General features: G+C 40.1%; 1 protein-coding gene across 6 annotated transcripts; it reads left to right on the top strand.

Moving 5' to 3' along the window:
* Positions 1-10,272: 10,272 nt before the first annotated feature.
* Positions 10,273-39,995, top strand: INSIG2 (insulin induced gene 2). 6 transcript variants are annotated; one of them, XM_032353846.1, is made up of 7 exons: positions 10,273-10,357; positions 15,888-16,269; positions 22,935-23,059; positions 26,255-26,421; positions 26,600-26,699; positions 27,663-27,867; positions 39,984-39,995. In XM_032353846.1, exons 2-6 carry the CDS (start codon positions 16,026-16,028, stop codon positions 27,702-27,704), a joined length of 678 nt encoding a protein of 225 aa, XP_032209737.1. In that variant the 5' UTR covers positions 10,273-10,357; positions 15,888-16,025; the 3' UTR covers positions 27,705-27,867; positions 39,984-39,995. The 6 variants fall into 6 exon arrangements, with proteins under 6 accessions (XP_032209737.1, XP_032209738.1, XP_032209741.1 ...); XM_032353851.1 differs by having other exon boundaries at positions 10,342-10,357; positions 15,888-15,895; XM_032353848.1 differs by lacking the exon at positions 10,273-10,357 and adding an exon at positions 10,372-10,692.
* The last annotated feature ends 32,094 nt before the right edge of the window (positions 39,996-72,089 follow it).

Raw genomic sequence — 72,089 nt, forward strand, 5'->3', positions numbered from 1 at the left:
AAGTTTAAGGAGCCTGCTACTTGCAGTGTTGAAAGAGAAGAGGAAGAGTAGAACCACTTCACTGCTTTAATTCCTATGTTTTTTCCAGCTGAAAGATTTTCAGAGAAAGAAAAGCAGCCCTAATACTAGTTTGTAAAAGGAAGGTAGGGGAGAAACCTGTAAGAAAGCACTAGCCACTCAAAATGCATTTAAGTTTCATGGCTTGGATGAGTCACATTTCCTAGAGGCTACAAGGATCTTAGGATAAAAACGAGGAACTCCTGTAGATAATTTCTGAAGTCCCTTAAGAATTAGGGAAAACTGAAAATAGACAAATGTCTTATTCTCAAAGCAGAGGTGAATCCTGTGAATTCTGGGAGACGTCCTTGACAGCTGGGGAATTTTCTAGAACAAAGCATTAAAGAGATGACTTGCAAGCTCTCAACAAATGAATCAGCATCAGTCAGTGAAGCTGAAACTGTTAGTCCGGCTTTCGAAACATATTTACCAGTCTGTAATGACCCCACTCTGAATGTAAGCTGGGCCGATAGTGAACAGAATTCTTTTTTGATGAGTGGATTTATGTCAAACCAAATAGCAGGGCTCTCTCTGGAGCCTACCACAGGCCTCTGTGTCTGGTGCAGCACTACCCAAAGTGTTGATTAAGGACTTGGATAAGATCCTGATGGCCTGCAGAGGCAGTCTGCAGGTAACACAAGCCTTACGGGGGCTCATCATTATGTTGAACCATGGAATTTGCATGGGAAAGAAATTCAACAGAAAAATCACAATCCCTTTTGTTTAGGCATCCACCCATCGTCCTCAGTGGAAAACATGGAAAAATCTAAACACTCTCAAATTCGACCCACAACTTTATCGGAACAGGATAGAGAAAATGTGGTTTGTGCACATGGAAAGGATTTAAAAGCTGTTTAAATTTAACAACTCAATACAACTTAATAGTAGGATATGACTGCCAAAAACGCTACTGTAGTGAGGCGTTGTGTTCAAGGAGGGATTGAAAATGAGGGACGTGGTGATGCAGCTTTGGTGTTTGTTCTGGAAGTAACCCTATGGAGGGGATGTTGGTAGTCTGAAGCATGCCCAAAAGAAAGCAACAATTATGGTAAGAGGATGGAGAACGTGTCATATGGAAAATGGTTAAACAAACGGTATATTTAACGGGGACAAGAGCCTGTGGGGGGTGCAGAGCAGGAGATGTTCACAATCTCAAGGCTGTCAAATGAAGTGGTGTCAGTGGGTGGGAAGTCATCAAGAAGCTGGATATAGTTGAACTCCAAGTAGAACTTTCTCGCACCTCGAGCTCTGAAGAGATGAAACAAGTTTCCGTAAGAGGTGAGGAATTTTTTTTTAATACTTTTTAAAAAAGATTTTATTTATTTATTTGACAGGCAGAGCTCACAAGTAGGCAGAGAGGCAGGCAGAGAAGTGGAGGGCGGGAAGCAGGTTCCCTGCTGAGCAGAGAGCCCAATGCAGGCCTTGATCCCTGGATCCTGAGGTCATGACCTGAGCTGAAGGCAGAGGCTTTAAACCACTGAGCCACTCAGGTGCCCTGAGGTGAGGAATTTTTGATCCTGGAGGCATTCAACAGAAATAGGAATGCCATTTGTCAAGGCAAATATCAAAGTGATTAATGGTAATATCCACAAAACCATGACGTTGTATGACTACTTTATTACACATATTCCTTATGACAAGAAGCACTTCAATGATGAGAAAACGGAGGATCAGAGAGGGCAAGTCACTTGCCCAAGAATAACCAGATGGTAATAGAGAGCAGAGCCTGGAACCAAGATACTCCTCCTTCTACACAGGGCACATGCTTTTCATTTACCTCAGGCTCCCTTAAATAAGACTGAGCTCTAGGAGTGGACACATGGCAATTTTTCAAATAACAGAAGAGCTCCAGACCTACTGGAGCTCAAGTGTTTAATAAAGTCTCAGAAAATAGTGAGCATCATCGGGACTCTCCAGACCATCAATGAGCTACACATATTATGTTCCAGGTTGGAATGCCTTTTCAACTAATGGTTTTATCATACTTCAGTACTAACATTAATTTTATGAATCTAAGATATGCTTCTGAAAAGTCTAAGTTCGTTTAATTCTCTATAATCGCTATTAATACATTGATTGCTAGTCTTTAAAAAAAAAAAAGGCAATGATTCTCAAATTCCAAAGGAAATAAATTTAAAATCACTTCAAGCAATGTCTTTATTTTTATGAAAAATTCTTCTGGAAGTTTCTGTTTTTGGCAAATCTGAGTCCCAGAAGAAATCTAAATCCAAACCATTGAGTTTCTGTAAGTATGTTTTATGTCTGTTACATCACCTAGCCGTATACATATTCCTTTTGGGAAATTTTCAAAAATTTGACTGTTTGTGTCTTCCATCTGTTATCAGATGAAATCCTCTGCTTTTGTGAATCAATGTGTATACACATGCATTTATAATTGGCAAGCCAGAGGAGATTCTCTGCTACTTTTTTCAGTCTTCTATAAAAACAATAAACTGTGCCCAGAATATTCAATCTATCTTTTCATAACTCTAGACTGAAAATACATGAAGTTACCCACCATTCCATTGTAGTTACAAATGTGAGGTGATTTTACAATAATGATGTTTATCTTCTTGGATATAATATACTTATAATAAACAATACATGGATATATTGGATATCCACAATATATGGATATATTGGATATAATAAACTTATATAATAAACAATAAACTTAGACAACTATGAGTCTAGCTTAAGTTCAATTAGAGATTGGAGTACACATTCCGCCTTTGGGAGAGACTGAATAGTATTGAAGCCCTCAGTGTGTGAATTCAATTCGAAGGCAAGAGTGTCACACAACAGAAACAACAGTGCGGTGAATTATCAAGAGAGAAATCTCTTAGAGAGCACATTGTTATGTTTTTTGACCTCAAATTGCATAGGCCCTTGTAATAATTAATAGCTAGTGTTGCCTCTTGGTTCTTGGTCTCTATCATTGCCTCTCTGACAAATAGTTTATAGTCTATAGTCTTTCCAGTTGTCTTCTCACTGTGATGTTTTACACCCCAGTGATTTTGTCTTAGAGTTGTGTTCTGCATTTGCCTGCTCATCCGCGATGACCTTGTTGGGGCTTTGTTTAGTTTATTTGTTGCCTGATGATACATACCAAGCCTTACAGGGACCATTGGACTTTATATACATTCAATTTATTGACTTTAGTTGCCACTACTTCCTAACAGACCCCAAAACACCCAACAGCGTTACATCAAGGTCACTACTAAAAGGTGACTGCTCTTCTTACTGACCTCTCCCTTCAGAGCTTTGTGGGATCACCCTGCCCCTGTTCGCCATCCTCCTCCCCTCTCTGGCAACATGTTGTCATTGTTTTTTTCCTCTGTAATCAGTACCAGTCTTCCTAATAATCACAGATTGATGCAGTGCAACCTTGAGAATTCAGGTGAGTTTGCCTGCTTGTGATTAGATTGATTCGTAAGCACCTCTGTCACTTCCTCCCCCACCCCAACCCCAGTTTGTTTGAATGTGCTATAGAGTTTGCCATCAAACAAAAAATGGTAAAATCAGGCTAAAAGTCAGTAATTGCAGAAAACATTTAATGAGTTTATATCCAAGAAGATAAACATCATTATTATAAAATCACCTCACATTTGTAACTACAACTGAATGGTGGGTAATTTCAGTATACTTTCAGTCTAGAGTTACGAAAAGATAGATTGAATATTCTGGGCATATTATCAAGGAAACATACAAAAACTTTACCTACAGATAGACCAAGAATTATCTATTATCACCTCAGTGTGTGTTAGATGAATACAGTAGAAAAAATTTCTTTTTACATGATCTAAAAGATTTCAAGCATGGTTCTTAAATCAAGATGAATTCTATTAAAAAAAAAAAGCACTGAATTAGGAAACAGTAGATCTGATTTCTATTCCAACCCAACTGCTAATATACCTTGGGTGAGATATTCGTCTCAAGAGCCTCCCCTGTCCACCTCACATCACTGAGAAAGGATGTAAGATCTTACACTGAAAGTAAAATGCAAGTCTCTTTTCCCTGATAAAGCATGCTCCATTCCTGGGTCTAGTTACCCCCAGCACTTCCAGCTCCAGCAACTGGGTTATATGTCCACTCAGAGTCCATTGTGATTGTTGCCAATTATGTCGTTGTGATTGCATAATGTAATTTAAAATTGGGAAACTGATGGAGGCATCTGGGTAGCTTAGTCAGTTGAGCATCCCACTCCTGGTTTTGGTGCAGATCATGATTTCATGGGTCATGGGACCAAGTCCTGCATGGGGCCCACCAGTCAGTATGGAGTCTGCTTGAAGATTCTCTTCCACTGCATCTTCATCTTACCGATGCAAACTCTGTCTCTTTCTCAAATAAATAATCTTTTAAAAAATTTTTAAATTGATGAAATGGAAATATTAAAAGGGCAGGTTTTGTTTCTAGGACAAATAAGTCAAAAGCTACAGATACTTGGTTAAGGTGAGTGTTACAAAAACATTTGTAGCTGTATTGAAATGTAGGCTAGACATTTGTAAAAGACTGGAAAGACATGTAGAAGAAGTGTTCAATTCACAGGTATTTTGGATTCCATCCATCTAAGAACACTTTAAACAAAATTAAAGGCATGAAATTTTTGAATTTACTGAGGTGGAGTGAATTTGGAATGCAAATTTGCCTGAGGGTCAGCTTGTACCTACATTTCCACAGGTACTCATTTATGTTTTTATTTCCTTCTGCTCTCCTCATTTCTGCCCATTCTGCCCTGTGTGGGTGGGGAGTGGCTTTTCTTCCTATCACCTTTACACCAAGGTGTTGTCCTTGGCTGTCCCAACTTCTATTTTTTTTATTTTTTTATTTTTTTTTAAAGATTTTATTTATTTATCAGAGAGAGAGGGGGGAGAGAGCGAGCACAGGCAGACAGAATGGTAGGCAGAGGCAGAGGGAGAAGCAGGCTCCCTGCTGAGCAAGGAGCCTGATGTGGGACTCGATCCCAGGACGCTGAGCTGAAGGCAGCTGCTTAACCAACTGAGCCACCCAGGCGTCCCGGCTGTCCCAACTTTTAAACTTGAGGTCTGAGTCCCCAGATTAGCAGGCCTCAAGATTTTACATTTGTTCTCATCTGAAAAGTCTGTCAAAACAGAATTTCAATTTTTTTTCCAACTAGGAAAATGTTTCAGGGCAAGTTGCTTTCCTTCTTCTGCTTACTTCTTTAAGGTCCTACCTTCCCTTAGATGTTGGCCTGGTAATCCTCCTTTATGTTCTCAGCTCCTTTGTGATACTTAAAATATATTCCAACAAACACTTTTGATTTCAGTGGGAGGGCTTTTCTTTAAGCACCTGATCTACATTACATGGTATAGACTTTCTACTGGCCGTCTGCTCATGACTTTTACCGAGAAACCAAACTCTCTTGGAGTTGCAATCCCTCTAAAGATGTTGGTACCAGGTTTGAAAGTGGAGAGTGCCATAATTCAAACTTTTTCCTAAAATAAAACTAGAACCACTGGGTTGCTTTGTATTATACAAGTCTTTCTCCCATGGGCTCAAAGAGGTTATAAATTTTAGGTGGACAAATTGATGGTGGGCAATAATTTAATTTCACCTCCATTTCTTGATTTTTTTCCCTACCATGTTAGTATTCTGGGGAAATCTAATACAGGGCTTTCCAATAAAATTTCATGTGATGATAGAAATATTCTGTAATCTGTCCTGTTTACATGGGGTTATTGCACACGTGAAATGTGTGCCTGCTAAATTTTAAAATTTATTTCGTTTTAATTAATTTAGGGTGCCTGAGTGGCTCAGTCCGTTAAATGTCTGACTCTTGGTTTTGGCTCAGGTCATGACCTCAGGGTCGTGAGATGGACCTGTTTTGGGTTCCATGCTCAGCATGGAGTCTGCTTGAGGTTCTCTCTCTCCCTTTCCTTCTGCCCCTTCCCTACTCACACTCACAATCACTCTCTCTCAAATAAATACATGAATAAAATCTTAAATTAATCAAATAGCAGTATATGGCTAGTGCCTGCTGTACTGGACACTGTAAATTCTAAGACAAATTTCTTTATGATACTTCAGGATAAATATTGGTTAAATGATGGGCTTCATCAAAACACTTTGGTGACCATGGTCTTCTCTCCAGAAGATATGTGTTCATTAAATCAAAACAGCAGCAATTGCTATTGCCATAAAACAAATAACAAATACTAATTAACCCCCAAAATCCTTACTGAGTTTGTATTATTAAATAGGCACCACACTAGGCATTGAAAAGTGTGCCATATGCCTGATGATGCTTCTGCTTTCTAAGTAGATGTCATTGATTGACAGATGACAAAGGATTTTATAAACAGCCTTCACTGTAAAATACAATTACATTCCTTCAACTTTCTTTACATATACTAGCCTGAAATGTTTAACAATATGGAAACATAGTCAAATACTGTGAGATGCCCTGGAGAAGGGAAAGAATCACAGGTTCCCTGGGACCACCATGTCCTCGCATGTTAAAGGATCTCAGAATCCCCATATTGAAAATGTGTTTCATGTTTTTCTAATCCAATGCTTACCAAATACAAATGTAGAGCCTCATCCCTCTCCTCTCACAAACTACCTGTTAATATTGATTCTATGGAATGTATTTTGAGAATTGGAGATCTATGCTAAGGAATTTCATAAAGCATAAATAATCAAAAACACTGAATAATCTAAGTTAGGTTTTTGTTTTGTTTTGTTTTTCAAAGTGGCATTTGCAGATCTTTAAGGGACATGAATATATTCTCAGTATTCTATAATTCCTCTGAAGAATTTTGAAATGATACAATTTTACTTACACGATAACCTTCAAATATTACTGCAAGCCTGTTCTGGATTATGTTGAGGAACATGTTCTAACAGGGTACTCTTACATGATTTCTCTTAAGATTGGCCTGTAATTGTTTTACATTGATTTGAAAAAAAAAAAAAAAGAGGTGGATTTAAATGACCATTTGCCCCAGATAAAGGGCCAGTAATGGTAGGGTTCATTGTAAAAATAAAGGGTTAATAAAGAGAAGTGGTGAGAGAATTGAACCATCACATGACATACAGTATTAAAATCACATTTTATCTTAAAATAATCCATTCTGGAGCAAAGATTTAAATATTTACTGAAATCTTCAAGTTCAAATAAAACACCTTTCACATTACAATTTGAAACTTACTTATTTTATACTTTTGTTCTTATTTATTTTGCAAGTGTTTTGGTTTATAGAGGTATATGGCTTAAGCCTAAGGATTTTCTGTCTAGATTTATGTTTAGAATACTGTAATTTTTGTCAGTTTAAAGTAATATCAGGATAAAATAATTGAACTCAAAACTAGGGGTGCATAAAAGTTATTTATGTGTGGAAACACTGCTCTAGGATATTTCTATTACATTTCTGAATGTATCATATTGTGCTCTTAAATATTTAGCCAATATTTAAAATTGGTTTGCATTCCATGGCCATGCATCATCTGTTAAATTTGCTGTGAGGCTAGAGAAGGTCTGGAAAGTATTAAAAACTCATCATGGATGATCATGAGTTGACTGTCTTTAATATCACTGTAGACAAAAATAGCTTTATTGAACTATTCAAATATGGTAATGTCAAATTTAGTGGTTTTTCTCCCCTCCCTGATCTCTGTTGTCTTAAAAAAAAATCCATACATAGAGTACACATTATGCAAAGCTTGGTTTCAGCTACCACTTATAAGTCAGTGACTCCCGATCTTTATTTCCAGACTATTTGCTCATTTGAATTCCAGATGCACACTTCCAGTGGTCTACTAGATATTTCCATCTGAGTGTTCAACAAGTATTTCAATCTCATTCAACCCCATACTTGTGCTCTTGATTTGAATCAATGGTGTTACTTCCACTCAAACTCAAAACTCTGAAGTCATCTTCTGCTTCTTTCTTTCCTTCATCCTCTCATCAATGATCAGTAAGTCCTGCCAATTCTTTGTATACCTGCCATTGTCTTAGTTCAATAGCCACCTACCTAGATTCCCCACTACCAGTTCCCTTCCATGCCAATTTAGTTCAAAATTGGAAGGAAATATCACAGAATTTCCAGTTGACTTGCTTCTACCTTGTATGAGCTGACCTAGTTTCATTTCCTGAGACTTCTGCCTTACCAGGCTTGAATTTATTGAAGGCAAAGCCTCTGTCTCATTCGTCTTTGCTTGCCAGTGTTTAACAAAATTCCAAGCATGCAAGTGGTGTGTGCTACATGTTGCTGAATGTTGATGGTGCTAGTGAGCAGCTGAGAGCACAGGTTTTGGAATCAGATAGATCTAAATTAAATTTCTGCCTCCTCTGCCACTTACTTAGTTGCTAAGTGACCCTGGGCAAATTAACCCTAAGACAGTGATTCTCAGCTCTGGATGCACATTGGGATTATACAAGGAATCTATTAAAATGGTTCAGGTCCTCTCCTCAGCCCAATTAAATCAGAATACATGGCGGATGAGGCTCAGACACAAGAAATTTCAATAGAGGGGTGCCTGGGTGGCTCAGTGGGTTAAAGCCTCTGCCTTTGGCTCAGATCATGATCCCTGGGTCCTCGGATCAAGCCCTGCATTGGGCTCTCTGCTCAGCGAGGAGCCTGCTTCCCTCTCTCTCTGTCTGCCTCTCTGCCTACTTGTGATCTCTGTCTGTCAAATAAATAAATAAAATCTTAAAAAAAAAAGAAATTTTGATAGATCCTTGGGCAATCCTAATATGCAGACAAGATTGAGTATCACAGCTCTTGGTCTTAATTCCTCCTCTACTACATAATATCTATTTTAAAGGGGTTTTTGAGCAGGTGAAATGAAATTAAATTTAGTGCAGTGTCTGACACACTGATTGAGAATGTGCTCAATCATGATATTAATATGCAACCTCAATGTGTGACCTCTTCTTTCTCAATTGCTACCCCCCAGCGATTCCACCTTCTTTTGAATTCCTGGAATATACCAACATTTTTCAGCTTTAAATAAATATTTAAACTAAAATAAATGCCTCTATAGGCTAAAATTTTCCATAAGGATTTTCTTAAAAGCGAATTCTCGTGTTTGAAAAAGATGGCTTAGGGGAGACATAAGCTGGACAAATAGAACTCATAGAAAGCCTTAATGTCAGGACATTTTTGAGGTTGTTGTCTCTTTTGCAGGTGCTCTTCCCTTTTCCTTTTAAAATTCTTCACCCATCCATATAATCTGCCCAAATCTTATTTTACTGCTTCTCCCTCTCCCTCTACCTCTTTCCCCTGCTTGTGCTCTCTCCCGCTCTTCCTCTCTCAAATAAATAAATAAAATCTTTTAAAAAGAGAGACATTCATAAGCTATAGGAAACATTAGAGAAAACAAGAAAGAGCATATAAAGACTTGCCTAGATATATTTTGTTGCAGATTTAATTTAGCCTTTAATTTTGAGAAATAAGTGTATTGATATAAAGGTTAGAAATATAAAAATCCATCTTACTGTTAACCACTCAAAGGAAGGGGGGGAAAAGGTATTTCACTGACACTTTTATGGGAAGCTCTTAAACAATTATGGTAGGCCTAAATTTCACCTAAAACTTTCCTCAAGACCACTATAATCTGATCACATTCATACATAGTACACCTCCCAACAAAGAGGGGGTTATAAGATTCTCTATTTTCTCTACTTTGCTATCGACCTCCAAAGCTCTTCCTGGGAAAACATCTGTCCTCAAACTGTGCTACCTGGTCGAACTTGTGGAACCATTATTAATAAAGACCTTATGAAGTGATGTGGGATGGAGATGAGCAAAATATCAGTTACGCTTTTAGGATTTAGTACAGGACGCGAAAACGTAAAGAGTAAAGCCCAGCGAAAGCACAGATACTGAGAGTCAGCGTCCCTGGCGGGGGATCTGGGCGGCCTGTGCTCCAGAGCCAATTCCTCCTGGAGCAGAGGCACACGCTGAGCGTCACGCCTCCCAGAGAGTGTGCGTGTGTCAGTGCGCGATTCTCTCACACCGCCCACTGGGCCTGGATACTCGTCACAACCCAAGATTGCCTGGTCAGCAAACAACAGCTGACCTAACCACCTCCCACTCTCTAAACAGTCCACGCCTACAAGCAGGAGCTGATTTCTGGCAAACCGGAAGCTCCTTTGCCCCGTCTCGCCGGCTCAACAACGAGCGCTGGTACTAACCGGAAGTTCCTCTGCCCCGATCGTCAGAGCGCCTCCTCGTGGACTGCACAGGCGCAGTGGGGCTTCGGCGGAGTTGTGGGAGGGGAGGAGGAAGAGCTGGAGGGGGGCGGGAGCCGGTCCCAGAAGATGGCGGAGGCGGGGGTGAGTTGGGGGTCCCCCTGCGAAGCTCGGGAGCTATGGTGCTGAGGGAAGAGGCCTGAAGAGGGGGATGGCCTTCGGGAAGAGGAACCGCTTGTGTTTTTGCAGGCTAGGAACCCTGCTGGCAGATGCGGGTAGCCAGGACCACAGATGGGGCCTGAAGGGCAAGGGCTCCCGCTTACCTGGTGAAGGGTCGGCGAGGTCCGGAGGCGGACAGCGGGGTCGGGCGGAGGTCATAGGAGAGGCCGAGTCTCCCCGGACAGTGGAAGAGTGTCCGAGCGGAAAGAAGACTGGAGGACGGCGGGAAGGGCGACCCTGGAGATCTGATGAAGCTGGAGGTCGGCGAGCTGTCAACCATAGAGCTGTCAGGATTTGGGAGGCTTGTAGCCAGGGAGACTCAGGTTGGGGAGGTGGATGGATCCAAAAGCGTAGCTTTTGTAGTAAGTTTGGAATCCACAAAAAGGTATGTTGATTATTAGGTTGAGGAGTGGGACTTTGGCATTTGGATTGGAATTGGACACCTTTGGAGTAGGTGTGTGGGTCAGTCCAAAGGGAACACTTGCCGGGACCTAGAAGTCAGTTGGTGATAGTTACTGGGATTTGGGGGTTGCTCATTGGGGACTGGCAATCTGGAAAAGCAAAGCTGTGTGGATAATAGGGGACTGGAAGGGGGGGTGGGGGAAGTGTGCTAAAACAAGTGATCATAACCCATGCCCTGTTAGTGTTGGAAAAAAGTTTTAAAAGTATGGGATAAGCTTGATAGTCTAGGAAAATATGGAAAATATGTCATGAAGGGCTTCCTGTTTTGTAGGATTAATGAGGAGAGCTTTAAGAAGGAATGGGTAGACTTGAGCCGTGGGCCACTGGAGCTGGCCCATACCAGGATTGCAATGGAGCAGAGGATTGCAGGGGAAGGCAGCCAAACAGTGGCTAGATTGTGTTTTCCAACTTTGGGGCTTATCCCTGGTTGCCTACCACTGAGTGAAAATGAAGGGATGCCTAACTAATAGGGTCTCCAGGGAAAAAAATATTAGCCTGTTTTCCATTTTCATTCTTTCACTGCACATTATGTTGACTAGTGTGATTTGTTGTAGTTGTCAGTACATATCTGATACAAAGTGACCATGCAGTGAATCATGTACATTTGGGAAAGAGGTTGATTCTTTTTAAACTGACAACTGTTGCTTTTTCGAATGATCTGCTGCAAAGGAAAGGAGAAAATGCAGTTGAGTAATTTAGAGACACATTTTCATTGTTATCAAAAAATTATTCAAATGATAGAGTAACCTTTTTAGTGAATGAGATTTGACATTTAAAAGTAGTAATGGGATGTGAATGCTGCTTGTTTAATGGTTTCTGTGTTTGGGTTTTAATGTAGAAAGGAAAGATAAGTGTCATTGTCTTCAAGACAAACATATTTGTCTTTCTAGAAGTTTTAGTGTGCAAAGTCTATGATTCACATTTGTGTGCTTCTATTTTTCATTGATGTGTTTTTCCTAATGTTTATGCTTATTCTGTTTTGAGAATACCATTATAATTAAGAGAGCATCTAATGAAAGATGTGAGGTAGTAATTTAGTTTTATTATTTATAGCCTATCTGACCTAAACACCTGAAGAGATAGGGTTCTGTAAGGAAGGAAATATACTTCTGTGACTGTTAATCATTGGAGGATGAATGATCTTGTGTGATTTGAGAGGGTGTTGGAATTGATAAAATACAACCGGTTCTTAAGGTTATAGAAAATTTTTTGTTTGTTTTCAAATGCCTGTTGCCTAAAAGTTGTTTCATTGGAAGACATGAATTTTGATTTTCATTCCAAAAGTCTGGAATCACTTACCACTTTTTTTTTTTTAAAGGAATAATATCACCCATTAACAGGCAGTCCTATAGCTGGCCTAGTATTTTTTCATTTTTGATGATTTGTTATAGACCTGTCTAAACTATTTTTCTCTTTGTTTAGTAATGTACTTTAAGGAAGTTATAGGTCAGAGCTCAAGGAAGAATAAGGATTTCTTATATACAGTGGGAGATTTTTCTTTGTCAGTTTTTGAAAAAAAAACCATTATTTTTGTATTAACATTAGTTGATCAGTATGACTTAAAAGTTGCCACTTGTGTGATTCGTGAATTGTTTTTGTATGGTGTTTGTAGTTGGGACAGTGTGATGAAATGTGAAGGAACTCTAGAAGGAACCAGAGTGTTGGGGATGTGGGGGAGAATGCCAGTCCTGGTGCTACCTGATAACAGTGTTATCATCTCAAGAAGTTACTTAACTTACTCTGTTTTGTAAAAATGGGGAAAAAACACTTACCTCCCTACCAGGATTATCATTGAAGATCTGTTGAGGTATTGTTCTCTCTAAATAATATCTTTATACCAAAGATTTTTTCCCTAATCAACAAATTATTTCTTGAATAATCTAAATTTTTCAAATATAGATTTTTTTTAAATTTTGGAGAAGAATCAAATTTATCATTGATATAAGAATAATGTTTAAAGGTATAGGTACATTTTGTTTTAAGAAAAAAAAATCAATACTTAATCAGAAAACCAAACTTTACAATAAACAGATTAAGGGCATACTTAATCCCAAGAGCTTTCATTTAAATAACTTACTTCCCTGTTCTGTTACTATAAACAGCATGCTTTTTTAAGGAACTGAACTGTTGTTGCATAGTAGGGATGTGGGAGTAGGGAGTGAGTGGTCTTGTGGAATTTCTTATCTAGTAAAATGATAAAACTGTTAGATCACTGGTTAACTTCTTTTGGATTATGGACTTTGTAAGTACTTGGTATAAACTGTGCAACTGTCCAGGAAAGTGCATATATATACAACTTTTTTGTTTTGTTTTGCATCAGGCTCAAGTACCCCCTGGAACAGATGATTTCTCAGTTCTCTTTTCTTTCTTAAATTTTAGGATACTGTAATTCTAAAGCATTCTTTTATTTTTGTCTCTAGTAATTATATGCTATTATATTATTATATAGTCATAAAAATCAGCTTTTTGGATTTTTAAAATATTATCTTTAAAAAGAGAACTCATTCAAATAAACAGTCACCAAAACAACATTGTGTTACTTTTAAAGAAAACTTTTGGGGTGAAGTAGGAATCTATAAACAAGCACTGCTAGGAAAGGTTGAATAAAGAGCTATTGTAGAATAACATAAACAACTTAGAAAGTCTCTAGCTTGAGGAAATAGTCTGTGGCAATCTGTGGCCCTGAGTGGGAGGACATTGCCAATCTGGTGGTGTTTGGAAATATTGTAGAAACATTTTTGGTTGTCTCAAATGGGTGAGGGGGCACACACTGGCATTTAGTGGGCACGAGCCAGGGACGTTAAGTATTTTGCAATGCCTAGGGCAGTTTCACTCAGCAAGGAATTGTCCTGCCAAAAATGCCATTGCCCTCTGACAAACACTGGTGATTGTGAGCTGGGGCCTGGCACAACTGGAAAAAGCTTTTTAAGTTGAAGTTATTAAGCTCTTACAGAAACATAATTTCAACACACCATATCCTTTGCCATTAATTCCCGCTTGGAAAAAATCACAGACATAAAAGAAGGATTTACTAGAGGAATTGTGGCTACTTAAAATGTATGTATACTTTTTGTTCTTGAGTAGCCATTTTAAGAGCAGAAGTTGGGGCACCTTGCTGTGTCTACTGGACATCTGGGAAGTGAAGGGTCTTAGGCAGTATGGTGGCATACGAGTCTGTAAATTGGCCGTATGATTTTTTTTTTCTTTAAAATACCTTTTCACACCTTGATCTATTAATTTTGAGGAAAATTTTAAGGCATTTTTGCATTTTGTCATGATCTCTGTGATATTATATGGTTGCCTACTTACACTGAGGATATATTACAGTTGAGTTAGATTTTCCATGTCTGCCATCTTTTCAGTAACCAAATCCCCTTCCACAAATCCATGTGCCAAAGAAGAAGTCTGAGGAGTTAGGCCGGAATAGGACTTAGGTTTAGAGGGAAGAGGTGGGTTTTGGACTCAGACCTAAGGTAAGATTCCAGTACTGTTACTATGTTCATGTGATGATAAGCAAGTGGCTAAATCTCTTTGACTTTGATTTCATTTGTAAAATGAGGATGATAATACTTACCTTTGGATGATTTTGAAGATTAGGGCTAACTGTATGTCCAGGGAGCTGTATCAATAGTCATGATTATGGTGATGATGAAAAGTTCTGTAGCAGCTGAACACCTGGCATGCTTATTTGCTGGATTGCACAGCAAGGAAGAGTCTGCAGGACCAGATCAGGAAGAGATGGGTTCTAGATGTTTTCAGTTGGTGTGTAGAATGTATTTGTCCATGAATCAGCCATAAGATGTACTGTTTTCTGTAGTCCTCTAAGCTGCAGAGCTCAGTCATGCTGTAGACTAAGTTAGGTTTGTGAGGACTAGCTTGAGGACAGATATCCCACTGTGAGTGTTGGGCACAGAGCTTTGGATGTGACAGAGGTTCAGTAAAACAAAACAAAACAAAACAAACAAAAAACCCAGTCTGTTGTCTGTGTTTAGCACATGGAACTGATTGGCTGTGACATGGCTTACTAGTACTCGCAAATGTTCTCATTTTCATACAGATTATTTCTAAAGTCAGCACCCCTCTCCCCAACCCTCAGTTTACACATGGGTCTTGTGTTCACAGAAAGCATCAGATGTTCTTTGTCTTAACCAGATGCACACAAGAGACCACTTTCCCTGGCTTTTAGGAGCCATGTGGCCAAAACTCCTTACAGTCTGGGCATGAGGTTACTTTCTATTTTCTTAGCTTTCTTTCTTCTGCTTCCTAGTGCAACTCTTTCACAGTAGCTTTGTGGTTGCAACAGAGGGCTGCTGGGTCTAGGCAGGGGTGGGACACAGCTGTGGCCCTGCAGAGAGAAGGTCTGCTTTCTGTGCTTGGTTTATGTATAGGTAAGTGGGTGGCAGTCTGTGTTTTCTAAGATGCTTTTGTGCAAAAATCAAATATACAGCCTGTAAACATGAAAACAGTGCGTTCCTCTATGGAGGTCATCCTTATGAGCAAGTCACATTTTATTGTGAGCAGTACAGAATTTTTGTTAGAATATGTTGATTTTCTGTATAAATTCATTTATTTTTTTTATAAAGCATAAGGATTTTTACCTAAATCTGCAGGCCCATCTGTTCTGGGTTGGAGATTTAGGTAGAAGAAACAGAAACTTGGATTTTAATCTTCCAGATTCTGGTAGAACTATCGCAGATAACCTGCTCTGCATTTCTCTGAAGCAGAACAAGCTGTTTTTATTATTATTCTAACCTTTGAGCTTCGCAGGTCACTTATTCTGTCTTAGTATATATAACTATAACACTTTTTATTATACCATGCCTATAAGAATGCTTTTTAAACCACTTCTTATTCAATAAATACTAATTTAAATAAATACGTAAGCTTGTCATTTCATTATTTGTACTTTGAAATTAATTAGTATTGAAATCAGAAAAATTGTATGATCATTTATTAGATAAACATTGATTTCTTTTCTTCTTATCTCTTGCAGGATTTCTGGTAGGTCCTCTTTTAGGATAAGATGCTGTAACTGTTGAAACACCATTCTGCACTGATTCATAGACAGTTGGCTTTTCAGCTGGGAAGCCTTTTTCTCCCCACCTTGCTGGTTTACTGAACTGATGAAACCATGGCAGAAGGAGAGACAGAATCACCTGGGCCCAAAAAGCGCGGCCCCTACATTTCATCTGTCACTAGCAGGAATGTGAACTTGATGATTCGTGGAGTGGTACTATTTTTTATTGGAGTATTTCTTGCCCTAGTGTTAAATTTACTTCAGATTCAGAGAAATGTGACGCTCTTTCCACCTGACGTGATCGCCAGCATCTTTTCTTCAGCGTGGTGGGTACCGCCGTGCTGTGGCACAGCCTCAGGTATGTGTAGGCTGCTTCTGTAATGCTTAGAAAGAAAGGAGGCCGCATGCATGTGGATGTTGTCTGGGCAGTACTTGTTTTTCAGCTTTGATTTCAATGCGGGACAGTGGACCTGTTTTAAATGAGCAGTTTGATGCGTTGAAGCAAATTCACACAGTGGTGTTACCAATCACCACAGTCCTGCTGTAGTACATTTCCTTGACCCACAGATTCTCTTGTGCTCTCTTGCTGTCCATTCCCTACCCCCAGCCTCAGGCTTCCACTTATCTTTCTGTTTCTGTCCCTAGGTTATTTTTGCCCGTTTGCCATGTAATATAAATGGAATCACAGTGTAGATACTCTTGTGTCTGATTTCTGTCTGACCTATGAACTATAACAATTTAATCTTAAAAGAATCTTACTTCCCTTTGGGATGAGGCTCTTAACTTCTTAATTTTGTCTTTTCTTCAACCCACCTCATATTAATCTTTTTTTTTAAATATTTTTTTTTAAAGATTTTATTTATTTATTTGACAGAGATCACAAGTAGGCAGAGAGAGGGGGAAAGCAGGCTCCCTGCTGAGCAGAGAGTCTGATGTGGGGCTCAATCCCAGGACCCTGAGATCATGACCTGAGCCAAAGGCAGAGGTTTCACCCACTGAGCCACCCAGGCACTCCAGTTCTTACTCTGAGTTATTTTGATGATCATTGTCACTGTGGTTTTAAGGCTTAGACCTGTGTGTGTTATGGCCTTGTTTTTGAAGTACATGACAACTTGAGAGATGGAGTAGTGTTATGCAAGTTTAAAGCCTCATGTTGTTATTTTTTAGATTTTTGTACCTGTTTTTTTTCTTGGTATCTTGTTTTTAGATATGGTTTAAGGATAATGAATACTTAAAGAGATTAATAAGGTGGATTCTCTTTGCTTACAGTCATTAGCCTATTTCAGTAGTTACTTTAGTTCTTTTTTGGTGGACAGTGTGTGAGGGATAAAGTGGAGCATTTCAGAAAGCCTACTTCATGCAGAGCTTCCATAATTGATGCTCTTTAGCTTTTTCTACTGACTGAGACCAATAGATTAATAACATTTTATAAAAGAAAGTATTAGAAGGACGCCATCATTGTGTGGTAGAAGAAAAATCTGATTGAGGGAGAAAATTGCTTTTTGGAATGTCCATTTGGTGTCTCATACTTAAAATACACCAATACCTTGCAGTAAAAATGTACTCTTGACTTCCATCCTTGAGCTGGAGGTTGAAGGCGGGGAGTTAGGTGTGAGATGTTTTAGAATGACTTGTGGAATCTGCTGGACAGTTGCATGGATGGAGAGGCATGCTGTGGTAAGGTTTCAGTGTGGTTTATGTGTCAGTGTATGTGTCAGTGTCTCTATCACAATATTCACATTAAAAGTTTATAAAGGCAGTGATTCGTAATTTCCCCAGGGTTAGTGCATTTTCTGAGACACTAAACAAACTCATCCAAATAGAATAGAAAGCATAAATTATATTTTATCATTCTCTGCTGTGTCTACTAGTCCTCATGTATTTTCTTTTATTTCATCTAAACTAAAAAGAGAAAAACTAAGTTTTCCCATCGTCTTTTTCTTTTTCTTTTTTTTTAAGATTTTATTTATTTATTTTACAGAGATCACAAGAAGGCAGAGAGGCAGGTAGAGAGAGAAGGGGAAGCAGGTTCCCTGCTGAGCAGAGAGCCTGATGCAGGGCTCAATCCCTGGACCCTGGGATCATGACCTGAGCAGAAGGCAGAGGCTTTAACCCACTGAGCCACCCAGGTGCCCCACCCATCGTCTTTTTCTAGTTTGTTTATTTTCTCGCATGGTATAGCTGCTATCTGGCTACCAATTGTAGCTTGTTGGGATTTGGAAGAACATGACTTTTCAGAATAGACAAAGGACGGTCAAGGGAGGGAAACTGTTACTTACTGACTGCCTCGTAATGTGTTAGGCACTTCCCTTAACCCCAGGGATCTGTAGGGCAACTTTGGGAGTGAGATTTTGGCATTGTGCCTACTTTGGGGAATGAGGAACCTGATAGGAAGAGAGGATGTCATTGAGCCCAGGGTCTCAGAGCTAGTAAATGGTGCAGCTGGCTCCAGCATTCCAGGCTGGAGGAGGGGAAAGAGGAAGCTACTCACACTTCCGCTTGACTCAGGGTAAGCTTGCAGACTAAGTGCCAGGCTTTGATGGAACCTGCTGTTGTGTGTTGGACTTTGTGGCTGGGGCAGGAGAACAGGTTTCTTTGTACCAGGAGGTTTCTTTGTACCACCATTAAGGAGAGGACCAGGGGTTGTGTCTGTCCCTGTGACATGGGCACTTTTGCCACAAACTCATATTTAGGAGGGACAATTCCAAATGTTAATGCCACATTTCAGTTACTTTGTCCCTGCTTTCCTTCCTTTTTTCAGCCACTAGGTTTTTCACATTTAGAAACCTAACTTCATACTTCCCCAATTAGTGGATTTACACTTAAGTGTTTCTCCCGAAAGCAGTGCATTCCATGAGGTATGTGGGTACACGGAGGTACAGAGGCATTTGGAAATCTAGATTCCAGTTAACTCTGCTACTGATTTTGTTGGGTGAGTCATGGCATTTAGTAGATGAGAGTGAAGATACCAGTTTTGTGAACATTACTGAAGGTAGAAAATGGATTCTTGCACCTCCTGCCCCCAGTTTTGGGGAAAACATCAAGGAAATAAGAAGTCAATGATATAAGAAACACAGTGTGTACATGTTTACATGTGTTTCAAGTATATATATGTTTTTGTGTATATGTGCTAGTATGCATTTTCAAAAATTTCTAGGCTTTTACCATCTTAAATCAGAAAAACTGATAATTGTCCTTTGTTTTTCCTGTCCAACTAATATTCATAGACAGAGCAGCTAGCTACCTTCTGGAGATTCTCCAGAATCACCACTTTCTACATGCAAACAGAAGGGTCCCTGGCTATCTGCTATCTTTCCCTATAGCACCTACTGCTGGAAAATTAGCGGTGCTTCTGGAGGGATACCCAGTAGAGAACTCTGGTATATTTCCTTTGATTTCATTTTCTTTTTCTTAGTTCTCTATTTTTAATTTAATAATGGTTGGTGTTTCAAGTTGATTAACTTCTCAATATGTGCAGTGATTAGAATCAGAGTTAGAAACCTCTTGAACGTTATGGGGGCCTGCAAAGGAATCTTTGTGAGGAAAGAATAGAGGGAAAAGATAACTATCATTGTGTGGGTAAAATAACTAGGGAAATTGATTTGAAAATTGCAAGTAACCAAATTATATTCATACCTGTGAAGCTAATATCTAACAAAGAAAAAACAGATCTTTTCAGTTTAGCCCAGCAGTCATTTACCCAGTTCCTGGAGAGCCCTGAATGTTTGTTTCCTCCTGCTCTCGCTTCTCCAGGTTTCCAAGTTTCTATGTTCCTTTGTCTCTTGATCCAGACCCTCTACTGCTCTGATGGGAATTTTCAGTTTTTCTTTTTCTTCTTCTAATTTTTCACTCTGACCACCCGCCAATCCCTTCTCTCCATCATGTGTGGTACACTTAGGACTGTAAGAGTGAGCAGCCTTTAGTTTGCTACAAATGCAATGGCATTATTTCTTGATACCCCAGTGTGTACAGGGTAGTCTCTATGATACGACCCTTGCCAACTTTGTGTTCTTCAGAGTCTTTCTGAAGCTCCCTTTTTGCCTAAAGCTTAACAATTTTCAGGTGACAGTGGGTATTTTCATTGTCCATACTTTTCCCCAGACTTTTGTCTTGGATTAGAAAGCTCTTTCCATGCCACTGATGTGCTGCACTCAGCTTCTCCCTCAGGGGCCACCTTTTCTGTGAAGCTTTCCTAACACTCCAGCACCCTGCCTCCCCTCAGCACATGCCAGAAGAAGACTGGGCCCCCACTAGGCCCTGTCAGTACCACCCCTAACATATTACTGTATTGCATTGTTTCTGTGCTCACTTTGGGACCGGGATCATGTCTTACTCTTTTTTTCTTTTAAAATCCCTGGCAAATAGAAAGAACTGGATATATTATGGGAATTTAGGTATTTATTGAATGAAACATTGCATATCTTGTCGTAGTTTTCCATGAAAGTCTATCTTTTTCAGTGGCTTCGTTTTTCCCCACCCTTTCTTGAAAAACATTTGATTTAACTGTTCCTCTTAGTGCATCACTGAATTAAACACAATACCCCAAAATGTGATGACTTAATATTGATGTTTTGCAAACTTCTTCTGCTTTTGTCTTGGTACACTGTAACAGGTTGCTGGGAAGTAAATCTATCCCAAGAGATGTTATTTTGCATCAGAGAGCCCTTCAATTAAGCAGGACAGTGTTTGCATATAATGTTATACAGGCATGATTTTAACAATCTCTTGTTAAAATAAAAAAGTCAGAAGGAAGAGAAAAGAAGCCCAGACATCCTTCTGCTGAACTCACAAACAGTGGAGTCTCACTGTGCTGTAGACACTGCTATCAGACTCTGCCATGCCTTTATTTAAAGGGAAGGAAGAAGACATTTAATGGAAAGTGACAAGCTTCCTCGAATTCTTCTTCTCAGTGAGCAACCGAGAACCATGCATACTCAATGGATTTGATTTTTATTGGCAAATCCCAAGGTTGGCAGCGTGGCAGTTTAAATTCCTTTTTGTGTTTTTGCTTTCTCTCCTCAGTTGTCTCTCACTTGTGAGTCTGACATCACATGCATACAAATCTAGTCAATTTTACTTATTTATATCTTTGCACACACGTCAGTATTCTCTATGTGATAATTCTTTACCTATGGCATCAGCTGCTGAGGAAAATTGACTTGGAATGCCTGATCTTAGTTGATTTTAGTCAGCAACAGGCAAAGGGAGGAGAGAGAGGGAGAGAGAGAGTGAGGAATGACATGAGCTGTTAGTTTCATGACCCCTTGAGAGGAAAAAAAAAAAAAAGGAGGTAATACTCATTACGATGTATTTCAACTGTTAGGCATGCTTGTTGCCATTTTAATTTTGTAGGAATTTGGAAATGCTGTCAGTTAATCTCCCAGGATTTTAGAGTCAAGCCTTTTAAATAGGAATATGATTTGAAAGTTTTAAATTGACTAATAGTTGTTGGAGGTCCACATTGCTGAAATTTGTTGTTAATCTCTTGATGGTCTATGAACCATCTCTACTCAGCAAAAGCCTAACTCAGAAGAGCACTTTCAGATTTGTGGATTAGAGCACGCATACGCCATTGCAGCTGCTCACCCCCAGATGGAGGGGTGACTGTGTGACCTCTTTTTAATACTGCTCCATTGGTCTGCTAGCCTGTGATTTTTGATATTAATTGATTTCTCTTTTTCCTTAAAGATTGAATGTGTCTTTTGTCAGATCTAGCCAATACCAGGCCAGGCAGGGGGGGGCGGTTCCTGATCCTCAGGCACTTAAGATTTTGGTACAGTAATTTCAAGATACATGATAGGTAGCACTGGACATCAGTTGTGTCTTTATTGCTTGATGGCAACATGACCATTCTGTTTTTAGGGAAATGAGCAAGTCAAGGCTGATTAGCTATTTCCCATTAAATTTAATCTGTAGAAGTGCATTTTCCTTATAACTTGTTGAAGAATGTTTTGGTTCATTAAGGCCTTTTTTTTAGTGACTAACTTTACATTTATTTTATTTTATTTATTTATTTTTTTAAAGATTTTATTTATTTATTTGACAGAGAGACATCACAAGTAGGCAGAGAGGCAGGCAGAGAGAGAGAGAGGAGGAAGCAGGCTCCCTGCTGAGCAGAGAGCCCGATGCGGGACTCGATCCCAGGACCCTGAGATCATGACCTGAGCCGAAGGCAGCGGCTTAACCCACTGAGCCACCCAGGCACCCCTAACTTTACATTTAAAATCTCTTTCCATAAATGAATAAAATGTTGACGTTTGACAAGTACTTTAGTTAAAAATTGGGCGTGAATATTTGGAGTCTCAATCATAGACATTTTGTATACAGTTTTTCATAATTATATGGTTAACCTTCAAGATGTTCTTTCCAAAACTGAGAAATGTACTAAAATGACTTCTCACTTTTAAGAAGGAATTTAAATTTTAACTGAAAATGTACAGTTCTTATAGAGAGCTCTATAGAGGGGAACATCAGGACACAGCCCTGGGCACAGGAGACAAGCTGGAGGCACTAGAGTAATCTGTAGACCAGGACATCTGTAGCCATTGGAACAAACACTATGTGTGGGGTGACCTTACTGTATGCATTTATGCTTCCAGCTTCTCTTTGGACAGTTTATGTGGCATTTTATAACATGCTTCATGGTTATGTACTTCAGAGAGAACATTGCTTAGCTGCCAGCTGGTCTGATGTTTTCAGATCTCAGAGATAGGAGTAGTAGAGAAGAAGCATGCAGCATCTAGTGCAAACTGCTAAATCATGACTCATACAGTGAAGTAGTGCTCTGCAATTATAATTTGGAATACTGTTGTAATCATTTACAGTGCTTTCTGCAGTGGTGTTATCTCCCCGCCCCCCTTTGGGGAGGTAAGTTTAAAAATATCAGTGATTGATGTTAAGCAACTTGGAGAGCTTTTGAAACAATCTTTCAAATGCTTGTGGGGGTTGTAGTGACTCTTTTAGCTTAAGTTTTGCCAGTATAGCGTTGGAGATGACTTAATTTTTTTCTCCTTCTTTCCACAGCTGTGATTGGGTTATTATACCCCTGCATTGACAGGCATCTAGGAGAACCACATAAATTTAAAAGAGAGTGGTCCAGTGTGATGCGGTGCGTAGCCGTCTTTGTTGGTATAAATCATGCCAGCGCTGTATCCTTTCTGCTGTAACGAAATGCATAATCACAAAGCAGTTCCAACAAACCAAAGGTTAAACAGTCCCTTGCAACTTCACCATTGTCAAGTTGTGATATGTCCCCTTTGTCATAAAAAGAACATGTGCTATGTTGTTGAAATACCACGGTAGCAGCCGTGCAGTTAATGCTTTGGGTATGGCCTTTTATTTAAACCCCCGTGTTTCAGGACCACTGAACAACTTGGCACGTTTAAACATTTTGCGTGTTCTTCTTGAACTAGGTTACATAATTCTGTGTAGTTTTGCTAACTCTTTGATTGAAACAGATACATTTTCAAAGGATTTCTTCCCTCTCTCTTTTCGTTTAAGACTTGCCAGTGAGGAGGTGTGGTGGCTTCAGGATGCTGGCTGTTTTTTTTTATTTGTTTTTAATGTACGGAATCTGTAATTTTTTCCAAGAAAAGATTCATCCACTGGTTTTAATCAATGCCAGCAAACCACTTAAATGTTCTTAAAGGTGTTATAAGTGGAAATGTTCAGCTTAGACACTGGCCAAAAAGAACATTTGTCCCTAAGGTACATATATTTAAAGTCTGATCGTTTATGGATTCTGACATTTTATTTCATGATCAGAGTTTTTTTGAGAATCCCAGCTGGAAAGGTAAAGTAGCCTCTATTTCCCTTCTTCCCTGTCTTTTCCCTGATAGCACAGAGAAAAAAAAGTCCACCCCAGAATAAAAGTTTTTGCTCTTGTAAGACTTTCATCCTGTCATCCCTCCGACTGCCTCTCCTCTCCTCTCCCGCCCCTGACTTTCCTTTGTAGAAGAAGAGAGCCTGGGACTGGCTAGTGCAGTCTTCCCTCTTCTAGAAGATGTGGCTTAGAGAGTGGAAGGGGCAGGAGCTTTGATGCTGGGAAGAGCATGCAGTGCAGGTCAGGCTGCCTCGGGTTCCCTTGTGTGGCTCTGCACTGGGCTCACGGCTGGTGGTTAGCTGGTGAGAGGGTGGGGCACACGGTGGATGGATTCCTGTGTCTTTCATAGGAAATACTGAGCTGTTTTGGAGAAGCTCGAGGAGGGGAACAAGGGCAAGTGGCAAGGTCCTCCATTCTGCAAACACCTTTGCCTTTCTTTTCTCCAGTTGTGCTAGCCCTTGGGGATTTGTAAATTTGGAAGCCCCTCAGTGGTGGTTACTAGTTTGGTTTTCCATTTCCATTTGTATTAAAGAATTTCCCAACAAGTTTAGCTTGGAGGAATCTTTGAGATTTAGGATTTTATAACAAACAGATCTAGTGGTGGGGAGTGCTTAAAAAGATAGACTCATAAAATACTATATCTAAAGGAAAACTTAGAAATCACCCAGTTATACATTTTCTTTATAAAGATAACAAGACAAATGAAAGCTAAGAGTTAGGTACTTTGCCAAGGTGCTCGTCCTGCAAGGCTGGGACAGAGGTGAGATCAGACCACAGAGATCCTGGCTTGAGTCTAGAAAGGGCTCCTTCCCTCATTCAGGAGCCCCCTAAGCATGTAAATCCCTCCCAACTGGTGGATTAGACCATTCTATCACAGATGTTTCAGGTGTTTTTAAATAGAGAAATTTAGATAGTCTTTTCTGGAATTTAAAAACCTTTATATATCTAATTTAAGTTTTTTGCTTTGGTCATTCTCTTCTTTCTCTGTCAATGAAATACTTGAATATAGTGATTTCTTTTTTACTGTTCTGTTCACCATTGAAGCAAAATCCAAAATGTCTGCAAAATTTATCACATAGACTTAATAATATTAGATCCCTTAGACCAGAGAAAATCCCATGGTACTATTTTTCAGGTAGAAGTATTTTACCTATTTACCCTTATTTTCCTTTGATTCTTAATAAAGTTTGTTTAGTTATCAAAGATAGAACTCAGTGAATATCAAATTCCACTCTTTATAAGAATGTTTATTGCATAGAAAAATCAGAGCATATAACCTTTCCTTTGGAGTGTTAGGTATAATGCCTGCAAAAGAGTAAGAAAAGCTTTTGCAGAAAGCATACCATAAACTGTAGGGTTTTTTTATTTTTTTATTTTGGTAAATCAACCTAATCAGGAAATGACCTTGAAAGAATGGCCAAAGATGGCCCTCAGATGCTAAGAAGTACATGAAGTGGGTGTTGGAGATACCAGCCGGTGTAGTAGGGGTGGCGGGGGGGGTGGTAAGTACAGGATGTTAAAGGAAGTGGGAAGTAGTTTTATATGCATTTTTTGAACTTCTCCTCTCTTCTCTGTGGTGGCAGCATGGCCAGTTAGTTTGGTTGAGCTATCTAGCCCCCCCTGGGGAGCCGGATATAGAGCCAAGATGTGGCCTTTGGGACATAGATAATGCCCTTTTAATGATACTTGAAATTAATTCCTTTAGTGTAATCCTCTAGCAAAGAAATGAGAAAATTGAATTTGTAAAGCTTCGTTTTGCCCAGAGATTTTGGAGTAGAAAAGGGCTGCACATTTGTGAATAGATGCTTAAGTAAGTGACGGAAATAAAATATCATTTGAGCAAACTGTCCTATACCAGAAAGTCTCAGGCACCAAAATAGCTTGGCAGGTTGCAAGATAATGTTCACTTCAAGGCTTTATCCTCAACAAATTAAAACTAGAACAGTTGACATAATAGAAAGGGATACTGTGTCCTTGGTCCTCTTGTTTCTGAACTGCATTATTATAAAATGTGTCTGTCAGTAAATCATATAAAGAATGTGGTACCCTGTTAAATAGCTGTCAACTCTTCTATTTTCAAGTTCTTGTATGATTCGCAAGTAATTCTGAACCTGTTTGAGAAGTAATATTGGTTTCTTTTTTAGCAAAAGTGTGTTCTTTTAGCAGTACTTGTGTTCCGAGACTTCTGGTTACATTTTTAACAAAGAAAGCATTTCTCATGTAATGGGTCTGATCTTATAATTGTGAATGTAAACAGAAGGCTTTTTTGGGGTGGGTTGTGGGGGAAATACAAGTAGGTGGGATCTGTTAATGAAATATCATGCTCTCTGTGTATCTTTAGTAAATATTGCAGACAATTTTAATCTCACGCGTTGTCCTGCATTGTATGGAAAGACTGAACTCACTCTAGAATAAGCAATCAGTTCCTGTCTCAGCAGTAACATCTTATTTTAGAAAAATGAACAGTTGGTATTATTTGGTGACGAGTTTTAAGAAGATGACTCTTTAACACTGATCTCAGAAAGTGGATTTTGATAACAACATACAGTTGTCTCTCACACTGGCTGCACTCTCCATTGGACTATGGTGGACGTTTGATAGATCTAGAAGTGGTTTTGGCCTTGGAGTAGGAATTGCTTTCTTGGCAACCTTGGTCACTCAACTGCTAGTCTATAATGGTGTTTACCAGTAAGTATTCTTTTTGGTGCTTGTTTGCTAAAAGAAATAAACAATTGATTTCAGAATTGAATTTTGGAATTGGGTTAACCATTTTAATGTACAGAGTAACTTATTTCCATTGTAATTTTCTTTATATGTATCATTGTACTTCCTGGTTGGGTTGTTAAAAACATTTCTGTTATTCTAGATACACATCTCCAGATTTTCTCTATGTTCGTTCTTGGTTACCATGTATATTTTTTGCTGGAGGCATAACAATGGGAAACATTGGTCGACAACTGGCAATGGTAAGCTGATGCTTATTATTTCATCCGTTATTGAGTTGTAAAACAAGTTTTCTCCAAGCCAAGCATACTGAGAGTCAAAGGAACCCCTGGATAGAAAGGCTAAAAGGTGTTACGGATAAGGTGATAGGATTTAACCTCTAGTTTTTTTTTAACTAGTCTATAGTCTATCACAGAGAGACAGTTTTTAAAAGTGAAAAGCAGCCTTACTAATAACTATGTTGCTTCAATAGATATAGATTAGGACTATCTCTGGCAAATCAAGATGTTTGAACATTTTAGTTAAAAAGAAAAAGGACGCTGTTGGTCATGCCTGTCGTGAATGGGAGGAGTCAGGGAGCTGCATTTGGAGGCCAGAGTAGTTGCATGGATAAGTGCTCTCTGTGTCATTGTAGCTGCTAGGAGAACTGAGTGGCTTGGGTGGCTGTCTTTTTGATAGTCTGGCCATCCAATTATCTCAAGCCCATTAGTTTCCTTTGTGTTGAATTGTGGGTGAACATTTGTAGCTGTACTTCTAAAATACTGTCTTGACCAGAAGATTTTGCTAATGTAATAGTCTTCTCCCCCTTGATTTTATAAAGTGATTTGAAAAAAATATTACCTGAATTCATTGTATAGTCCTGCTCTTAAGTTCATGACCTTTCCTTTGCTGATTCGCCTTACCAAGCACTCAGAGAAACCCGTTTGCCTCCCTTCGTGTTATAGGATTGATCTGAATCATACTGTTATCATTTACGTGTGATGCAGAAACCTTGTTTTTTGCCTGCGTTTGCTATGTCTCTTTCACTTCTTGACTGTGAGCTTTCTTTTTCCCATCACATTTGTCATTTGCTTCTAATCCTTGTATAACTCTCAGATTCTTTGACAAATAAAGTGGGCATATGTTAATAAAGTATTAATTTCTAGTCTGTATGGAAATCGCTATTCAAAATACACCTTAATCTGTTAACCTTTTAATTTTTACAGTATGAATGTAAAGTTATCGCAGAAAAATCTCATCAGGAATGAAGAAGGCAAAAATGTATCTTCTATACAGAAAAACAGGATGAAAAGGGCACGTAAATGATCGCTATATCAACAAAGCTTCGGACTGTAAAATTGCCAGGATGCAGTTTTTCCCTTGATTGGTGTATATATTTGTGTGTATGTGTGTGTGTGTATGTGTGTGTGTGTAATCCATACACACACACATACACACACACTTCCACACATATACATGCACATACGCATGTATTAATGCAATCTGTGATTGCTTCATCTGTAAATCAGTTACAAACCTTGATGTATTTGACTTAAATAACTATAAAATATATGCACTACATTAAACAGCGTGTTCATTAATAGATGAAATTTTTTAATTAATTTTTTAAACATACCATATATTGTATCACAATGTTGATGTGCCAAAATATTCTGTTATTGTCATGCAGAGTATAAGAATGCTTGAACAGTTTATAAACTTAGTGAAATAAAATAAGAGGAAAGCCAAAAAAAGAGAAAGAAAAAGAAAAATGGAAAGCTGGTATATTCTCTTCTGCTTATGTTGTGCCTTTTCATTTTTCTAATCGCAGCAGTATGAGTTATGGGTGCCCTGACGAATGGCTAGTTTCTATTTTAATGTTGTCTCAGAGAGCTTGGGTGTTTTAATTGGTAATGAAAATGAACTTCCATAGAACATTTTAAAACCTGCATTACTAGAGAGCATCCAAAAAGGAATTCTGCTGGAGGTAAAAGTGATGAGCAGGAGAGGGTTATCAGCATTAAATAGTTTTAAGTCTAAGTCTGCAAGGCTATATGTAATTAAAAGAAGGCACCATTGGGAAATTTAGCTAGAATAAATATGTTATAGAAATACCAAAATGACCTTTTGCAGTGCCACAAAGTGTGAAATGATGTTGTCATTTGCAGTACAGTAACTCACTGCTTTTGCACATGGAACACCCAAGAAACCCTAAACAGATCAAAATGAAGTTTCTAATTCTCTTGGGTTCTGTAATCTGTTGGGTTCTGTGAAGCAAACCACATTAGCCTGGCTGGGTCACATGACTGACGGTCAATGGAATGCCATCTGGGGAATGGATGAGCATATCACTTTTTTTATATTCATATGTCCATGAGTGCACAGTTCAAGCCTGTTCCAGAATGTCCTGAGATGGCATATACCATGCATGTTAAAGATTTCAATAGCAGTTTTGTGCATATCTTTCCAACAATGGGAACCATTTAAATGTGGTTTAAACATATTTTTAGTTAACTTTTTCCTCAGTTTTTATTTTTGAAATTGATGACAATTGTCTGATACACAGGGGTGGAACTTTCTCCTTACTTTGGGTTTGTGTGTGTGTCCGTGTGTGTGTGTGTGTGTGTGTGTGTGTGTGTGTGTGTGATTGAGTGAGAGAGAATGTACATGTAGAAATGTATGTGCATGTGCCCATGCTCTCGTAATGTGTCAACTAGATACTGTTTAATTTTGGGGTTTAAAACCATTGCTGTCAGACTGAGATCTCATATGCCAAACTTTAATCTGCTTTTACATTTTATGGCTGAAAGTATGAAGATCCTAAAAGGATTTCATATTGAATATATGTATACAATCTTAACTATAGTGGTGGTAAACATACTACTATAATTTATTATTCTATCTTCCAGATAATGTTATTCATTTAGAACAAATAAGGTATATTTTTAGAATCAACTTTGTAAGCACTATAAATCTTTAATAAGTTATAAGGTCTATGATGTGTTTACTTTGAAAATTGCTGTTAAAAGCAAGATGTATTAAATACATAATTATCATCTTGGTTAAGAGTCATTTTTTTCTTCCTCGTGCTAAATCTTAGAATCTAATACTGAGAATAATTTAATAAAATTAACATGTATGATTGAATTTGCTAAGAAATAATGAAAGGAAACCAAGTCTAATATTACAGGAATTGAATGGTTATCACTTGGGAATTCTCAAGATTATTTTCAGATCATTTAGAAACAAGATATTAGTGGCAAAAATAAAATTGTTTTGATATTTTGATAAACATGTAAATATATTACATCCAATTTTTTGCAGTGAAAGAAAGTAGACATCTTTCAACATTGCTACATTGGCAGCACTTCCTTTTATTAAAGTTCTGGAAAGCAAACACTTGAAAACTGAAACTTAATTCTACAAAAGCACAGGAAAACAATTAAAATTAACTATCCAGAATCCTGCTGATACTTCTGTTATAAAATTTATTTGTTTGCACTGAGCCCTTTTACTTTGATCAAGGGCGGTGGAACCTCTTAGTGGCACATAAATTCACACGTCTTGTATTTTCTAGGTGGAATCCGGACTTGGTCATTATTAAATAGTTCTCTAATTTTCTTGGCTCACTTGCCTGCACAGTGAAGTACAGCTAACCCTCAACAGGCACTGACCCCTGCACAGTCCAAGGTCTGCATACAACTTTTGACTCTCCCCAAAACTTAACTACTTGTAGCCTTACTGATAACATATTTTGTGTATGTATTGTATTTTGTATTTTTAAAGATGGAGAAAAAGTGTTCTTAAGAAAATCATAAGGAAGAGAAAATACATTTACAGTACTGTACCACATTTATCGAAAAAAATCCACATATAAGTGGACCTGTGTGGTTCAAACCCAGGTTGTTCAAAGGTCAACTGTGTGTTGTTTGTAAGGTAATTCAATTCAATTCAACTGATGGTCTGTGTGTGTAAAGTCCTAGGTTTGCGCATGTGGAAGAATGTGCTTCACTCTCCTAGAACATTTAGCAGGCCTTAGAATTCTAGGTTCATAGGCTAACCCACCGCCCCCTGCCCCACCAATCCCATTATGTTGAAGACTTTTAACTCATTGTTTATGCCATCTAGTGTTGGAGATGATAAATCTATTAGTGTGATTTTCTTTCCTTTGTAGGTAATTTTGGTTTTTCTCTCCAGGAGCTTTTACACAGAATTTTCTTTATCTTCACAGTTACTCAGTTTCACTTTGACCTGTTTAGCTTTAGATTTGTTTTTACTTTTCTTGCTTGTTATTCAGTATGCACTTTCATTCTGTGTGCTCATGTCTTCAATTCTGGGAAAATTTTCAAGCTGGCTGCATATTGGAATCATATGGGAACTTGTAAGTATGCTGATGCCTTGTTCCCACTCCCAGAGACTCTAAAATAATTGGCCTGGGGTGTGCGCTGAACATGAAGATTTTCATAAATTCCCCAGCCAGTTTTAATGTGCAGCCCAGATTGCTATTGGTTGGTGTAGATGCGTGTAAGATGAGGGGAATGTTTGAAGCGAAAGAGAGATCGTAACTTTGGGAACGAAGAGTGAGGGACACATTGAGATACATTTTAGACTAACATCTGAACCTGATGACTCGAGTGTGAAGGATAAGGAAGAGAAGTGGGACTTAACATTTCTTTCTTGGGAAACTAGGTGGATGGTATTCCTATAAACCAAAGAGGAATGCAGAGAAGCAGGTGAGTGGGTAAAGTTAATGAGTTTGATCAGCTCAGCTATGTCTGGAACATCTGGTAAAGATGCATCATAAGCAATTGGATATAGCAGTCTGGGTTATTGGATGGAAGTGAGGGAGCTTGTCGTTGGCATGTGTCCATGATCTTTTGACACTGTGGAGGTGGATGAGATCTCCAAGGAGCATGTTAGAACAAACAGAGATGAGATCTGAGGCCTAGTGGTGTGTGCAGAAGAGCTGGTGAAGGAGGTGGAGGGGCTGTGGTCAGAAGTGGGAGAAGAAATAAAAGAGCGATGTGCTTGAAACCAGAGCAGAAGGCAGTTCCTGGCAGAAGGGAGCTAGAAGTTTGAAGTGCAGTTGGAAGGAATTATTAAGCCTATAGGTAAAGGGGATGTGACTGTTTTATGTTGGAAAATGCTTTCCCTAACCTTTTTATCTTAACATTTGAAGTCTTTCATTGTATACCAATAGCTTACAAAATATATTTGGGACAAGTCTGATCATATACTGAGCTGTATATTACAAGTGAGGGCAGCTGGGATTAGCTAGAGAACTTTGAGGGAATGGTGGAGATTTGGACAGCCTCTACAAAGAATAGACACAGGGACTGACTGGAGATGAAGAAAGAGTTTCTAGATCATTTGAGGCCATCAAGGACTCAAGGCCAGAGATAAGATTCTTAAAGTGGAGCCAATCAACATGGTAGTGCCATGTCTAGGGGGCTCAGTAGTCCAGGAGTTTAGGGCAATTGTGATGGGATAGATTGATTCTCATTGGGAATTTATTGGAAGACATGGCACAAAGGCTATGTGAAAAATGAGTGGAGGCTTCTAACAAAAGATCAAGGGATCTTTTATCATGGGATCCAGGCAAATTGGGAAGGGAAGTTGAATCAGCAGTGGTGACCTAACAGTGTAAGGGGTATTATGCGAAACAAGTCACTCAGAGAAAGACAATTATATGATCTCCCTGATAAAAGAAATTTGAAAGGCAGAATGGAGGGGGTCACTCGGGAGAAGGGAGGGAAAAATGAAACAAGATGGGATGGGGGAGGGAGACAAACCGTAAGAGGCTCTTAATCTCAGGAAACAAACTGAATGTTGCTGGGGGGTGGAGGGTAGGGATGGGTTGGCTGGGTGATGGACATTGGGGAGGGTATGTGCTACAGTGTGTGCTGTAAATTATGTAAGTCTGGTGATTCACAGACCTGTACCCCTGAAAGAAACAGTACATTATATGTTAATTTAAAAGTTGGGGGCGCCTGAGTGGCTCAGTGGGTTAAAGCCTCTGCCTTCAGTTCAGGTCATGGTCTCAGAGTCCTGGGATTGAGCCCCGCATTGGGTTCTCTGCTCGGCAGAGAGCCTGCTTCCTCCCTCTCTCTGCCTACCTCTCTGTCTGCGTGTGATCTCTCTGTCAAATAAATAAATAAAATATTAAAAAAAAATAAAAAAGAAAGAAAGAATGAGGTGCGCTAAAAGGACTGAATGCCCTGAGGTAAAAAGCCCTTTTTCACAAAAAGGGTGATAGGCTTAGGGTTTGTAGTCAAGAATTTAGTGGAACATTTCCAGGTTGAGAGGTCCAAGGTGTGATCTAAACAACTTTGTTTACATAGTTCACCAACGTAGGTGGAGACGCACCACAGTGGAGTGGACTCAAGGCCCGTGTAACCAGCTATTAGAGCAGTAGTGGTGTTACTCAGAGGTCAGGTGCAAAGGACGGTCTTATCTGTAATCCTCCCAACCATCTGAAGGAAATACTTACCAGATGCCTTGACTGGATTGGGATTTTAATTAGAGTCCCTTCTCCCTTCTTTTACTTATTTTGTAGTTTAGTACCCCCAGCCCCCGCCACATCATCTGAAATTTCAGCACAGGTTGTAGTAAATCCTGTTCAGTCAGAGACATTTCCTCTTTACTCTAGGGCTTTTTTTTTTTTCTTTTCTTTTTGGTCTTTGTTCTTATTATTTGTTCTCTGTTTTTCTTCTCTCCTTTCCTTCTCAAATGCTTCTATCCAAAAGATCTTTGATCTTTTGTTTCTGTTTTCTGGATATCCCTTAGCTTTTCTCTGTTGTGCTGCACTCATTCAGTTAGTTAACTGGATCTTCCAGCTCAATGAGCTGCTCTTCAGCTATATCCACTCAGCATTCAGCCATCACTGGGTTTTTAGTTTCAGCGATCACATATTGAGTTTTCTAAGATCTTTATTGTATTGTATTGTATTGTATTGTATTGTATTGTATGTATTGTATTGTATTTTATGGAAGTGTGTTGTCATTCTTGTATCTTCTGGGGATATTAATTTTTCTACTTTTAAAGGTCGTAACTTTTATACATAGCCAATGTAGGGAAGGGCAGGATGAGCCTATCTGTAGATATGAGTGCTCCCTTGTTGGCTTTGGGAGTACTACCACGCCGCTCTGAACTTAGTCCTCACTCTTACCACTTTCATCTGGGGTGGATACTGTGTTGTCTCCATCCAGTCCAAGATGGGGGAGTAGAAGTGTTGCATTAGCCCAATGGCTGCTTCCACAAGAGCCTGCTTAAACCCATCAGGTCGGTTCGGTGTTTTCATCTCTGGCGTCAGCCACCTCTGAGCTTAGAATCTGTGGTTTCATTTTTAGCAAGTCCCCTCCTTTAGGGTTTTTGAGCTGTGGTTTCTCTCCATCTATCTGGTCTCAGTTGTTTTCTCACTTCCTGGAGTTCTTGTAGTATCTGGTCCATGGAGGATACATCTCATTTGGCAGTATAGTTGTGGATTTCTTTTCTTTTTAATTTTTTGTTGTTGTTTCTATCGACCTGAGGTAGGAGAGAGAGGCTACAGCTTAAGTAGTCTGTCTTCCTGATTCAACTTTCTCCACTCCTTTTTGATACCATGAAATCATGCCTTCTGCCTGTTCATTTTCTTTATGTTTCAAAAACTCAATTTAGTTAGGAGCTGAGAAAAATAGGTTAAGTCAGTGGTTTCTTTTTTGGCCTCAATAAAAATTGAGGTATGGAGATTATTTTTTTCCTTTCAAAATACATTTAGTTCATTGAGTTCATTGTGCCAGAGGGTTAAGTATACTAGTATCTCTTCCTTTATACCTCCCTTCTTTTTACCACTGATGAAATCTGTGAAACCTGTCATCTTTCTTTGTGATTTACAAGACAGACTTTTCCAGGGTATGTCAGCTGTTCTGAAGACAATGTTGTTAAGTATCAGATTTGGCAGATCAGATAGATAATGATGTGCCTGGGAAAGAATGGGCTATTGATGAGCCTTGTGTCAGAACTGATTGCCGTATATGGGCAATTTTTCCCTTTCACCATTTCCCTGGCTGCGGTCTCCATGAGGATTTCATGAACAAGGGGCAGTTTTGATTCCAAATCGAAACCATGCCCTGGTGTCCTTCTGTTCTTTTCATGGCAGGGTTTGCAATTGCTAATCTTCCTGTGGTGTTCCCAGAGGTGGGCTTTGAAAGTAATGAGCACTTAGGAAATATACTGCCACTTAAAATAAGCTTTTTTTTTTTTCATCACTGCTTTGAAAACAATAAATCCACTCCAAGCTACTGTGTTGCCATATGACTGTTGCCTTTGCAAGATTTATCTCTTTCTTGGAAACACTTTTTGAGGATACTTGTACGGGATGTGATCATGGACCAATTCATTGTGATGAGCAATTGAGGAAACAAAGGGAAGAAAGAACCCAAGTGCTGAATCTGTTTGTTTTAGAAGAAAAGTTTCTAAAATGCATTTCTTGGGAATTTCTGCCACTGAATGAAACTCATTTCTATTCCCTTTGTAGTCATCACATGTCACTCCTAGATCTTCTGGGAATGTCTACCCAACCAAAGTATGACAGTGGCAGTTCTGTTTTGAAAAAAATCCTCTCTGCTTTTACAAAAGTCTGTGATTTTCCAGCAGGACATTACAGAAAAACGAAGTGCTACCCCATCATTTTGGGATCAGCCAGATGCAGCTGCCGTGCGGAATCTCCGCATATTGGCTTGGGGAGCCCGTAGACTGACAATTTGACCATGTCACTTAAAGATGTTTGTAAAGACAAACCTTTGTGGAATTTCCTATGCCTCAGACCCAGTGTATGTCCGTGTCATGCCTGTCTAAGAGAAAGCAAGTCAGTCTACGTTGAAGCACATCTTTCCAGAATATATGGTAAAATTCATAATAAGGTTGAGTCAAGTTCAGCTTTCTTTTTCCCCCCCAGAAAGAATAAATCTGTGATCCTTCAATGTTTGATAGTATTAGTTCTGGTTCTGGGTCCCAACTAACTATAAAGGGACTGGGATGTGTAATCCCTCCCCCGGAGGAGAGAAGAACTACATACGGGTGATCACTAATAGTGTCTGCTACTGTTGGCATAAAGCATTTTGTGACACTCTCTGCCTGCTAGCATATTTTCTGTCCTAAGTGATTCATAGTGAACACAACTAGGAGAAAATAAAATACTTTTTTTGGTGGTAAAGTTAAAATTATTATCTTTAAAATACATAATATGTAAACTTAGTATCCAAGTTCTAGAATGGTGGGAAAGAAGGAAGGGGCTCACCTTTGCCTTTTCCTGTCATCTAAAAGAAGAAAGTCCAGGGCTTGGTTGGGGGGGTGACCTGCTCAGTCGGTTTGGCGTCTGCTGAGGTCATGATGCAGACATCCTGGAATCAAGCCCCACATCAGGCTCCCTGCTCAGTGGGGAGTCTGCTTCTTCCCCTCCCTCTGCCCCTTTCCCCCCATCTGTGCTTGTGCTCTCAACTCTGTATCATGCTTTTTCTCTCAAATAAATAAATAAAATACTAAAAAAAAAAAAAAAAAAAAAGTGAAGGGAAGAAAATGAATCAGGTGTTTGCTTTGGGACTCCTCTAAACATCCCTGCCATACCCCTCCAGATATACAGACAGCTGCCAACATCTATGTTTTTCCTAAAGGCAGAGCAGGGTTTCCAACTCTGGTGTGACTTAGCTCTAGTGACCAAGGGTCCTCCTCATCACCACATGGTGCTGTCCCTACCAGTCCCTGCAAGTGGTTTCCCCTAAGTATTTCCAGCAGATTTCTCTGGCTGTCCCCTTAGAGTGAGTGACTTGGCACCGTCGTGATTTCTGACTCAGGTGCAGCCTTGTCACAGACACAGCTCATGTTTAATACAGTACTTGGCTCCAGAGCCTGGCTTATTTTATAAAGCTAATAGAGCAATTCTTAGAGAGCCTAACAGCTTCAGCTCTCCATGAATGCTTAGAAGTAGACCTTGAGCCTCTCTTGATAATAGATGTTCTACTGCATTCATTTCATCTATTCTCCTTCTGACAGAATAGAAAGGTGATGAAATTTTTTTTAACAGGTTTTGACTTCTGACCTTTTAAAAAGTTCATTTTGGGAGACATCTATGTAAATTATTAATGCTGGGTGGTATCGTTTTTTATGTGCCCCATAATACGTGAGTCCATGCCTTGGGGCATCCACACAAATGGGTTGTACAGAGGATATGTTCTGTGAGAGTAAGAACATGATGTTAGTCTGCTGGTCAGGAAAGGCCTCCGAAGGGTGGGGACACAGGTACTGATGAGGTGTGAAGGAAGGTCCGAACTCAGCTCGAGGAAGGGAGGACAATTTTTGGTGGCATGGGATGGGCAGGAAAACAATATGAGCAGACTGGCGAGTGTACTCTGGGGAATCCAAAGTCCAGTCTGGAAGCAGTGAAGATGGCAGGTAGAAGAAGTGGTGGGGGAGGACGTCAAACATGGGGACTGACTTCTCTTTGAGGGCTTAAATGACCCCTGTAGAGCCTGCAAGCTGGGCATGCTTCTTGGGAAGAGTCCACAGCTGCCTGTGGGGGTTATTCTAGAAGGCTTACAAATTGACATTGCCCCATCTGCCACAGCTCATAGCATCCGCATTATTTATCAGTCACTATTGTTATCAGGTTTTTCTTGGAAAAGAACATTCTGAGGCTGATCCAGGTGTGATCCTGAGGTTTGGCAGAGTGAATTGGGGAAAGAGCCAGCCTTGGGAATCTGACAAACTGCTAGGCTGGAACGCCGCATGACTTCCTTATAGACTGGGACCCCGGGCGAGTCTCCTGAGCTTTCTAAACCTCAGTTTCCTCATCTGTGAAATGGAGATATACTGCCATCTTCTTTTGAGGCCTCTGAACATCAAAGCAATGATATGTAATGTGAACAGTCAACCAGTTAAATATTTGTTCCTTTCTCTTTTCTTCTTGTTCCCACTTCTGAGTATGGGTACTGAGCCAGCACATGGGCATTTCCTGTGCATCAAGACACTCTCTAATGGTTCTGTCAAAATGAAAGGGCACTGAATGCACAAATCCACTATGCCAACCGACCACCAGCTACAGCTTCACTTGTTAGGTCACTTTTCAGGGACCTGGCTCATTGTGATTATACTGAGTAATTGATTGTTGGGCTGGAGGTCTGGCCGGCTTAGGCCAGACCGCGTCATCCACGGAAAGAAGCTCAGAGCAGGTGTCACAGGACGGCATGAGGGCACCAAAGGGAAGGAAGAATGTGGGAAATAGGAGATAGGTTTTGTCAGCATCTTATTTTTGCCTAGGGATGATGGCTCTGTCCTCATACTTTACAGTGTCACCATGGTGAGACTGCAGTTTCCCCAAGAAGAAGTTACATTTTAATTAGCTCTAGGTACCCGATTTCTGATACATCAGTCCTTTTCTCCAGGCCTCCCTGTTTCGGGTTCTTTTTGCTCATGTCCGCCACTTGCTACTCCTTTTATGCGTATCAGAAGGAAACCACCAAGCAGCCTGGAAATCCTATTACCAGACCTCAGGATATTAATTGTCGAGTTCTCCCCCACGGTTACACAAGTGCTGAAAAAGTGGTTCTCTTTCAACAGAGTCTTGTCAAAACGCCAGGCACAGTTTGTTTTTGACATTTGCTGCTACTGTTAAATAATAGTCTTGCTTCTGTCATAGCTAATGTTGACTTGAAGGCATTTGGAGGGCATTTCTCAACTCCAGCCTTAACAGAAAGACCTGGGGCTTGACAGATATTTTATTTTTTATTTTTTTATTTTTTGCTTGCCCAAGGCAACTGAACATAAGGGTTGCAACCTTTGCTTTTCTAACCTCAAGAAAATTTCAAATGGGCATATGCACTGCTTCAAACTTGAATTGTATGCATGCTGTTGCCCTCAGACATAAACACTCACACAGACACACACACACACACACACACACACACACACACACACACACACACACACTGCAGTTCTTGAAGTTTTGCCATCCTAGGAGTGACATTTAAATCCATTAAATAGTATCTCACTTTAAGACCCCTTAAATCCTGGCTGTTCTGCCGTGGTAAACCTTTATCTGTTAGGATGTCATACTTAATTACAGATCTCTTTAAAATCAATAAGCAGTTTTATTGTTTCTGTGTTTGCAATGGCACAAGCCCTTGAGCACTGCCCAGTTAACAGCATTCACTGCGTGCCATCTGTCAGAGAGAATCCGGGCTTTTCACATGTAGCACTTTCTTCCCTGGCGATGTCCATTAGAAATTTAATTTATGCTCTCTTCCCCACTTCCGTGAGAAGGCATCCTTTGCATTTTCCCCTGAATGTCTTCTAGACACATGTGTAGAGACCTTCTAAAGGCACTGAAATTTCTGAAATATTCACCATTTTTGTGAGGTAATAGAGGGGAGGCTAAGACCAAAAAAAGAAAAAAAAAAAAGGGCAGAGCAAGTGAAAATTGTACAAGAACTCTGTGGAATTGCGTGGCAGTTGGCATCAATTCTATGTGAAGAGGCCAAGAAATGCACAGTTGGTTTCGAAGTAAATACCAAAGGAATGGCTAATTAGACAGTTCTATTTTGCAGTTTCAGAAAAATACAAGGATTTAAGAGGTTAGCATTTCCAATAAGTAAGGCAGCTTGGGTTTGGGGCTGTTATGTGGAACAGTAGACTGAAAGCCCATGGAGAGGTATCCTTCATGCTCTGTGGCACACCTCTCTTTGATGACCTCTGTCTCAAAATTCATCCCCAAATTTTGAGAAATAAGTTTTAGAGATTTCCAAAATGACAAACTCTGAGACTGTGAATTATCATACCATTATATCACCTCCCTCTCTCTTTCCCTTTATCCTGATGCTGATATTTGTCTGGGAGACTAGGTTTAAATGGAAGTGGCTTTTCCTCTAAGAATAATATGGATTCACTTGAAATCAGGATGTAATTGTCCCATGATGACTCAGGTACATCACGTGGCCACTGAACTGAATTCTAAGATGCACAGAGAAGAATGGTATAGTGGGAGGGGACCCTAACATTCATCTAGGACAAATATGAGTAGGACAGTCTGCTCTTGGCGTTTTGCAAACACAGAAGCAAAACTCACATTGCCTAAGTGCTTGTCCCAGGTCACACGGCCAGCTAGTAACAGAATGAGACATTTCAGTAGCATTAAGAAGGCAGTAACATTTAATTCATGAGAAGTGGAGATAGGATTCTATAACTCTGGAGATTTATGGTGGTGTTGACAGCTGGTAGGAAGTGGGCATTCGTGAATTGTGTTTTCATTATGAAGGGCAAGTATTTGTTACCTTAAGTAATAGCTGGTAAATAAGACCAAGTATCAAGTATATGCTCTACCTTTACTCCATTAAAACTATGAGGTTGGTATTATTTTCTATAAAGAGGTAAGCTCAGTCCTTTACAGGAAGCAACAGAGGCTTACAGAGGTCATAATCTGCCCACGTCACTCAAGTAGACTCAATGTCCGGAGACAGAGCCCAAGTGCTCATTCTTCTCAGGCTGTGTCTGGACTGCTTGTGTGTATACAATCGCAGGTGTATATATGTTGGTGAAAATGAAATGGTTATATGTGGAACTTAGACATGTATATGGAAGTCACGTCCTTGCCCTTCCTAAACAAATTTAAATTTTAGTTGGAACAATGAACAACATCACTGGTATAGTTCTTGGCTAAGAAATTATATCTGAGCCTGTGACTTACTATTTTTTGATGAAATAAGTTAGATGTCTTAAAAGAAGAGGTGTGGGAAAAGTTTATTTGAATCTTGACGTATTAAAGTGGAGATTTTTAAAAAAGATTTTATTTATTATTGACAGAGATCATAAGTAGGCAGAGAGGCAGACAGAGAGAGGTGGGGAAGCAGGATCCCTGCTGAGCAGAGAGCCCTACATGGGGAGCTCGATCCCAGAACCCTGGGATCATGACCTGTAAAGTGGAGATATTTTTAAGTCAAAGAATTAGGTTAAATAGTCTCATAATGAAGAAATAGAATGTAATACACTTCTTACCAGATACATTTTCATTTATGACTTAAATCTGAGCTTCCAAGCTACTCAATTGTCTTCAATTTTAAAATTAAAGTTGACATATTGAAAACATTTTCGAAGTTGCTGGCGTATCCACAAGAGAACAATGACAAAATGGACCCATCATCTAAATTTCCATCAGACTTGCATATGAAAAAGCATTATAAGCTTTATTTGTGAAGTTGGAAGTGATTTTTTTGCACATTATCCCCTATATTTTGACATTTCTGACCTTAATGAAGACAGGGGAAAAAAATATGATGAGGCTAATTGTCAGATCAAGGACTCTAATTACTTTAAATGCAAGAAGGTAATTACTTCCTCTCCCTCTACCCCACCTTTAGCTTTGCAAAGGATAGCCCTACATACCACATTAAACTACTCCTTCCTGAGCATGCCTTTCCCAACTAAGCCAATGAGGAAGCTAGAACTGCAAGGTCATGGTGATGAATGGGGTTGGCTGGGTGGGGATCCAGGGTTGATGGCTATATCATTTGGGACTTTGGGGGTTATTCTTGACAGAATATGTGATCCAGAATGACTTAAGCAAGCAAGATAGTTATTGGCTCATGAAACTGGCTTCACATATAATTGAGATTCAGCTTTCCAAAACTGGCATCAGGATGCAGCTGCTTCTATCCCTTTGATCTGCTGTGTCGCCATTAGTCTTGGGCTTCCCAGAGGCGGGATGGTGTTTGCAGTGCCAGTCTTGTGTCCTCTCCTGCTCACAAGCCATCTCTCAGGAACCTCAGCAGAGGTCTCAACATATCTTGTTGGCTCTGGTCAAGTCAAGCGTCCACTGCCAGACTAATTACTACAGCTGGTTCTCCACAGAAAAAAAATGGGACATGATGATAAAAATAAGGTAAATGTAAAAAAAACAAGAACAAAAACAAAGACAAAACCCAAAAAACCAGCAATAACCAAAAACAAAAATGGGTATCCTGTATCAGAGCCAAAAAGTCATAATGAAGCAAGAAGCTGGAAAAGCAAGAGAAAGGAGCTAGTTGTCAAGAGAAAAAGACAATAGGAAATGAGAAAAGAGAAGAGAGGAAAACCATTTGCTAACTTTCTACACCTCATGAAACTTAACATGTTCCTTCCAATAAACAAAAAGAATTTCAATTGAGTGGTTTTCTGTTCTTTGTAACCAAGTGACCATGACTAAGATAGTTTGCTACTGTTTCCTTCACTGATAAAGGCTGGATTCCAGGTAATGCATAGACTGTAGATGCCCTGCAGAGAACTTGTGTCCTTCGTGGGAAGAGAAGACCGCCCACCAAACATTACCCAGATTACTGGAAACCATCAGATGTATGGTTTGAGCTAAATGAACTTGGACCGCCCTCCACCCCCCACCATGGAACCTGAAGTTATGAGGTACTCAGAAAACACCTACACTCAGTTCATGCAAAACTACCCTTTTCCAACCCCTTTCCTGCTTTTGCCAGATACATCTTAATTTATGACCTGAATTTGAAGCAACTGAGAAAGTTTCCAGCTCAGCTTTCTCACTTGGAGCAAGAGAGGAAGACTCCTGGTAATCCACGTGGTAAATCATGAATTAGTTTACTTTTTACTTCCTTTAGATAGGGGTGTTCTTTTGCAAACAAGGACGTTTAGGTCAGTGAGGCTGGAGACCCCCACTGAAGAGATTCTAGTGACTAGAATCTGAGTCAGACCACAACTCAACCATTTCAGTCTCTTGTCTGAAAGACAAACTGAGAAAAGAGAGTCCAAAACCTCTCCCAAGGAATCCATCCTACATTTTTAGCTGCTCTCCTCTTCATTTGGCATCTACCAAATGTGAGGTTACAAGGCTTGAGAGATTGATCTGCACTTGCGGAAGAGAGGAATGCATTTATTCAGTTTCTGCTGCAAGCCCCAAAGCAGGCAGGTTGTGGGACTACCTTTGGACAAATCTTTTCATGATGTCATGATTCAAGAGAAAGATCACAGTTTCCCAGAGATTCTGTGCTAGTAGAGGACAGGTTTCTTGGGCTTGTCCATCCCCTCTTGCTGGCTCACCATGAAAGTGGAATACCACCAGCTCCAGCACTGGAATTAAGTTCCCTAGCCTATCTCTAGAACACTCTATGAAGTTGTACAGGGGTACCACCTGTAGTCATTTGGCTTAGGTTCCTGCCATATTCAACTAAACTACTTTGATTTTTGGCAAGCCAAATAATTCCACTAGTATAGGATGTCTTTACACATTCCGAATGAAATTGTCTTATTTTGCCAAACCATTATGTCCTTTTCTTAATAAAGCTGATATGCTGGGTCAGTCTCTGCTCCCCACATGTCCTAAACCCCCTTCTCTTTTCATTATTACTGGAATAAGTATAGAATGGAGCAAAACAAAACAAGCAAATCTTGCCCTCTGAAACCAAGCTATTTAGGGAAATGTTAGGTTACTCTTGACAACTGAGAGGTGGACTTGAAGGTAACACAAGAAGCTTACCATTTCTGTGTTGTTTTTTAAATGATCCTCCTCTCCCCAATGAGTTGATTAGTGTGTCTTTCCAAGGGCTGTCTTCAGTTCTTGTCCTGGGAAAGTGCCTGTTTCCAAGCCTCACCCCCACAACCCATAAATGAAGAAGGAAGGTCACATGCATGGGAGTTGCAGAGTGCAAGAGATGCCTATCAAAAACACAAGTCCTCTCACCTAGATAATTTATCGCTTGTAGAAACTTAGCTTTTTGCTATTTTACATATCCTAATCATCTTAAAAGTGAATTTATTTCATACTGAATTACTTGTACAAAAAGCAAAAGTGTACATCATTCAGTAGCTTTCAATTGAAAACCTCTTTCTTTGCCTCTGCAGTTCCATGACGTGAGGCAGGCAGGAGTTGCTTTTGAAGGATTAGTCTTCTTTTGAAGGATTAGCAAATTGAATCTTCTTTCTATGACGAAATACTGCTTCTCTGTATGTGAGGGTTAGTACTGTGTGGTTGGAAGGCTCTGGATGAGGGTCCAAACCTCATGGATCTAGTTTTAGCTCTGCTAATAGTTTGCTGTCTGACACAACAACTTTGAATCTGTTTCCTCACCAATAGAATGAAGCCACTGGGTGAGCTGGTCTCTGAAAGAGGCAACACAGTAGAGTGACTAGTATTGGGGTCCTGGCTCTGCCCTAACTCATGGTTTCAATTTGAGGAAGTTATTTTACCTCCACTTGCCTTGTTGAATCTGTAAAACATGGATGCCTTGAATTGATGTGAATATTAATTAGCCTCAGACATACAAAGTGCCTAGAAGAGAGCTTGGCTCAGAGTCAGTGCTCAAATGGTATTATCAGGTACATCACCATCTAAAATCCCTTCAAGCCACCAATAGGACCTTGTCCTACCCACCATAGAAATGCAAAAGAGGATTTGATTTTTTTAACTTGATGTAGGGAAAGAAAAGTCTATATATGAAAAAATAAGGAGGGGCGCCTGAGTGGCTCAGTTGAGTTTCCAATTCTTTTTTTTTTTTTAATATTTTATTTATTTATTTAGAGAGAACATGAGCATAGGGTGAGGGAGAGAATCCACTGAGCATGGAGCTGGTCGAGGGGCTCCATCACATGACCCTGAGATCATGACCTAACCTGAAATAGAGAGTCAGATGCTTAACCGACTGAGCCATTCAGGTGCCCCATGTGTCTGACTCTTGATCTTGACTCAGGTGTTGATCTCATAGTCATGAGTTCAAGCCCTGCATTTTTTTAAGTAGGGCTTAAAAGAAATTAGGAAACAGTACAAAATTGTCTGATTAAATGAAAGATTGACTGTCCTGTCAAGTAGTACCAATAAAAGGAAATACAGGGGCACCTGAGTGGCTCAGTCAGTTGAGCGTCTGCCTTTGGCTTAGGTCATGATCCCACGGTCCTGGGATTGAGCCCTGCATCAGGCTCCTTGCTCATCAGGGAGTCTGCTTCTCCCTATAACCCTCCCCCTCACTCCTGCTCTCTCTCTGTCTCTCTCAAATAAATAAATAAAATCTTAAAGAAAAAAAATTAGGAAGTATGGACTTTGGTCAGTCTTGCAGGGCCCTTTTCTTTATGGCAAGAGTGAATTTTTTCTTCTCCCCTCTGGAAACCATCAGTTTCTCTGTCTTTATGGGTCTTTTTCTGCTTTTGTTTGTTTGTTCATTGTTTTGTTTTTAAGATTCCACATATAAGTGAAATTATGTGGTATTTACCTTTCCCTGTGTGACTTATTTCACTTACTAGAATACCCTCTAGCTCCAACCACGTTATTGCAAATGGCAAGATCTCATTCTTTTTTATTGCTAATATTCCATTATATGTGTGTGTGTTTATGTCAGGCATATATATGATATATGTATACAGAATGATTTTTGGTTGGAGATGATCTAACAGACATCTCTGACAGACCTTACGATTTTTCCATATCCACTCTTCCCTTGGAACTGGCTCCTCCCCAGCCTTTCCACATCTCAGGAATAGCAACATTGTCTCAGATCAGTTGGACCAAAAATGAATAAAGATACAAAGTAACAGAATCATAACTGTGGATGTAATAAATATGTATCAAACTACGTGCCCTGAAGGTAGAGAACATATTTTGCCACCCATGTCTGTGGGACAGACACAATAATTGGTCACACCCACTGATCACCACAAGTGAATTCAGAGTAAGTTTCAAAAAGTAGAGGTAATGTGGACATTACAATGCAGTAAAATTTAAAACTGATCAAAAATCAGAGTTTTAAGAACATTGTAATTTTAACAAATTTTGAGTTAAAGGAAAAGTACAGATTCAAACTACAGAATTTCTAAAAACCAGTAATAATGAAAATATGACTACTTACTAGAATTTGAATCTAAAGGATTGAATTAAAGCAGCACACATGGGAGATGTCATAGCCTAAAAAAGGAACATTTATTTAAACACAGAAGAGATGAAATAGAAGGATTTAAGAATCAACTCAAACAAGTCAGAAAAAAAAGGACAACAAAATAAACCAGAGGAAAGCAGAAGAATTAAAATAAGAAAAATTAATGAGGTAGATAATGGGGGAGAACTAAGTGAATAAGTGAATAGGCTGGGTCATTGGGGGCAAAATCAGTAAAACAGATAAGCCTTCTCAGATGTCAAGGAAGAAAAAAACAAAGGCAAAACAAACAAAGAGACCCCCCCCCCAAAAAAGGCAAGTAAAAATAGTGCAGAAGGCAAGAAAATTTTAAAAACAATTTTATACAACTTTTCTAAACTTGTGAATTTAAAAGAAATGGCTCCTTTTCCAGGAGAATATGATTTACTGAAACCAACTCTAGAACATCTATAAGCCAATATTCATAGAAAAAGTTAGGTAGTATTATAAAGAACTTAATATTTAAAAAGCACCAGAGCTAGAAGTTTCCTTGGCAAATTTAGCCAAACCTTTAAAGGATGGATAGTTCCAAGACCATTTAAACTATTCCAGAGCAGAGACAAGGAAGGGCAACTTTTTTTTAACCCTGCTAGGATAACATCAATAACAAAGGCTGTAGAAAAACAACAACAATAAATGAATCTCATACATGAATATTGATGCATAAATTCTAAATAAAATATTAACAATCAGAACTCAGCAGCATATGAAAAGAATAATTCTTCACTACCAAGTGTAGCTTATTCCAAAAATGCAAGGACAGTTCATCAAAATGGGTTTAAGAAGAAAAATTATGTGATCATTTTTATAGATGCTTGAAGATGCATTTTTGAGAATCCAAGTTGACATAAAAAACATTGGAAAGATCATAAATTGTTAAAATTGGTGGCTCATGGGGCAGAGAATAGGGGTAGAAATTGGGGCAGATACAAGCGTGAGTCAGGGATAGGGTTCTCAATGTACATCTTTTTATATCCTTTTCATTTTCAGACCATGTGATCCTTTTACCTGTTCAAAAAGTAAAATTCTCCATGAATGTTAAATATTATTATTTAGCTGCCATTGTATTCTGTGCCAGGCACTTTGAACTGTGCTCTTGTTGAAAAAATTAAGCTTCAAGCGAATTACAGACAAGGGCAACATTGTGTCACACGATCGTGAGTGAGTTCACTAAAATAAAAACCAAATGTGCTGGTTACATCCCTTCTAGAAGAGCTCTCTTTGCTCCACCTTAACTAAAGGGTGGAGGGAAACCCCAGACTTGCTCCAGCACAAACAACCCTACTTATGGACTTTGATAAGTTGTAAATTACAACCCGAGCCCACAGGGCTGATGGGACTTCATCATTTGATATGGGAGGAAAGCAAACCGGAAGTGATACACTCCAGTCATGGCGGCAGAGCTTGGGCCTCCCATCTGCCTTCCTCAAAAACAAACCGTGGAGTGGTTACATGGGCAGCGTCTGCCAGGACTACTGAAAGAATCCTGACATCATCCTAAGACATCGACTCTGCCGCGTTTACTGAGGACCTGCCCTGTGCCAGCTTCTGGGACACAGAACTCAACATCTCCCCACTCGTCTCCAGAGGGCTCAGACTGCAGAGGGACACACGAGCTGGGGCCACCCGTTAGGACCTGCTTCTCCAGGCATGTGCGACAGGTTCAGAGGATGCCCACCGAAAGCTCAGTCACCCAGCCGGGGCCTTCAGGCCAGGCAAGCCTGCCCAAGTTTTCAGGGTTGTGTCAGAGTTTGCAAGACACAGAGGTGCCCAAGAGGTGGTGAAAACAGCATGGAGCCAAGAGACCTTTGCTTAAACCACCCTTCAGCCGGAAAGACCCTCTGTCTCCTCCTCGGACCACTCTCAATGGTTCCAGGCACCCCCACAGAGACAGCTGGGGCAAGGACACCCTCTGTTGCCCTCCGTCTCAACCCGGTGTGGTTGATCATGCTTGCTAGTGTACCCCGAGGACTAGCCTATGCTCGGCGTGCCATAGGTGCTTGGTCTAGACTTGGCAAGTAAGCAAAGGGTTCCTAAGCTGTGTTCCTGAAGGAAAGCTGGCCAGGAATTTTTGTGTCATGTGTTCCATTTCTTTATTATTATTTTAAAAATATTTTATTTATTCATTTGAAAGAGAGAGCGAGAGTGAGAGCAGCAGCAGAGGGGAGAGGCAGAGGGAGAAGCAGACTCCCCACTCAGCAGGGAGCCGGATGTGGGGCTCCATCCCAGGACCTGGAGATCATGACCTGAGCCAAAGGGAGACACCTAACTGACTGAGCCATTCATTTCTCTGGGTAAACCTCTATGACAAACATGAAAACCCATTCATGTGCTTGTTCTTTTCTGAAAGAGCTGCTGGTACTGACCAACTGAGGGTCCGGTGACAGCTGGTAATACTGGACTTGGAAACAGTATCCCTTGACCTGAGTCCACTTAACCCTGTTCCCTGTGCTCTGCACTCCTCCTTCTACTTCCAATGCACAGCTCCTCTCTCCCCAGGATCTTAGCAAGGATATCATGTCAGTTAGAAAAAGATATACTTTAAAGGGCTGCCTAAGGGCTGTGCCCCCTGTGGGTGATACACAGACGTCCTGCTGCTCCTTATTGTTTAGTGTGTGACCCTCAGCTGCTCACCTAACTTCTAGTCCTAGTTTCTCCCCCTGTAAAAGAGAAATGTTATTCCTACTCTGTTCATTGGCCATGTTTGTGAAACTCTCAGTGGAACACCCGGGACACAATAGATTCTCAACAAACGGGAGCAGAGAACAGTGGCTATTATTATTGGTGACGGCAACTGTGGGTTTATCGGTTTATTTATCCACCTGGCACATCACAAATACCCATCAGCAGAGCCTGCTCCTTATCCTATTATGCGTGTGTGTGCAGGGAACAGTGACGAGCAGACGAAGATATTGAGAAAGTCATTAAACAGTTCTACGTGAGTGGGGCAGTGAATTGTGAAATCTTGGCAAGGGGACAAATAAGACTGAAAACAAGACGTTTCGAACCACAGGGACAAGCATGGTCTTTAGATAAAGTAAAACCTGGGTTTAAATACCCAGAACACTGCAGAGATAGATTCTTGGTGTCTGACCTAACTCCTTTGCCCTTCACCTTGCCTGGATTCTTGGGCAGATGCTCCCTTCTTTCCCTCCGCCCCTTCGGTTCACTTTTGGTCTATTCCCCACCCCGCCTCCCTCTGCCCTGGGCTCTGCTTCCTGTCCTTTTCCCTACAGAGGAGGTCCTGGGTCTTCCTCCTCAGGTCCTGTTGTGTGTCGTCATGACCCACGCTTTCGTGCAGACCAGGACTCTATAGTCGCTCTTGATTTCTCTTCTGCTTTCTCTTCTGCTTAGCCATTGTTTGTTTGCTGTATGTGAATGATCCTTGAGTTTTCCATCCCCGCTAGCATGCTTGGTGTGTAGTCACCAGGAATGGCAGTTGGACCTTGGTGGTGGCCTCTCTGCCCTCAGTGGTTGCCCACACTCACCTCTCCCAGTTATGTCTTCCCTTGCAGTCAGAGCGAGCCTTCCAATGCAGTCACTGCTGCCCTGTGGACAGTCTGTCTCCTTAGAGTGGTGCCCAAAGCCTTCAGGTCCTGCCTCTGCCCACCTCTCCACCCCTGTCCTGGTCCACACTGAACACGTCTCTTGCCGGGCACACCTTCCCCCACCTCCAACCCAGGACTCAGCTCTGGCACCATCTCCTCCAAGAAGCCTTCGCTGACAATCCCCTGTCCTCACTCGACTTAAATTCACAGTACTGACATCATAGTATGGTTGCCTGACACCTGTCCATCTCCCTGTAGGGGATGGTGCTGAAGAGTGGGTCATCTGGAGTCCACTCACCTGGGTTCACATCTGGGAACTCCCACCCATCAGCTGTGGGGTCTTGCACAAGTTTTCACCCCCCCACACACACACACCATGCTTCAGTCTTCCACCTGCAAACTGAGAAGGAACCACGGCACCTGCTTCTCAGGTTGTCGTGAGGGTAAAACAATTCACACACACAGAGTGCTGGGAATGGAGGTGGCACATTATAAGGCCTGTATGAGCATGAATTATTATTATTAGATCACCTTAAGGACAGGGTTCTTTTTCATTCACCTGCTGAGCCCCTGGCACTGAATTAATGAATAATAATAGCACTAACCTCAATGAGCAGAGGCATGACTGTTTGTAGAGACAGCACTGCCTACAGCCTAGAAAATGTCTACACATACCACATCTCACTTAGTCCTCAGCACTGGGCTGTCGGACACCTGCAACTAGCCCCATCTCACGGGTGAAGGGGCTGAGACACAGAGAGTGCTGGAATGGTCCAGTCTGTTGGGGAACCAAACCTTACAGATAGTATTCAGACCAGCCAGTCCGACGTCAGTAAGCATGCGTTCAGTCACTGAGACTGGGTCAGCATCTTCTGTTCATCCAGATTTTGTCTGGCAAACTCCTGCTTATACTTAACTCGCAGATGCAAAGTCACTGCCCCTGAGGAGCCTCGCTGGCCCTCTTGGGACACCTCATCTCTATGCCACCATGTGGCACTTCTCTCAGTGTTTCTCCCTTTGTCTGGCATCTCCTCTACTCTGTGTGCTCTCTAGAGGCAAGGGCCACTAACCATCCATCTCAGTATCTTCCCGCTTTCCAAAAGGGGAGGAAAAAAAAAAAGGAAAAGGACACTTGTTTTTCCCTTTGTAAAGGCCACTTTTTGAGCCTTCATATAAGTGTATACCCTAAACTCAATAGTAGTTATTGGTATTGAATACAAGGCAAGATCAGTGCCTTGTATTAAAAAATATTCATTTCTTCTCATTCAAAATATTCATTTCTTCTCCTCAAAATCTGGCCCTCCACAGAGTACCAGTCTCATTGACCTCAGTCAGGAGCTGCTCACCCTATCCAATCATGAGGAAGATACGTGGCAAGGCTGTGGGCCATGGCCAAGGCACTGGCTTTTTCTGAAATGGTCAGAGCATGTTAGCAATGGATACTGGGGTGAAGAGTTCAGTTTTCAGGGCTAACCACTGTGAAAGGACAGATGATTTTAAGCAGGTTGGGAAGTTTATTCGCTAACCTTTTGAGCCTTGACTGGCCTGCCAAAAAATATGTATCTGAGAGCTGTCCAGGTTACTGAGCTCTGCCTTGAATTGTTTCTATGTGTTCCCACATCTCTGAGATACTACTCAAGATTCAGCTCTTATGTTGGTTCAGGTCCTCTATGAAGTAGACACCACACAGTATTACACATGCATGAAAGGGATTTACTGGGGAGTGGGGGGGATGCCTGTGAAGGAAAAGAAAAGGCAGGAAGCCAGAGTCTTCAGACAGAGATGCAGGTCTGACAGCTCTGAAACGAGGAGGAGGAAGGGAGAGTGGGTAGGAAGAGTGTCAGGCCCCGGGGCCATCCTCAGAAAGTCTCAACCAGACCAATGAGGAATCCTAGAGCTGAATGTATTATTAGGCTCTGATGTCTGTAGGAATGGGCCTGCATGAATGCTCTGGCTGGCTCTGGGGGCAGCCAGGGGATGTGTGGCAGGAACACAAGGGCGGATCAAAAGGGCGACAGCTGGGGCTGTTAGTCATGCTTCGCAGAGCTGGAGATCTGGGCACGGTTTCCTCCCCCTACCCACCAGGTTGGTCGTCGAAAGCCTCTTAGCCACTGGTCAGCTTTCTGCGTTGGGCAGATGGGTCTACCCTTTTGATCCCATTCGGGATCTCCCACCCCAAATAAGGAGGGTTGATAGGATCTTGGAAGTCCAAAAATGATAAATAGCCAGTATAAAAGGAACTCTGTGAAAGGCGTTGTAATTCTTCCCATAACAAAGATAAAGAAAAAAGTTTTCTTAGCCAAAAGAGTTCAGAAAACACCTGCTTTTAAACAGTGTTAAACAGATTTCCAGGATTTCTTATAGCTGTTACTAGGCTGATGTATATCTTGAGTCTTCAGGAGAACAAAACAGTGTGTAGAGTTGTCAAATTTATATGACCATTGGCTGTCCCTCGACCCCCAAATTTTATTATATTTTTTAGAGTATCTTATGAGACATGCTTTTGGAAATGCTTAACATGCTGTGTATCTCCTGTATGTCCCTCCAGATCCACTCCTGAGCCTTCCCTACTCTGCTTTGTGCCTACGAGGCTGACCTTCATGGACAGTGGCCCTCTTTTGCTCTTTACCAAGCTTGTCCAAGCAGAACTTTGGAATAATGGGAATACTTTCCATCTGTGCTGTCCAGTAGGAGAGCCGTTGGCCATATACAGCTATTGAGCACTTGAACTGGGGCTAATATGACAAAAGACCTAAATTTTAAATTTTAATGAATTTGAATAGCTACCTATGCCTAGTGGCTCCTGTTCTGGACAGCAAAGTTCTAGATTTTGCCTTAGGTTTGACCAGTAAGAAGCACCAGCTGCAGACGAGGGAGTAGAAGGAGAATAAAAAAGTTATTGATTTCCCTGGCCTCCTCCTGAAGGAGGTAGGCTGACTCTTCTGTCAAAGGCCTCACCTCTGGTCAGACAGGCCTAGATTCTGACACCAGTTCCAGTGTGTGTGTTTTTTTCCCTCACACCAAGCAATTCTCCAATAATTCAGGTAAATTCTCACTATTTCCTGGAGATAGCATTAGACCCCACAGGTTAAGGGCTCAGTCCTATGAGACTGACCCCTCCTCCTACTTCAGATGCTGACTAAAAAAATGTTCAAGCCGTGACCTGTGCTTCTTACCGATCAGCTCTAGACCAGAGGTTCCAACAACCTCTTCCTTGGGTTTGGTTAATTTGCTAGAGCTGCTCACTCAGAGAAATTCAAAGAAACATTTTACTGACTAAAGTTCGTTATAAATGATATAATTCAGGAAGAGCCAGATGGAAGACATGCATAGAGTGAGGTGTGAGGAGAAAGGGGTGTGAAGTTTCCACGCTCTCCCAGCACCTCCCACAGGAAGCTCTCCACACCTGTCTGCTTAGGTTTTCGTGGAGGCTTCATTCTATAAGCATGGTTGATTAAAAAATTGGCCATTGGCCACCAACTTCCAGGTGCCCTCCCCACCCCCGCAAAGGTCAGAGGGGTGGGACTGAAAGTCCCAACCTTCTAAGCACATGGTTGGTTTTCCTGGCATCCAGTCCCGTCATCCTCAAGAGCTTTCCAAAAGTCACCTCAATAGCTTAAGTCAGGTGTGGTTGGAAGGGCTGAAAGGGGTTTGTTGTGACTTTTAGGACATCTTTATTGCTCTCATCCCTTGGGAAATTCCCAGGGTTTTAGGAGTTCTGTGCCGGAGATGGGGACAAAGAATGAATATCTATTTCTTGTTATAAATCACAATATACATGGGACACCTGGGTGGCTCAGTCGGTTAAGCATCTGATTCTTGGTTTTGGCTCAGGTCATGATCTCAGAGTGGTGAGATTGAGTCCCACATTGGGCTCCAGATCCGCTGGGAGTCTGCTCAGGATACTCTCTTGCCCTCTGCCCCTCCCCCATGTGTGTACCCACTCATTCTCTCTCTCTTTCAAATAAATAAATGAATCACAATATACACAGCCATCTCCATATGCCGCTATCTCCCGAGTTCAGCAAGTACTTGCCACCCTTTGAGGCTGTGCATGGTCGGCAGGCTGCTGCGCCAAACTTATGGGGTTCTCTGTGTCCCCTGCCCACGCAATTAAGAATAGTCTTGGGAAGTTCTGCTCAATTGCTCAGGTTGAGCATGCCATCTGTTTCCTGCCAGGACCCTGCCTGGAGCACTGATGTCAAACGGGCGGGTTTTAACTCTGAAAAATATGTATCATGTAGTAATAGTGAACAAGTCAGAAAACATTTATGATGCGGATGAAAAATCCTTGCCCCAAACACTCCCTGCCCCTCCACCTGCCTTATTCCTCCACCTGAGACACGGAGGCAAGAACCTTTATCTCTTTGGCTGCTGAATTAGACCTTCTCCCTTCCCATCAAAGCTCAGCTAGGACAAAGTTTCCTGGGCTGTTTCTCTGGAGGTTTGGACATCCATTTGGGGTTGCCCGAAGTGTAGGCAAATGGGATGGGGAGGCAGTCTTCTCATACCAGCTATGCTTAGGCAATCAAATGTTACAGTTAGAGTAGTCTAGTACCTGAAATGTGGGGCATAGGAGGATACCCCAAGGCAAATCTGATCATGAAGGGGCACAGGAAGCCAGCAAGTTGATTCCATGAATTTCTGAACAGTGTGTGTGTGTGAGAGAGGGAAGTGTGTGCTGATGGTTGCCATAATTCAAGAACTTGAGGGCTGAGACTGGCAAGTGAATGCTAGCCATAGGTCCCCATTGTGTTAAAATTTGTCCTATATCCTGGGGTAACCAGTGTCCTGAATAACAGGGCCATGGGACCCAAGAAATTGGAAGCTGGCAGACCTTGATACCACCTGACATTACTGCAGGGGATCTGGAGTCTCAGCCCTTGAGCATTGGTCAACCAACATGTATTTGAAAATTCTGCTGGTTTGTGAACTAAAGGCTCTTCATACGCTGACCCATTTGTTTCCCACTGATTGAGGGTTGAGGCAATCTTCAGATGATTGGACGCTTATTCTGAACACCCAGCACAGTGCTAGGCCGGAAAGGGGTTGAAGATAGTTAGCACCGTCCAATTTCTGAGGAAGTCCAAAGGACCCTATTCAGTGCACAGCTGAGTAAAAGTGTGTTGTGCATAAGTCTTTTTGAGGTGGGAGAATATGGATCTGTATAAATGCTGAAGTATATCTATGATTTTCTGGGTGATCAGATGTGTATAAAAGGACTATGGATTGATTACAGGTGTAGATTTTCCTAATGACCTATGGATCCATTCTCTTTTCCCGAGGATCACATTCCTACTCCCTAACTCAGCAAAAGGTCTCATTTAGGCTAAATTCTTCTATAAAAGGTCTCCCTATTTGAGCTGTGGGTATCTTGACTGTGGTTATCATTACCCATTAGGACCACGGGCCAGATGTTTTTCTTTCACAACATCCAAAAGGCTTCTTTTCTGAGGACATCATCAAGTCAAGGGAAATATTGAGTCAAGGGGAATCAAACCCATACTGTCGAGGAACCCTGGATGGTTTGCTAACAATGACCTTGAGACAAGAACTCACACGTAGTAACCAGATGCAGATGTAGCAGCAGGGTCCTGAGGTGAGCTGTCCAGTGTGCCTCATGGGGTTCTGTGTAATTCCTAGTGTGCGTCTCCTGAATTTTCTTCCTTATTCAGCATGGATCCAGGACACTCCATTAGGGGCTGGTCACCTCCTCCTGCAAAAGTTGATGTGCTTACTGTATAGGCTTCTCATCCGATCGTAACTGCTTGAGATCTGTATTGAGAGTGCATTAGCCTGCCATGATCCAGAACTCTCACTGTGATTGCTCAGATCAGTCACGCGCAGTGCTGAGTGAATTCCGTAACTCCCACTACTTGCTGCAAATGTTCAGAGTAGTCTTCTGGTGCATGGCCCTATTGCACCAAGATTTTGTGGAACTCCCTAACTTTGGGGAGGAACAATTCCTGGGTTGAGAGCCACCTTGGAAGTCTCCCATTAGTCAAAAAAAGAAAAAAAAAAACAAGTTGTTTCCCCCTACTCCCCGCCCAGGTGACTTCCTGCATTTCAATGCTAAATATTACCTGTGACTATAACCATTCTGTGATACCAAATCATGTTATGACATGGACTATTTGGTTATATTATGCCCAATTATAAGTGAACTAGGAGGAATTTACACCCACCTTATCATTCAAATGATGGCATTATTGTATTGTGTAATGCATTCTTGGCTTCTTCCTAGCTTCTAGTGGTTGCTGGAAATCCTTGGACATTCTTGGCCTATAGCTGAATCGCTGTAATTGCTGCCTTGGTCTTCACATGTCTGTTTTTCCTTTGGGTGTCTGTATCTGTGTCTTCACTTGGCTTTCTTCAAGGGCACCAGCCATTGGGTGTAAAGCCCACCCTAATCCAGTCTGACCTCATCTTAATTGATCACATCTGCAAAGACCCTATTTCCAAATAAGTTCACATGCTGAGGTTCTAGGTATGCATGAATTGGCAGGGGTTGGTGGGGGGACACTAGGCAACCCAGTATACTGATCGGTCTCTGCATGATGGATGCATTCCCCTTTCAGGTCCTGTGTGTCTGCTCCCCAGCTGGGTTTTGTAAGAATAAGAGTCTTGCAAAAGGACATGCAATCCTCCCAGTCTGAAATTTGGAGGCATTCAGAATTTGAGTATAGTAACTGGGTTCTGTCCCTGGTACTGCTATAATTAGGTTACCTTTATTCCTCTCTGAATCATTAACTTTGAAAACTGCTGGTTCAGTCTGTGACAACCCGTGATACATCATCTTTAACCATTCTGCACCACCATAAAAAAAAAAATGCTGCTCCAGTACTAATTTATTGCTCCATGACACAAATGGTGCATCTCAAACAAACTCAGCCAATTTTAAGGATGATTTCTGGGCAGTTTAAAAAGAATTCTTCTGCCAGCTTTTTGAAAAGGTTGCTTTAGAGATTATTATTTTCTGTTTCAGGACAAATCCATGAATTTGGCCCATTCATGTTAGCAATAGGGAGGCGATGCCTCTCTTGTCCATAAAACTTGAATACACGGGTGTCAGAAGTGATTTTTCTGAAGTTAACTTTTCCCATACTTTGAGTTATCAGTTTCTGTCGTGCTGGTGTGCATTTCAGCTGAGGTTTTATTACATTGTGTTGGCAGCACATTATGTTTTTTACACATGGATTTGATTGAGAAATGAAACTGGAATAAGAATGAGGTAGCAGCAGCATCTGCTGCAAGTCTCAACTATTGCCATTGTCAATCAGCCTGATTGATTAAATATGGTGGTACACATTTTTATTAAAATGAAATACTTCTCTTGAAAAAGGACCATTATGCCCATAGATGATATGACTCTCCTGAAGAGTGTGCCTGAGGAAGAGGCCTCTTGGTGGAGTACAATAACTGGGGGTGGCTGGAACAAATAGGAGAGTTCAGATTAGCTCTGGGTAATTTCATGAATTTGTTATTTTTTGGTGTAGGGAAGAGGTGAACCAACAATCTGGGGGACTAAGCCCTATAAAAGGGCTGGAGTTTGACTGGGTCCCCAGACACTATCCCTTCATTCGTTGATGTCCTATGGCCCACCTGGTTGTAAGGCATCCCATATGACTCAGAATTTCGTGAAAGTAAGAGCAAACATCCTGGTCCACTAAAGTTCCACTTTCCTCATCTTCCATTCAAACCCATTTTTAGCTTTTTGCCATTTTAAAAATCTGAAAAACTGATGTACAGAGTTGAGATGAGAACGGAGACTCTTGAGAATGAGAATGGGTGGACTATTCCATTGGCTTGGATGAGGACCCAGCAAACATCATCACTGTCTGCAAAACTCTGAAATCTGGAGCAACTTCAAAGAGGAAGTGGTGAGGGATTGGGTATTAGACCATTAAAAACCCAAAGAGGTGAAACAGGAACTGAGGGCTGCTCCCTGGAGGGCAAAGCACTGATGTGATTGGGCCCGTTCAGTTTTGATGTGGGTGTTTGTGTGTGTGTATGTGTTGCTGTGGTCACCCAGAAGTCCTTGGCTAGGGCTGGGTATTCCTGGAGTATTGATACTTTTCCTGGCTCAGGTCAGCCTAAATTCCGGGAGCCTGTTTAATCATGGTCCCCAGCAAAAATGTCTCCTGTTGGAATCCATTTAGGACAATAATCCAAAAGGCTTTGCATTAGTGTAAAACACAGGGCTTCAGAAGAGGGATTTTCAGAAAAATAAGTGGGCAATAAGAAAAGAAAAACCTTTGGAGTAATTCCTTTAACACACAGAATGCAGTGGGGCTGGTGTCAAGACTAATCTTACAGGATTGAGATATTTTCAGCTGTATCCAATTTAGGTTTCGGCTTTTCCTCACAGAGGGATTGCTTCTGAAACAATCTTTCTCACTGCTCTCCTTACCCTCGTCTTCTAAAGCCTGTTTGTAGATTTGGGGATTGCTAACAGATTTTAAGAAGAACAAGAAATCTCTGAAAATACCACACAGCTAAAAGCCAAAAACAGGAACACTTGGAAACTTGGAAACATTTTCTCTTCTCTTCTCCTTTCTTCCTCCTTCCCTCCATTTCTTTCTTCCTTCTTTCCTTCCTTCTTTTTTCTTTTTTTCTCAAACTATTTTGTCAAGTGATGGCCTCCAACTCTCAGTCAACTTTCTGTCTTGACTCAGCCATGAAGGATGAAAACCCCCACAGAGAGTTGCAATTTTAAACTTGGAGCTTCCTGTAGGATCCCCACACCTTCTTTTAGAGTATGACCTCTGTTTATCTGTTCTTTCTTCGCATCTTGGTTCTTATCAATGCCAAATCCACAAACAGAGACTAGCAGATGTATGCTGGGATATGAAAACCCAGTAAACTGTCTGGAAGCCCACAGGTACCCTGGTTTTTTGGCCAGGAGTCTGGAGTTTTGCTATTATTGGAGGTCAGAAACATGTAGGATATCAGTACCAGATAAGCAGCACACACACTAAGGGTCAGGCATATGTGGGCAAAAGCCAACCAAAGTTCAGAAGTCCAGGAAGCCATATAAGTGAGGTCAACATGACATCAATCCAAACACTGTGTCTTAACCTGATTTAGAGGCAAAGAGCCTGCTGATTAAGGGAATGAGAGTCAGTCTTACTATACCTTAATCTTTCTATATATCACTTTCCTCATCTGCAAAGCAGAGACTTCTTATGGGGTGATTAGAGATACAGTGAAATAATGTTAAGTAAATCTCTTGTCTGACACCCAGAAAATGCTTAACATTAGGATTTCTGCTTTCCGATTTCCAATGTGCCACCCTCAAAGGCAGAGCAGACATGAGTTTGAGAGGTGATAAGCTCAACGAGCAGATGCAAAAGTGACCAGGTTGGTGGTGGAACATGGGAAGAAAGAAATGGTCCATTTGGACCCAGGCTTGAGTGGACCAATGTACTCACAGTAAAAAATTGGGGGGACTTGTACTAGCTGATATTTCCCCCTCCTCAATTGCTGACAGTTTTGAAAGAGTTTTAGCTGCCCTAGTTTTGCCACTATTGATGTTATTATGGTGGGTTTCCTTTAATTTTTTGTTAAAGTATAACATACTTACAGAAAAGTGCATGATCATAAGCAGCAACTCAATGAATTTTAACAATCTGAGCACGCTCATGGAACCAGTAGCCAAATCAAGATCAGAACAATTTTAGTACCCTGAAAGCCCCCTTCCGGCACCCTTCTAGCCACTATTCCTACTCTACTATACCTTTTGACAGATGACATACAGAAAATGCTTAAGCCACCATTCTGACTTCTAATACCAGTGATCAGTTTCATCTGTGTTTGACTGTTCATAAATAAAATCTCATACCACATGCTCTTTCATGTCTCACTTTTTTTCTATTCATACCCTGGCTTGCACTTCAAGTTCACTCATTCCAAATACATGTCTATCATGTTCTGTAGTTTGCATAGATCACTATATTCATCCTGTTGTTGGTGGGCATTTGGGATGTTTCCAATTCAGAGATAATATGAATAGTGTTTCTATGAATATTCTTGGGCATGTCTTTGATGGACCTGTGTGCTCATTTCTCTCGAGTATATCCCTAAGAATGGAATTACTGGGTCAGCTACAGTAGATGCTATCAGATTTCCAAAGTGGTTGTACCTGTTTACTCTCCCCAGTAATATATGCAAATTCTGGCTTCTCCACAGTTTCCCCATACTTGGTATAGTCTCTGTCATTTTAACTTTTCTGGTGGGTCTAGTGTATTGTGCTGTGGATATAAATTCTCATTTTTCAGTTGACAAAGTTGGGTGCCTTTTCTGATTGGAAATCTATGGGTCAACGAAGCTGGAAGTTGTCTTCAAAGACCTACAACTAAAAGGTGATTATAAACAGTGGGTCTCCTGATACCACACTGTCTCCAGACTGAGGTGTGGACTTAGGCCATAGTGATCAGAACAGGGGTGCCAATGGGTCCTCACACTCTGCCCTGTCTCTTTGCATCTTGAGTTATATATTCCATTCTGGGCCCTACACTTTGAGAAGGATGAGGATGAATGAGAGCATGTTTAGAGGGGAGTGACCAGGTCAGCAGTCAAACCAGCAAAGGAAATAGTCAGAAGAACTGGGAGTGGTCAGCCTGTAAGGAGAGGACAAAGGTGAAACAAAAAATTGTCATTTAATTGATGAAGGGCTATCTTCTGGAAGAGAGGCCAGGCTTTTGCTGTGGGACCCATGAAGCAAAGCTAAAAACTGTACAAATGAAGATAGAAGATGTCAGGATAGCAAAGTTCACCCCATCATTATTTGGTTCTTTCTTCTGGCTTAAGCCTAGTGATGCGTAGACAGTGAAGCCAGCACAGTCCCCTCATAAGTCACAAAATGTTCTCACCTAATTGGCATAAATTAGCTAGAATCTGTAAATAAGAGACACCTAAGAAGACAAGTGGCACCTACTTCATAATGCTGTTCTTCCTAACAAATATTTATGGACTCTCCAAGCTGCAAGGCCCAGACCTGAGTTCTTCACAAAGGATGGGTATAGCTATAACTGGAGGTCTCACATATTTACTGCTGGATTCTTGAAAAACTGGTACTTGTAAAACAAAGCCAACTGGGGCCAGAACAGGTAAGTGGTCAAAAAAAGAAGACATTTTAAGATAACTTATCATATTTATTTGGTTCAGGGTGAGTGAGAGATATCGATGGCCAGGAGTAGGGCCAAGTTTGCATGTGGCCAATGGAGTCTGAGAGGTCTTGAAGGATACATGAAATAATTTGATGGCTAAACAAGGGCTATTGGAAAGAAGCAATCAAGGCAGGCCAGGCGAAGGAGGTAAAAGGAGTCAAGTACAAAAGCAAAGGAGATGAGACCTTTAAGGAGGTGTGAACAGGGTGGACGGAGGGAGAAGGTCAAGGAACAAGGGTGGGAATTATTTCAAAGGGTCTGCAAATTCATATATCAAATATTATCTGTAGTTTATGCATAATGTCACAGACACAAATGTTTATGCTGTTTGAAGTATGCACAGATGTCTGACTGATTTAAATATTTTTTTTAAAAGGTACTGAAGTCATAGTTGGTTTTATGATACATTTTCTTCAATCAGCAGATTCTAAAAGTTGTAATTTCTCACATGTTTGAGTAAGGGGATTTTTTTTTCATTCAACAGGTGTCTGACACTTGCAATCATTGATAATTATTAGTCTTAAATATGACTATTTGTGTCGATTTACAAAAAAACTGGAAATATAGAGAATTAAGTAGGAGAAAGATAAGTGAAATCTGAAAGGGAATTTGAGTTACACTCTTGTCACTCTCAGGCCTCATAGGAATTCAGGAGCTCATATTATACATTCCCCTACTTCTGGCTGGGGTCAGATCTCTACCACCTTTGACAGATGACTATCTTGTTCTTTGTCATTATCTGGATTTGTTTCCCCCTTTTTTTTTTTTTTTGAGTGGAAACCACTGCAGTGGGTACCATGGGAAATACAAAGGAAAATAAAATATGTTCCTTGCTTTCTGGAAAAAGAAAAAAATAACTGCTCAGACCCTTCATTTTGAAATCGAGTTGCTTTCTCTGCCAGGATTTCTTTACTGAATCCAAGTTTGATCTTTGAAGGACTATCACGGAGTGGTCTCAGGATCCACATTTTCTTTTGTATGGGATCACAAAAAGATGCTTGATGCATAAAAGACAAAAAGAGCAAGAGGCTAGATGCTGTCAATAAGCCGTTTCATTACTGTTGACAGCACTCTTCCAACAGCATTGGAGAAAATATAGTAAGGACACTGATGGAGTCTCACTGGATTCCAGGGAATGAGATTCTCTCATTCCCTGTGCACCTGTAGCATGCGTGTGCATGCACACGCATACACACACGTGTGCACCTTGCAAACTATGTACTTGTGAAACAAGCTAATCAGTGTTGGAACAAGCAAGCCATCAAATAAATAAACAAAAGACATCTTAAGGAAGGCTCCTATTTTCTCACTGACAGGAGACACATTAACTTAGCAACAGCTGCTCTGGTGAGAAGACATTTTTCTTTGGGTTGTCAACAGGTTTGATCCCCCCCCCCGCCCCAACACACACACACACCATTATACTAGCATATATCTAGGAAAATTCCAATGTGATATCACTATTTTAGCAGTTAGCTAAATAACTGGTGTAATACAGGAAGCATTGTCTAGCTCTTTCCCAGTGGAAGGATTGGTTATTTCACTTTTCCAAAAGGCCATGAACTCTGTGCAGAGAACACTATCATCCCACAAAATAGCATATCTAGAAAGAAATTTCCCAAAGGTAATAACCTTTGAGCTGAGCTTTAAATAATGAAATCTGCCTCACCTTCCACCCTGGCCAATGCCTGTGTTAGTAGCTCGATACACGGTTATTAACTGATTGAATTAATACACCCCAAAAAAGCACACACATATATATTTAGCATAAAGATAAAGCCAGGCATATAATTAAAATGAAAGGGGAAGCATGAAGGTTATTCAAGGTTGGTAACAGGATTAGAAATGCTTCATACTGATTAAGTCCAGGAAGGTGAGGAGTTAAATTAGCCTCAGAGGATCAAAAGGCCAGATGTGTTGGGATGTATCCAAAAGCTATTCCATGGGATTGAAGAGGGAGAGAGGGGACCGTTGTTTGGGAACAATGGGGACTAAAGAGCACTATGATATTTAAAATCATTTATTCAAATACTTACAAGATGCAACAAAAAAATAAGATGGCCCCAATTCACAAGGAACTCACAGTCTTCCAGAGAAGATAAATGTAAAACACACAGACTAGAAGATGGTAGAATAAGTGATAAAACATAGTACACGTAGTGTTTCATAGGCATATGCAGAATGGCCACTAACCCCATCTGTCCTTAGATAAGAAAGGGCTTCTGCTAGAGGTTAGCCAGGCAGAAGATGTGAAACTATGTTCCTGGCAGAGGAAATTACATGTGCAGTAGAGTATAATAAGTTAGGGCAGTGGTTCCTAAGTATGACCACATATTAGATCCACCTGGAGGACTTAAACACAGCAACCAATCAGCTTCCATTTCTGACAACGACTGAATAGCGTGCATGAGAATATATTTCCCAACAAAGCTAATATAAAAGCTCTATAAAATAAAAAAGCAGCTAACTCCTTGAAGGCATTAGAGAATAATCAAAGCAGCTAGCTTTGTGGGGCCAGAATCCCAGAGAAAAGTCAGGCTGGATATTTTCTGATGCTTTTATTCTGAACGTGTTTGTCGATTTATAAGTAGAATGGGACTGAGAGACTGGGCAGAAAGCATCGAATCAGAGATTTTGGTAGTCTTATGGCACTAGCAAGATGAAAATCAGAGTTCAGGGTTACTAAGGCAGCAGGGACTTTGAAGATCAAGATCCCAAAGAAAAGAGAACCTCAAGGAGGTGAGCCAATATTCTGTCTTGTTTTCATATGGAGGCATTTACCAATATTTCTAAGTTGTGTGGGACAGCATAGAGAGATTATAAAGCAACACAGAACTTTTCTGCAGTTTCACAGTATTGGGTGGACCTTTACTGAAATTCAGGACACAAGAAAAAAGAAGGCCTTATAAATATTGAGGCTTTCAATTAAGATGTATAAAGGCTATACCCTGACATTAAAGGCATTCCAAAAATAAATCAACCCTTATGAAAACCAAAAATCAAGTCTTGAATGACCTCAGTTATTACTCAGAGAAAGTGATTTTTTTCTACTTTAACTGCCAGTCAGAAGAAAATTAAGACCCCTGAGCAGGAAGAAAACATAACCTAAATCCTCTGTAATTTATTATACATAAGGTCCAGCTTTCAATTAAATAGCATTTGACATGCCAGGTGGAAAAATAAAAGAGAAAGAAACATAGACTAGAAACAGACCCATAGTAATTACAGATACTAAAATTACTTGGTGCTGTCTTTAATTGTGATTAATATGTGCAAAAAGAAGATGACAAGATAAATAATTTCACCAGGCAGCTGGACTCTCTCAATAAGAATGAAAAGGAATTTTTTGAGTGAAAGCTATAATAACTGAAATAAATAACTCAATAGATAGACTTAACAGAAAACTAGACATATCAAGAGAAACAATTAGAAAATGTAAGTGTAGGTTAGAAAATCTCAGGTTAGGTTAAAAAAATCACAAAGAGGAGGGAGGCTGAAAAACATGCAATAAAGGACATAGGAGACATCTGGGACATAGTGAAAAGTTTCAGTCATCTGTAAGTATAAATTCAGAAAGAGAAGAGAGAGAAAATTGTGTCAGAAGCAATCTCAGAAGAGATACTCTGAGAATTTTCTAGAATTAATGAAAACCATCCAGTTACAAATTTGATAAACACAACCAAGACCAAACAGTGAATACAAGTAAAGCCATACACAGGAACATCATAGTCAACCTGCTTAAAATCAAAGACAAAGAGAAAACCTTAAAAGATGGCATTTAAAAAAAGACATCTTATCCTCAAGGGAACAGCAAGCACTAAGACAGATATGCTGGAAGCAAACAAAACAAACAGCAATGGAGTTGCAGATTTATCATGCTGAAAGGAAATATTTCCCATTCTGAAATTCTATACCCAGCAAAAATATCCTATAAAAAATAAAAATAAAATGAAGCCTTTTTATACAACCAAGTTGAGAGAATTTGCTACCAACTGACACTAATAGTAATATTGAAAGTAGTTCTTTAAGCAAATGATAAATGATCTCAAATGGAATGCAGAAATGCAAGAAGAAATGAAGAGCAGTACGAATGTAAATGTATAAATTAGATGAATACTTATTGTGTATAACAACAAGTACAAAATCATGTATTTGGGGTTTAAAAATGGATAGAATTAAAATGCATGAAAATTATAGCATAAAAGTAGAAATCTGAGTAAGTGGAGTGAAAGAATTCTAAGGTTGTTGCATTTTCTGGGAAATAATAAAAATATTGGTCTACAGCAGACTATAACAAATCAAGGATATACATTTCTCAAAGTGTGAATCTTGGATTGGCTGCAGCAGCATCACCAGCAAACTTGTTAGAAATGTAATTTCTTGGGTTCCTCTCAGGCCTGCTGAAGCAGAAAATATGAAAACTACACTTTGGAAAGCCTTCCAGATGTCTCTGATGCATGCAGAAGTTTGAGAGTCTTTACCTTAGAAGAACTACTGCAAGAATAATAAAAGAATTTATGATTAGCAAGCTAATATTAATACAGGGGAGAATGGGATGATAGAAATACTTGGTTAGTCCAAAAGGAGACAATGGAAAAACAAAGGATGACTGAGGGAAAGGGACAAATAGAAAAGAAATAATAATACAATAATAATAAGGTGGAATATTTTAAAATCAAATATATCGTAATTATTTTAAATATAAGTACATTAACTACTCAAAAGATGAAGATTGTCAAATAAATGCAAAATTCAACTAAGTGTTACCTGTAAAAGACACCTCATAAATACAGATACAGAGAGATTGAAAGTAAAATGATGGAAAAAATATACAGGGAAACAGTAACCAAAAGAAGAGGTGTAGTAGCTATATTTATATGAACAAAGCAGACCTAAGGAAAAACAGCAATCCTAGAGATTAATAAGGACATTTCAAAATGTTAAAAGGGCCAACCTACAAAGAAGAAATAGCAATTATATATTTTAAATGGCCTCATAGTAAAGCAAAAAAAAAAAAAAAAGACAAAGAATAGAAAAGTCTACTAACAAAATAGGAGATTTTAGCATAGCCCTCTTAATAATGGATAAAGTAAATAGATGAAATATTAGCAGAACTACAGAAAATTTGAAAAACACAACTAACAAGCCTCCTAACTGACATCTATACATCACTGAACCCTGTAACTGCAGATTATATTTTCTTTTTAAGTTTTTATAAAATAATTACCAGAACAGAAGATCAACTGAGCAACAAAGCAAGTTTCAACACATTTCAAAGGACTGGTATTAAATACAGAATAGATTCCCTGACCACAGTGAAGTTTAATTATATGTAAATTAAATCCATGACTCAAAGAAGAAATAAAAATTAGAAAATATTTTGAAAGGAATGATAATAAAGATAAATTGTATCAACACTTGTGGGAGACAGCTAATGCTATGCTTCAAGAGAAATGTCTAGCCTTAAAATGTATGTATTAAAGAATAAAAAAGAATTAAAATTTGTTATTTTAACATCCATTTTAATAAGTTAGACAAGGAATGACAAATTAAACCCAAGATGGTAGAAAGAAGACAATAATAAAAATAAGATATGAAATTAATGAAATAAAATGAGCATATTATAAAAAAATCAATAATGCTGGATGCTGTTTCTTTGAATTGACTGGAAGAATTGCTGAGTGAAGTAAGTCAAGCAGAGAAAGTTAATTATCACATGTTTCACTTACTTGTGAAGCATAAGGAATAACATGGAGGACATTAGAAGGAAAGGAAAAGTGAATTGGGGGAAATCAGAGGGTGAGACGAACCATGAGGACTGTGGACTCTGAGAAACAAACTCAGGATTTTGGAGGGGAGGGACGTGGGGGGATGGGTGAACCTGGTGGAGGGTATTAAGGAGGGCACATATTGCATAGAGTACTGGGTGTGGTGCATAAACAATGACTCTTGGAACACTGAAAAAATAAATTAAATTTTAAAAAATACATTATTGGGATTAAAAAAAAAATTGATAAAGGCCCAGGAGGAGTGATTATGAAGAAAAAGAGAACACACAGTACCAGTATGCAGATGGGATCAGCATGAAGAAATGCAGATGAAATCTCTACAGATCCGAGAGATATTAAGAAACAATATGATAAAAAATAAATTATAAAAAAAGAAGCAATATGATATCATGAAGACACTATGTTAGTAAATTTGAAAATTGAAGTGGATCAATTTCTTGAAAAACACAACTTGCCAATTCTGTGCCAAAAAACAAAAACAAAAACAAAAACAAAAACCAGCAATTCTATTTTCCCATGTGTTCTAATGGATATATGTTAACCACAGTCAACGACAGTGTCTAATAACTTTAATATGTGGATTATCTATGGGTCTGCTTCTATTGTCTCTTTCTCTTGTTTTTCCTCATGTGGGATATAAACCTTTGCACAGAGAAAATATTAAACTCCATATAGCTTTGTCAGTGAACCATTTAAAGTTGAAATAAGATGGGTTATTCACAAACTCTTTCAGAGATTAGAAAAAAAAGAACAATTTTTAGCTTGTTTTCTGAAGCCAACCTAAGCCTGTACCAAAACTTTACAAGTTTTGAAGATTGTCAAATAAATGCAAAATTCAACTAAATGTTACCTATAAAAGAGACCTCATAAATACAGATACAGAGAGATTGAAAGTAAAATGATGGAAAAATATATAGGGAAACATTAACCAAAATAAGAGGTGTAGTAGCTGTATTTATACAAACAAAGCAGACTTAAGGAAAAACAATAATTCTAGAGATTAGTAGGGACATTTCAAAATGTTAAAAGGGTCAACCTACAAGAAAGAAATAACAATTATAAATTTTAGATAGCCTTATAGTAAAGCAAAAAAAAAAAAAGGTAAAGAAAAAATAGAAAAGTCTACTAATAAAAGAGGAGATTTTAACAAAGCACTTTGTGAAGTGCAGAACAAGAAAGGAAAATTATAGGCCAATTTTTCTCATTAACATAAACTCAAAAGACCTAAAGAAAATCAAGTCCAGTTATATATAATGAAGAGAATATCATGACCAAAAGAGGCTTATGCCAGGAATGCAAGGTTAGCTTAACATTAGAGAATCAGTCATTATAATTCACCACATTAACAGAATAAAGGAGGAAATATATCATGAGAAAGATCACATATCTAAAAAGATGTGAAAAAAGTGCTCATAAAAATTGAACCTTTATTCATAATTAAAATTCTCGGCCAAGGAACATTAACAGGGACCTTAATATAATATAGGGTATCTATTTAATGCTGAAATTTTGAAAGTTTTCATCTTGATACTAGAAATGAGACGAGCATGCTCACTATTAAAATTTAGACATATTATGATCATGTTCTTAAAATATCCAAATGGGCGTGCCTGGGTAGCTCAGTAAGTTAAGCAGCTGCTTTTGGCTCAGGTCATGATCCCAGGGTGCAGGGATCGAGCCCCACATCAGGCTTCTTGCACAGCGGGCAGCCTGCTTCTCCCCTGCCTGCTATTCCCTCTGCTTGTGCTTGTTCTCTGTCTCTCTTGCTTTCCTTCTCTGTGCCAAATTTAAATAAATCTTAAAAAGTAATAAATAAAATATCACAATGAATATATAAATAAATAATTAGAAGTCAGAACTCAATTCAGTGAAGACACTGGTTACAAGGTAAGTTAAGAATCATGTTTCTATATACTATCCACAAATAATTCAAAAATAAAAATTTAAAAATGACACACTTTGTAATAGATTAAAATTTCCTAATACTCAAGACTATGTCTACAGAAACAACAAGAATTCCACACTTAGATTACAAAACATTTTTTTGAGGGAAATTAAAGAAGACCTAATAAAAAGAAGGATACACAATATGGATCAGAAGACTTAATTTTGGAGAAAGTGTCCACTTTCCCCAAATAGATCTATAGAGTAAATGTGATTCCATTCAAAGTCCCAAGGATTTTTAAAAATTGACATGCTGATTCTCAAATGTATATAACATGCTGTGGGGGCAAGAAGAGCTAAGACAGCCTGGAAGAAAAACAAAGGTAGAGAACTTACACTATATAAAGACTTACTATAAAATGATAATAGGTAAGCTAGGTGGAATGGCTACACAGATAGGCAAACAGACCAGTAGAACAGAGTAAAGAATTCAGAAACAAGCCTACATATGTATGGGTGCTTGACTTCTGTGAGAAAAACACTACTTGAATGCAGTAAAGAGGGTAGTCTTTGTTAATAATTGGTTCAAGCTTAATTGGATGTCCATTTGGGGAAAAAAAAATTAGCTTCTACCCTACATTGTATGCAAAAGTTTTTTTCAGGTGTACTACAAATTCAAATATGAACGGTAAACAATAAATATTCTAGAACATAGCATAGGAGAATATCTTTAACCCCTTAGGTGGCAAATATTTCTTATATCAGAAACAAAATCATAACAAAAAAACTGATAAATTAGACTTCATGAAAATCGTTCAAATTAAAAACTCAGCTCATTTGATTCAGCAAATCACCAATGTTAAAAACGAGGATATCAGAAAATTTTTGGATAGCATCTATGTTTCTGAGAAAAGAACAGGTCGACAGGCTGGTGAGTAAGAGTCAAGTTGTTCAGCTATCACAACAGCAAATGCTGGATGAGTTTTCAAACTTCTTTATGACATTTTAAAGATACAGTAAAAGCTGCACTGATTTGGGGCAAAAACCAAACAAACAAACAAGCTCAAAGACACCAAAGAGATTGAACAGAGAAGCCACAGCATGAGAGAAGATATTTGCAATATCTTTGTCTAACGAAGAACTTTGGCACCAAGAATAAAGATCTTACAAATCAACATATAAAAACAAACTATGATGTCATGAAAGAGGGAATGGTCCAATGGGCCAACAAATATATGGAAAGGCTCTCAAGTCCATTAATTACCAAGGAACTTATATCCACAGTGTGATACAACTATACAGCCATCAGAATGGCTAAAATTAAAAAGAAACTCAAAATATCAATTTTGGAGAATGTGGAGCAAAGAGAGCCTTCACACACTGTTGATGGGAGTGTTAGTGAACACGACGCTTTGGAAAACAACTTGACATTATCTACTAAAAGTGAACAAATGTGTATCCACTGACTCAGTGATTTTATTCCTAGGTATAGCCGTGTAAACACGTGAGCACCAAAAGAGATGCCAAGAAAGAGTTTGTAGCAACATTATTCATCCGTGATCTCCCCAAGTGAAACAACCCAAATGCCTGTGAACAGTAAAATGGATAAAGAAATAATAATAGACCCACACAATAGAGCCTTAGGTACCAATAAGGGAACAAGTTACGGTTATCACAAAAAACAGGGGTGAATCTCACAAATTATTGAGCAAAAGAAGTCAGATATCAAAGAATACATGTTACGTGAGTCCATTTATAGGTAGTTCAAAACCAGGCAAAATTTAATCTATAAAATAGAAGGAAGAAGAGCAGTTACCTGGAGAATCAGGTGGATAATGACTTGGAAGAGGCACAAAAGATTTCTGGAGTGTTAGCAATAATCTGAATCTTGATATGATGGTAGCACAGATGTATTCATTTTTTTTTTGGATTTTATTTATTTATTTGACAGAGAGAAATCACAAGTAGATGGAGAGGCAGGCAGAGAGAGAGAGAGAGGGAAGCAGGCTCATCGCTGAGCAGAGAGCCGGATGCGGGACTCGATCCCAGGACTCTGAGATCATGACCTGAGCCGAAGGCAGCGGCTTAACCCACTGAGCCACCCAGGCGCCCCACAGATGTATTCATTTTAAGGTTGGTGGACCTGAGCTTGAGTTTGATTCATTGGGGGTATAACCCTGACATACTGCTTGAACTCTGCAAAGTGTTGGCTTTCTTCATTGTAAATTTCAGATAAATAAGACCTTGTAAGGATGAATGAAATGGCAAAGGAAAAGCTCTGCCCTGAGCGAGATACTTCCCAAATAGCGGTTCCTTTTGCCTCACTTTGTATGCACTGACTTCCTTAGAGAAGACGTCCTCCCTGATCCCTGCACTCCTTTACCATCCACATACCTCAGTGAAGCCCTGTTTATGAAAGGTTTTATCCTATAATGGGCTGGCAGCCATCTATACAATAGGGATAGAGCCAATGGCTATTCCACAGAGTTACGAGATGTAACTGGACTGGGGACCAAACCTATAATCTTGACCTCTTTGGACCCGGAGGCGGGCTGTATGTACAGCCCGTATGGCTCAAGTGTTAGCAATCTTTTCTAGTTCCAGCTGTCTTCCCAGGGCCAGCAAGGCCTCTCGGATGCAGATAGATGCCTGTCATTTTTCTTCATTCACTCTCTTGGAGTAAGGGATGAGGCAATGATGTGGAGGGGCACTCCATGCATTTGGCCGAGTCCCAATTTGCGGGATTGGATTTTGCCTCTCTGGACTCTCCCTACAATTCCTCTTGGATCGAGTGTCCTTGGCTTCCTGTCCTCCACTGCTGGAGGGGGAGTATCGGGCAGCTGTGAAACATCTGCCCCGGCATTCCACCTTCATTAGAGAGGTGGACAAAATGATATATGTGTGAATTTTTCAAATGGTGTGTGTGTTTGTGTGCCCTTGTATACAATTTCATCTTTAAGGCCCTTTCTGGAGTCGCGGGGATGAAGAGCAGCATGGAGTTGACGCTATCATTATTACAGCGAGACCCTCATATTACTTTGGCGGATATAATGTTTCCCAGGCATATAACGTTTTTCATTTAAAGAGGCAGCCTAGAGCACATTCCAGCTCGAAGGATTTTCCTTTCTGGATGGTGGTTTCCTCCTCCAAGTCCTTGGGAAAATGTTGCCACATTTTTCACCGGAATGATTTGACTTCCTGGAAAAAAGAACATATAGAACTCTTATAAATTCAATTTTTTAAAACATTTTTAGGAGTCTCTCTTCTAAACATTAATTTTAGGATTTTAGGAGTCTTTCTAATTCTTTCCAGAAAACAGACACTCCTGAGAGTGACTCTAGGGAGTGTAGAACCCCAGAAGGACGGGGGAGGTCAGGACCGAGGGTGCTGGCTTCCTGCTTGGCGGTGGTGCTGGTGGTGCATTGTGGGTTGGGGAACTCAGCGCTAGAGGGAAGACTGTCTCCAGCCAAGTCGGTTTGCATTTTTTAAACCTTTCTATTATTTTTTATTAATTAGTTTTATTAATATATAATGTATAATGTATTATTTGCCCCAGGGATACAGGTCTGTGAATAGTCAAGCTTATGTCCTTGTGTATCCTTGGGCATTTAATCTCATCCCTGAAAACAGAACCACAATCCTTGATCTACAGGATTAAACAAAACAGTGTATACCAGTGGTTTTCATTTGGAACCCCCTTGCACCCGGGGGGACATTCCTCAATGTTTGGAGACATTCTTGGTTGTCCCAACTCCGGTGTGTGTGGGTGGGTGGGTCAGTGTGCGTGCGCGCACGCTACCGGCCTCTAGTGGATAGAGTCCAGAGGTGCTGTTCCCTGCAATGCACAAGAGAGCTCCCCCCAAACAAAGAATCCATGGGCCCAGAATGCCAATTGTGCCAAGGTTAGAGAACTCTGGTTTTACATGAGTGCACGAGGCAGAGCTGTCACTTAGGAGATCTTTTCTCCCTCTTCCTTTGATCCATAATTTCCTTCCCAAGCCTTCTGTCTGCTGAAGCATCTTTGGAATTTTAGGTTTCTTTGGTTAGTTCATGTTCTCTTCTCCATAGTGGCTATTTTAAATCTCTTCGCTCCTGTCAGATCTCACATCCCACCGGCTCTTCCCTCTCACTCTCCGCAGATAACAAACCTGCAGAGAAAATACATTTAATGAGAATTCATTCAACTCTCTGCTCTCAAACCTACCAACCTGCCTAACCTGTACCTCTGAGGCAGACATGCTATTTCCAAACTAAAGCCACCCCTTTCTTCTTTGCCATTGGAGTCTTAATTTTGCCTGGGTGGAGATGCCTTCCGCTCAGGGAAGTGGGTTCAGCCTC

The sequence above is a fragment of the Mustela erminea genome, chromosome 8, assembly GCF_009829155.1.
Source record: "Mustela erminea isolate mMusErm1 chromosome 8, mMusErm1.Pri, whole genome shotgun sequence".
NCBI classification, from domain to species: domain Eukaryota; kingdom Metazoa; phylum Chordata; class Mammalia; order Carnivora; family Mustelidae; genus Mustela; species Mustela erminea.

Coding starts and splice junctions, on each gene's coding strand:
- INSIG2 (XM_032353846.1), top strand. CDS start 16,026: ATGGCAGAAGGAGAGACAGAATCACCTGGGCCCAAAAAGCGCGGCCCC. Junction 16,270..22,934: donor GTGCTGTGGCACAGCCTCAG/GTATGTGTAGGC, acceptor TTCTTTCCACAG/CTGTGATTGGGTTATTATAC. Junction 26,700..27,662: donor TTGGTCGACAACTGGCAATG/GTAAGCTGATGC, acceptor TAATTTTTACAG/TATGAATGTAAAGTTATCGC.